Raw genomic sequence first — 71,437 nt, 5'->3', positions numbered from 1 at the left:
TGCGAAATGCCGAAAAAACGGAAAACAAAATACCGGTGGAAAAGGGGGGGTCCCCTTATCCTTCGTTGGTCCCACCTGTGATCATAAACCAGAAGGACCCCCAGGTTTAACGAGGAAATAAGGTAAAAAAGAGACATAAATGACTGGAGAAAGGAAAAATCTCCTTTAATGGAAATAACTGATCGGAGAAACAAGTACAGCCGTTAAATAATACACATGGAGACGAGTAAGTCTCCGACGACTACGTCAACAAGGGAAAAAGTCTTCATTATTAAATTGCGTTCATCCAAAGTGGCCGCGTAATAGTCTGCCTTCCCATGAGCGGACGACCCGGCTGCTCACACCAACGCCTCGATCGCGACGTGTGCAAAGGCCCTCCATGGGTCATTAAAAAAATTCTTGCTTTGAAGAGCGTAACGAACTGAAGAAAGCGTTGCTGGAGCCGAACGGACCCAGACCGTGTACACAATAATTTTTTCCCAAACAAGGCCGGATTACTGGAACCGAACGGTCCCAAACCATGTAAACAATAACTTTTGTCCCAAACAAGGCCGGTTCCTGGAGTCGAAAGGTCCCAGACCGTGTACACAATAACTTTTGTCAAAAATAAAAAACCGACTCCCGGAGCCGAACGAACCCAGACCGTGTACACAATAGCTATTGTTCCAAACAAGGCCAGTTCCTGGAGCCGAAGGTTGCCAGACCGTGTACACAATAACATTTGTCCCAAACGTTAACAAGGCCGGTTCCTGGAGCCGAACGGTCCCAGACTGTGTACACAATAATTTTTGTCCCAAATAAAACCGACTCCCCGGGGCCGAACGAACCCAGACCGTGTACACAATAATTTTTTGTCGCAAACAAGGCCTGCTACTGGAACCGAACGGTCTCAGACAGTTTACACAATAATTTCTGTCCCAAACAAGGCCGGCTACTGGAACTGAACGGTCCAGACCGTGTACACAATAACTTTTGTCCCAAATAAAACCGTCTCCCGGAGCCGAACGGACCTAGATCGCGTACACAATAATTTTTTTCCCAAACAAGGCCGGTTACTGGAACCGAACGGTCCCAGACCATGTAAACAATAACTTTTGTCCCAAACAAGGCCGGTTCCTGGAGCCGAACGGTCCCAGACCGTGTACACAATAACTTTTGTCAAAAATAAAACCGACTCCCTCAGCCGAACAGTCCCAGACCATGTAAACAATAACTTTTGTCCCAAACAAGGCCGGTTGCTGGAGCCGAACGGTCCCAGACCGTGTACACAATAACTTTTGTCAAAAATAAAACCGACTCCCTCAGCCGAACAGTCCCAGACCATGTAAACAATAACTTTTGTCCCAAACAAGGCTGGTTCCTGGAGCCGAACGGTCCCACACCGTGTACACAATAACTTTTGTCCCAAACAAGAACGGTCCCAGACCTTGTACACGATAACTTTTGTCGCAAACAAAGGCAGGCTCCTTAAGTCCAACGGTCGGCAGACCGTGTAAACAATAACTTTTGTCTCAAACAAGGCCAGCCCCTTGAGCCGAACGGTCCAAGACCTTGTACGCAATATATGGCCGGCTGCCGGAGCCGAACGGTCCCAGACCTTGTACACATTAATTTTTGTCTCAAATCAGGCCGGCGCACGGAGTCAAACGGTCCCAGACTGTGTACACAATAATTTTTGTCCCAAACAAGGCCGGCTGCCGGAGCCGAACGGTCCCAGATCTTGTACACATTAATTTTTGTCTCAAATCAGGCCGGCGCACGGAGTCAAACGGTCCCAGACTGTGTACACAATAATTTTTGTCCCAAACAAGGCCGGCTGCCGGAGCCGAACGGTCCCAGACCTTGCACGCAATAATTTTTGTCCCAAGCAAGGCCGGCTGTGTACACTGAGTAATGTTTATACGCTAGCAAAGCAGGATTGGGTGAAAGAACACTGCATTGTCAATCATACGTTGTCTCCGCAGGCATAGGGAGCTTAAGCATCGACGACGGCAACGACAACGACAACGCCACAAAACAATAGATTTAATGAGCAAAAACAATCGCTCTGCACGTGCGTTTTACATTTTGGTACATTTCTTCGCTGTCCTCTGCAAAACAACAACGTGAAATGACCAAATTATACGCTTTTCAAAAACGTGAGCAGACGACGGTGAATTTTTCATTTTCTTTTTTAACTTGAACGCCACTCTTATTAATTTGGTTCCTGGGTAGTTCGCCGTTTCTGTAGAAGTTGAGCGAGTTGAAATAATCCCGAAGTAGCACAAATTAAATAAAGTTATATTTTTCAGGTGACGTTTTCGTTGCCGTTGCCGTCGTCGCTGCTTAATAGGCTGATTTAGCAACAGAACGGGAACGTCATTTGAGGACGCAAGAGCTCGCGGAATAGTCTGGACGCGAGTCTATTTCGACTATATATGGGCATTCTTGATGCGCGCCCCGTTGTCAACTGACGTTCCCGTTCTGTCGCTAAATCAGCCTAATCTCCCTAACAGGACAATCTTTGCAAGGGCACATTCGCACTACTTTTCAAGTGGTGATAAAAAATTTTCCCAAAAGGGAAACTTCAGAAGAGCCTATGTACTTATTTAAACAGTGCTTCTTCCCTAACGAATGGAAATGTACGACGTTCATATATATTTATTTTAATGCTTATGAAATGAGATATCGTCACAATTATGTACGCTTCTGAAGCAGCTACGAAAAGAAAGCGTAAAAAGAATATCCAGGCTTGAATTCCGGCCCCCGATCTCCGGCTTTTTTTTTTCGCAGCTGCGTACATAACGGTGACGCTCCGTCATTTATTATTTGGCAGTGAATACAAGAATTATCAACCTGCCAAAAGATCAAGAGTATAACGTATTCAAAACCTACGCAAAACGGTCTTTTGTTGGTACATTCAAGATCAATTTCGATCAATGCTGATGCTTCATGATTAGAATTTCAAAAATGGCTTTAATTGCGATTCTAGAAGCCGCTTGACAGCGTTTCGGGAATTTCTATGCCCTTGCTAGCTTCTTCCTCAGCATAAGGTTAAGAAATGAAGACTCCTATTTTGACATTGAGATGATAACTGATTAATGAAGAATTGTCATCATAAAATCTCCCCCCACCCCCACCCTTTCTCCGGTTTTGTTTTTGTCTTTCTATTGATTTTTGATTTTACAAAGTGCAATATTTAAAATATTTTGTGCTTTTGCCTCCCTTTCTCGTGTCATTTTTGTTTCCTATTGATTCTTGATTTTGTGAAGAGTGGTAATATTTTAATTTTTGATTTTGCAAAGCGATATTTGATTTTGTGAAATGTTGTAAAATTCAAAGACAAACATTTGTACAGTAATTTAATATTTAAAAGACGATTATTAGCTCCTAACCTACTTGCGGTCCAGTTTTTCTATAATTACGTTATAGTTAGGAAATTTGCTGAATAAAGCCTGACTGAAGTTCAAGTTGAATATAGACAGCCCTTGGTCCTGATCCCCCTTTGTTACCGGGCAGATTTTACACTTGGGGATTCCAGTTACTTCGAGATCTCTTGTTTTTAACTGGACTTTATTGGCAGTAGATTTTAAGTTACTTTTTCAAAACAAATATTACAACAACTAACTTCTAAGATTCGAAAAAACGCACTAATATACGTACTGTCTAGATATCTTTATACAACGCAACAGCGTGATTGGCTAAAAGCAGCGTCCTTTTAATTTGCTTTGACGCGTTTATCTCTTTTTGAAGGGGAGTTAGGGAAGAGACCATGGGTCTGTAGAGACAAGTAGGGGGAGGGGGGGGGGGGGCTGGATAAAAGACCATGGGTCTGGAGACACAAGTAGGGGGCTGGGTAAGAGACCATGGGTCAGTAGAGACAAGTAGGGGGGGGGGGGGGGGCTGGGTAACAAGACCATGGGTCTGTAGAGACAAGTAGGGGTAGGGCCGGGTAGGAGACCATGGGTCTGTAGAGACAAGTAGGGGGCCCTGGGTAAAAGACCATGGGTCTGTACAGACAAGTCAGGGGCATGGGGCTTAGTTAGAGACCTTGTGCCTGTACAGACAAGTAGGGGGAGGGCCGAGTAAGAGACCATAGGTCTGTAAAGACTAGTGGGGGAGGGTAAGGGTAAGAGACCATAGCACAAGACAGACAAGTAAAAGGGATGAAAAGAACCTTTTTCTGTCACATTTTGCTCCCCAAGATCTGGTTGCCGGCTTAAACTGTGTATTGTTAGAGGCTGTGAATTTGGATTTTCACGGTGTGAAGTTAAATGTCTTCTGATCACAGTAGTCCCAGGAGAATTCGCTCTTTCCACCCACCCATTTCCTATTTTATGCTTGAATGGCCCATTGTCTCTTACCCACCATCCAGAATCTAAAACCAACATTAACAGGATCGGAGAAGAAGCGGAACGTCAACTGCCGTGTGGCCCGAAAATTTTGCGGGAGTTTTATTTTGCGGATTGGCGATTTTTTGTGCTTTTCGGGAACAAGCGGTGGTGGGGCTAAGACGATACTATGAATCTCTTTTAGGGATGAGGGGAAGGGGGGGCTATAAACGATACCATGGGTCTCTTTCAGGGGGTGGTGGGGCTATAGACGATACCATGGGTCTCTCTCAGGGGTGTGGAGAGCGGTCTGTAAACGATACCATGGGTTTCTCTCAGGGGGTGGAGGCCTATAAAAGATACCATGCACCTTCCTATGAGGAAGGGATTATAATGGAAGCCATTGGTGTCAGGATAGGGTGGGAGGGGGGGGGGGTGTGACTATCATAAGAGACAATAGTCTCAATTCATTTTGGTGGGTCCCGTGCTATTGTTTTGACCAGTTCCCTTGAGCAACAACGGTCTACTTTGAGGGGTTAAGGTTTGTGCTCTTAAATTCATTAAGGAAAAAACTTTGAGATAGCTCAAATTAAAGGTTCGAAAACAACGATTTTTATCGGAGGACTGGGCACTCGCTACCAGTAAAGATAAATCACTTATCAGTATAAACTGTTCCCATAGGTGGAAAGTTATCCAGCATTTCTGTCCGTACCGAGTCAAGTGTCCTAATATGCATACGTCACACATGCCAAATGACAAGATTTGCAAGCCTGTATGTCTGCTTTAGTCTTACGATATAAGGACAAAAGCCTTAGAAAAAAGACCAGCCCCTTACTTTTTGGTCGACAGAACTGCCGGACCCATGCCTTAATTTACTTGAGTTCATTTGTTTCATTTCTTCTTGTTGTTTCCTCAGCTCCTCCTCTTTCTTCTGCATTGAGTTCAGTCGTTTATTCAGCCCGCTGTAATCCATTGCTTCTTTAATCTGTTGTGCTAAAACGGCTTTTGAAGTGTGGGTTAACTTGTGCACGAAGCGCTCCCTTCCTGCCGTCATTTCATCTATCATCTAGAAGGAAAAATGGATTTGTAAATTTCATTTATTTAACGTAGCAACGGTTTTGAGAGGACGTTTGGTGAAGTTTGGTCAAAGGCGATTAAGCAATAGAGCTCAATCGAAATTTTAAGGTAAAAACCAAGGTGATGACTTGTTGTAATCTACCATTATACTCATGGCCAACTCTTGAACAGACAACCAAAAACCAGGCCCTTAATTGAAGTGAAGGGAAGGTGTAAATGCCATCATTTTCTAAACTTCTTGAAAATTGCTTGATTTTAAGGGAAAAGTCAAAGTAAGGCAAAAGAGTGAAGGTAAATGGCTATTAAACGTTCTTCCGCGGGTTAAGACATCGGCCAATCTGGCTAATGTTGGTGAAAAATCGATATGCTTTAAATACAACCTTTGGGTTCAAGTACAAAATATCCTTTATTCGTTTGCTTTTGATGTTTTTCGTGATAACAAAAAGCCTTCCATGATTCTTCCAGTATTCTTAAATATTTTTTGTTTCCCTTGACGGACCTGCAACCGATGGAAGTTTTAGTTTTCAAGATTGGGACCCTTTTTAAACCCCCTCTCCCCACCCCACCCGATAGCCCTGATTAAGAACCTAGTATCGGGGAGGTGGTATCCCAAAAGCGATCCAACGGACAGCTAGCCTGCGATCACGCGCCCAATTTTTGTAGTCATTTTATTTTTCCTGAGAAGATCAAACTTAGCTAGCGCTTTTAGAATTAGATCACCATTATGTCTCGTTACGTTCACAAACACGCTTATACCAATCTGGACACTTCTACCGCATATATGCATATTTTGAACATGATTTGGGGGTCCAGCATACTTGATATTTGTAATACACTACTATGCGGCCAGAAACGAAAGCACAATTTCTGTTAACTTGTGGTCTTACCTTGATTAAGCGCGTCAGCTGCTTTTTATACTCTTCCGGTTCTTTCTCGGGACGCAAGCAGTTGTTGATTAAAAACACTCTGTTATTTATCGCGGCAATAAACTTTTGAACCCAGTCTGGAAGGCTTTTCAACCACTTCTCGAGGGCCTCCTCGACTGTTTTTTCATTCTCTTCTGCTTCAAGTTCAGCTTGATCGCCATGGGTGAGAACGAGAATCATATTATCATAAGCTTCCCTTCCCAAGAGTTTCTGAAGCATCTTTAGGGCTTGACCATCCTCAGCAGTGAATCTGCAGCCATACTTCGTGACAAGTATAAAGCAGTCGAAGCCATCGGGTGCCATCGCGAAGATTCGAGCTATTTCTTGAAGTGTCTCGTTCTGTACCTCATTGTTTCTGCTTAAATAAGCGTGTGCTTTCTTCGCTTTATCCATCCATGAGACTGCTAAGGTATCCAGAACACCTGGTGTGTCTATTACATCAATGGTCCTTTCATCTTCCCGCTGCCCCAGTGAGCATGACTTTGTCACGGATTCTGGAACTGAGCTGACTTTGAAGTAAACTCGACCAAGTATACTGTTCCCAGTTTTACTTTTGCCGTTTCCAGTTTTCCCAAGAAGAACAAGGGATAGAGGTTTCCCTTTAGGAAGCTAAGAAGATAAGAAGAAGTTATGTCCTTAATTACATCGCCTTTCAATAACATGTAGACTCAAAAATACACGATTCAACCAAGCGTTACGTTTTTCACTGCCTTCAATCATTTCGGCGGGCTTGTAAGAGAACGGGAGGTTTGGCTCAGTAAGGTCAAAATGTCACACCCATACACTGTAATTGGCAGATTTAATTTGGCAGTTTCTGTATATTTGTGGTCCGTCCCATATCGCCGTAATTACGATCGACAGCAGTAAAACACGTAGATCGTTAGTTGGGTTTTGAAGTTCACAATTCGCAAGTCATAAGAACGGGGCAGTAACAGAAGAACGTGATCCTTTCAAGTTGGAATTTACACGGTTCATAGCATTGTTGAGAATGATGTGTTATTCAGTCATCCGCGTTCTCTCTACAGAGTCGTATATTTACAAAATTTGAAATACGCCGTCATGTTTATTCCACACTTGGACATTCAAACCCTAGCAGTATGCTCCAGTATAGTAGCTCAATAGTAGAGTATCAAAACTCTTGCTTTTATTTATTCATTTTTCATTTTAATCTACTGATTTATTTATGTTTTTTTTTTTTTTTTTGGACGAGTAGGGTTAGTCCAACAGTAGTCCGACAGTTAATTTCTCAAATGCGAGTGCTCTTCTCTGGAAATTATACAGCCAGTGATGATGGCCACGACGGGATTGCTTGGGTTAGTAGATGAAGTTATTGGCGGACGCGGGAAATTGCGCCCGACATTCGGCCCGAAGTGTCGGTCGTTCGAGGCTTAAACGTCAATTGCTGCAGTGTCGTGTCATTTGCTTGGACAACGAACTTTACAAAACTAGTTTATTCGATGTTGTTTGACTGTGACTGAAGCAGTTAAAATCCAAAAATGTTACTGTCATTCTTTGTTTGGTTTGTGTAGTTACAACAATAGTAGTGCCATGGTCCTTTTTTACTGGACCGGTTAGACAGTAGCAAATAATAAATAATGACAATTAATAATTATTTTAATATCAAATGGCCTGTGGGGAAGACAAGCTTCTATTTGCCACGAATGAAGACTCGCTGAGCTGGAATATGTTTATTATATTCTCTGAGTACCTTAACATAATAACAACAACGGTTTTCTTACCTTTATGCTAGTGGTTGGTTTCTGCAAACGAAAAAACAAATATGATTAACGCGTGGACTTATAGACATAATCAGTGCAGGTTATGCAGGTTGATTGATTGATTGATTGATTGATTGATTGATTGATTGATTGATTGATTGATTGATTGATTGATTGATTGATATCGACCAACCGATTGATAGACTGATCGACTCAGTGATTTATAACGAATATTTTGTTTTATCATCGGAGTTGACAAGGTAATTAGCGACCATAACATCAAAAGATTGACTGACTGACCGACCGACTGAATACGTGAATGATACTGACTGACTGACTGACTGACTGACTGACTGACTGAATGACTGACCTCACCGACTCACTGACTCACTGACTCACTGACTCACTGCCGAATGACTGACTCACTGACTGTCTGACTGACTGACACTGACTGAATGACTAATCAATTGACTCGCTCGATTCATTGATGATATTCAAAAACACTCTCAAGGGTGGCAACTCAAAGTCTAATGTTGTATTCAGATGTGCTTGTATATATTCATGTGCTTGTAGATTGCAAATCCTATGTTGTGCAAAATCTAAATGAAATGTGTTGTGGACGCAGGTAATCAGTCAAAAGCCTACTTCAATTTTCGAACAAAAAACCAAAAACGCTAAGGTGTACATTACCGCGACTTTCTCAACACCCTTTTCCTATTGCCAATCCCAACGATTTTGACTGAGTGCAACACTGGGTCAAATTAAAGGTAAGCAAGGGAATATATCCCCAGTTGCAATACCTGCATCTGCGAAAATTTAAAACAAGGTCACCCCTATTATTGCGATTTGAGGACAAGCCCTCGAGGAACCTCAAGTACAATTAAAATGAACCAAGCTCTTTAACCTGTGTACTTTGTATTTTCTTCCAGCGTTGAACAAATTTTCCGTCAAGGGAGAGCCCGCTGAAGGCCTTTACATAAGCTTCCTGGCTAGCTTCCACCTGTTCCATCTCCTTTTCTTTGCCCAAATTAGAAATCGCCTTGCGAAACACTTTTTCCACCTTTTTGGTTTCACTGATAAACTTCATAACGTCATCATGTGGTTCAATCGTACTCTTTACAGATGAGTTGGCCAGATCTAGAGCACTGCGAAGATCATCAAAGCGGTTTTCCATTTCCTCCAGTTCATAACCCTGGATCCTGTCTCGCAAGTAAGCTCGGGCAGTTGGTATGATGTCCGTTATCGGCTGTAGCTCGAACTACAGACAAAGGGGCGAAAAAAAAAATGAATAGATTTAGGCACGAGAGATAGTTAAGTTCGCCTAAAATATTGCTAACATCGGTATACGAAACTTTGAAATTCCAATGTGTAGCATTTTTACACGCGAAATATGCAACTTCGCATAAAAAAATTGGGGCAAACCAAGGCCAAGCTGGCTTGAAAGCTCAAAACCGTCGCGAGCGAGACGAAGATGTCGCCACCTGTTTTGCCAGTGTGTATGCTTAAAGGATAATATAAGCTGAGGAATGAAGACAAAAAGTAGCCAAAACGACATACCAACAACTCGGAACCAAGCACGGGGTTAATTTTTAGCTTAAATATATCTCAAGTGAAAATGTTAGCAGAAGCCGTTAGGGTTTTATTAAGGCTTTATAACTGGAATCACTTTAATTGAAAGCTATTGAAATGAAATTTGTTTGTGATGTGTCATTTTCCCTTGAAATTGGTAAACAAAAGGTGGGGAATCATTCAGTTGCGGTATGCTAATGAGCGGTTATATTTATAACGTAATCTTTTAATTGGCAGTAGGAGTTCTGTTTTAAGCGGAGGCGCGGTGGTGGTGGTTAGCGCATCCGGTTTTCTACCGAACGGTCGATGTTTGGAGGCTAGGAATCCTTTCCGTTTCCCAGAACTGGACGGCCAGAGCTGTTAATCTTTAAATCGAATGCGTCATTATGAAGGGTGCCTCAAAATCTTAAAAACATAATCACTCCAAAACTAGTACGCGCTATTCTGAAGAAATTATATTCGAAGGAAGAGGATAAAACTTATCCTTCATTTCGTGTATGAACTCAGTGACCACGGGTCTGGCCGGCCAGTCCTGATAAATGAATTACGCCGTAGGTTGGCCTCTTTCTATGTTGTTTTCTTGGACAAGAAACTTCGCTCCATAGTGTCTCTCCTCATGCACCCTTGCATATAAATGGCTATCGGTGACATACTGCCAGGGGGAGTCCTGCGATGGACTAGCATCCCATCCAGGAAGAATTAGCAATACTCCTAGTTGCTTTATGCCACAGAAACTGGATAAGAGCTGACCGGCTGTGTCGGTCACTTAGGCTTGTAGTGTGACTTAACCATGAGTTTTGTTTTGCATCGAAAAAGTTAAAACTAAAAGGAATATGACAGGAGCAGTCACCCTGTGATACGAGTTTTCGCACCGGTATGAGAATATCCATCGGGAGGGAAACTTGTGCCAGTCTGACCTTTCCCAGATGAGATTTTAGACCAGAATCACGTAAAAAATACAGAGCCACCACAGAGAACCAGGCTAAACTTCTTTCATACCAATATCAAGTTAAGAACCCCTCAGCATCAACATGTAACATTTGAGAGTGGGTATATTGCATGCTTCATCGTTAATACATCTTTTGTATGAGTGGAAAACTCCTAAATTTCCTACAATTTCAATTTTTATTTTCTTTAAATTGCAACCCTCCTCCCTCAAGCAAGATGGTTTATTTAGTCCACTAACTCATCCATGGGCTGTTTTTTGAAAGGCTGCGCCAATTCGTGTTATCCGCAACAAGCCAATATCTAACAATCGTTTTCATGAAAGCTGTAACAACCCCGCGTCTACTCTCCTTCCCAGCCACTCGGGCCGGAGTCACGCAACGCTCCCCGTCCTCACTCGTGGGCGACATTCTTAACCAAGTCGAGAGACCAAAATTCCAAGGACAAAAGACAAATAAATACGCCGAGTTTTCACCTATTCTCCCCGGTCTACCAAAATTAAGAAATGTCCTTGAATATTTGGAAACAAACTTCCGGTGAAAGATGGAAAACTAAAAGTATTACCGTAATTGCAACTCCTTTTCCATCATTGCGATTGTTCATTCTGGAAGGAAACGCTTCAATCAGTTTAGTCAGTCCTTCAACGGTGATGGGTAGCTTGTCCCAGAGGCCGGTGGAACAGTAATCAACTTCAAGGTCCAACGCGGTCGCGCATTTAGAGGTTAACTTCTGCAATTCAGCTTTCAGTCCCATGCTAGCTGCTTGAAGAGTAAGCTCTCCTTCGGCCTTACCTTTAATATTCTCCCTTTAAGAAATGAAAAGAAAAATATAACCAATAGTCAACATTCTAAGTTACGGTAACACTTAAACACATATACATTACAGATAAATGGTCAGGCTAACTCAGGGAAGCTGAATAAAATCACTTTCGGCCGAAGACAATTTCGCTTAACTAGCAATTAGTCAGTTTAATATAGTCGCCTCCGTAGCAAGTCTTTCGTGCGTTTTCCACTGACATACCAAGAAAACACTTGCTAAACAGACTAATTTAATAGTAGGATCAGCTTTCCAATGTGGTAGTGTAGTAGTTGTTGTTGTTGTTGTTGTTGTTGTTGTTGTAGCTGTAATAGTAGTAGTAGTAGTAGTAGTAGTAGTAGTAGTAGTAGTAGTAGTAGTAGTAGTAGTAGTAGTTGTTGTTGTTGTTGTTGTTGTTGTTGTTGTTGTTGTTGTTGTAGAAGTAGTAGTAGTAGTAGTAGTAGTAGTAGTAGTAGTAGTAGTAGCAGCAGCGGCAGCGGCAGCAGTAGTAGCTGAGTAGCAGCAGCAGCAGCAGTAGTGGTAGTAGTAGTAGTAGTAGTAGTAGTAGTAGTAGTAGTAGTAGTAGTAGTAGTAGTAGTAGTAGTAGTAGTAGTAGTAGTAGTAGTAGCAGCAGTAGCCGCAGCAGCAACAACCCATTTGTCATTTTACGTACCTCGTGTCATTCGAGGAGGACTTGAATTTTAGTTTTGCCACCAGTTCTGCTCCATATGTTACACTTCGCACATAGTGGGTTCCAGCTCCATGCTCAAGCTTCAGTGGTTCCACTTTTCCATCTATTGTTTCAGTCACCTAAGGGATCAAGGAGTGAAATTTTACTTGAGGGTCTCCTGGCCCTAGTTTTACATAATACGTAAATTCAAAGGACCCTAGTGAACCACGCCTTTGTTGTCGTTTACAGTTTGTTATCACATTACCCGTTGCACGTAAGAAAAAGGTCAACGGCACAACTTGGAAATCTTAACCCACAATACATGTTATGGTAGTTTGAATTTCATCCTTCTTTTAGCGTCAAATAAAGGCCTTTTGCTATTTTTGGCGAATGCAATTGATCGGTACTTTTGGATCGTACAAGATTTCAAAGACGTTCTTCGGATTTTAAACGAGCAGTCCCTTGCGCTTACCGAAATAAAGCTTACATTAAGAAGATCGAATTTTAAAAGATTTCATTTGAACACAGAACCATGTTTGACTGGATATGGAAGTTTTCCATCACCATAAACCACAGCAAGGAATGGCATTGAGGGGCGAACAAATTCTAAATTTCAAATTCGATATGATATATGAAAGAACCTGTAAGTACGAGCCACTTTTGTAATTTATTTCTCTTATCGCACGTTACGACTGATAATTGCTCATACTAGACAAACTTTGTAAGATTTATTACAGTAATTAAAGCCTATGGTTGCAATTCATCATATTATAAACGAGAACGGCATCGTTTATAACTATCGAATTAGGAGGTTTTGAAGGACCTGCATTCTCTAACCTAACAGCTGCAAGTCTTGCAAAATCCCGCCAGTGGGTTTTGAGCACAGCCCGGGGAGCGAAAAGTTCGAATAACAAAATTTTAAGAAAATTAGATTTCTGCATTTGTATTTCATATTTGTTACCTACTTTACAAGAGAAGTTGATGGATCAGTTATCAGTGAAATCTATTTTTTGGATAAAAATTGAATTTGAGGTTCTTAGAGAGAGTCGCTCTTAAAACACCTTACCGTAGTACACTTCATCACCGCTAGCACGGTTGTTGTTCCTTCCTGCTTCTTAGTGTCGTTTATGTACTGCCCTACGCCTTCCACATTAAGTAGGTTGGCCTTGATTTTTAGAGAGAGTTCTTCAGACACGTCCAATAGATCATTGACATCTTTGCTATTTTTAACAACCGTGTACTTGAAAGAGAACTTCTTGACATTGATCGTCTTGGTGGGTATGCCAGATGGGAACAGAAAGCTGGCAGCTGTTGATCTTTCGGCGTCGAATGTCCGTCCAATGCACAAGGTAGGCGAAGTGTAGGCGGGAATATTCATTTTCCTAAGAAACGAAAATAGCGATAGTGATATTTATGCAATATTTTGCAACATTTGCGGCTTACAAATGTTAGAACGAAATTTTATCGGGGATACCCGTTTCCAGCTAGCAAAAAATATATAACTTCGTAACTTAACTCCTATGGTCTGAATCAACGGCGATCGACGGTTGTTTTGATACTCAGAATAGTGTCACAGGATCAAATGACAAAACTGATGGAAAATGTATTTTAAAGGGAAATCGGTGTTATCATCTTCAAAAACATCTCTGGAACGAAATGGGGGAGGGGATCGTTGAGCATCTTGTTTTGGGAAAAACATCCCTTATTTTATTTCATTTGATTTGTCTGAACAAAATCGTCCCAGTATGCATTTCTTCATAAACTACTTGTTCCTAGTTCTCAGGCTACTTTCGAAGACGTGGTGCCTGCGAATTTTCTCGTCATTTCAAGGTTCTAGTATTTCTACTTAATAGTCAATTACAGGGAACATTTTGGTAATGAAGAATTGCAGCAAGTGTTAGGAAGGTTTTGCCAACATTGGCTGTTAGTGAGGGAGATCTATTAAAATGCAGGTATGTAAGCTGTAAACCGACAAGTGTATTCGCGACAGCTGTGTTCAAAACCAGGTCCTGTACACATGAACAGCTGAACTTTGTCCATCACCTTTTCAATAGTTCGAGTTTCTTGAAAAGAATATTAAAGGCCATTTCCACCCTTAATTCAATGCGGTCGTTTGTTTTTGTTTTGAAATCGCACTATTGTTTAAACTAATTGTGAAATGATTTGTGAAATTGCCCTGCGGTCTCGTCGAGTAAAAATCTACAAATGTAAGCTTATTCCTTCATAAAAGCGGATAAATCCATTGACCTTTCTTCATTAGGTTCACCCAAACAAACCCTTACTGGTCGGTCATATAATACAGAGGAACATGAAAACTATGGAGAGGATGCGGCGTTTCGGTGACAAACTATTCAAGTGAAACACTCTTTCATTGTTGTTATGGCTTCATTATTTGAATAAAAACATTTTTTTCCATCTCCTTTATCCTGCCCGTTTATCGGGATTGTACAGAGACAGAGACCCATGTAAAGTTGCGGCTGTGCTCGCGAGAGTGGTTGACAGTGCTGATCGTTTTAGTGGCAAACAGTAATATATTCATTGCAATGAATCAAAATGTAAACATAATATATGTAGTGTGAGCTCCGATGCATCAAACATTACATGGACTCACCGTTTGTATTTTCTACAGTTCTGTTTCTTCCACGTTATTTTCTCGCTTGTCCAGAGGACAAAAACAGATTGAAACAAATCGAAAACCACAGACGTCTTGTCTTCACAGTGTCTTCAAACACGACGGCAGAATGTAACCGCTGTAGTGATTGTTGTCAAACGCTCAAACGTTGACTTCAATTGGCAAAACTTGCAATAATAAACAGAATATTACAAAAGTGCCGTAAGAAAATATACCAAGATAAACGGGGAACGCATTTAAAATACGCGAACTAAAAATATATGTATAAGATTGCTTTGGACTGAAGGTGATAATGAAAGGTTCTTGAGTAATTTCGTGTTACACGAAATTCAAATTGCGGCAGGCAATGCATCAAAGGTGGAAAAAGGCCTTTAGTTAGTTTGGCACTTTTAAAAGTGTCTCTGCTTCGAGTGAATACACTATTGTTTTCGCATGATCAATGTCGGTCTCTGCGTGGTCTATCCTGGAACTTCACCAAGATTTCGATGAAATAAATATGGAACTGAAACCATTCATTTGACACCGGAGATGTATTGTCTTTGCTATCTAAGATATCGTTTGCTACCCCTAAGAAAGATCCCATTTCGTCTAATATCAGATCCTATATAAGACCTCACTATTTAGTTGTAACTGTCAAATCTGCCACAACACGTTTTACGATGCGTTCCGCTTCACAGACGGCCACATTTCACAGTTGCACCACAACTGAGCTATGACTTCTCGTGTGAAATCTCTATACCGCTTTTACTATTCTATGGAAATGTGTTTTTTAAAGCTTATTTTAACTTGAAAACGACAAAACTGTCCGTTTCGTTCGTCAACTACCCATTGTCCTTTGACGTGCAAAACTACGGCAAACAGGAAAAAGTTAACATAATTCGCATTTTCTTGGTATTATTTCTGATTTGCTCCACAAGATCTGAAACAAAACTTCTTCGCAATATGTTACCAATGGAAATGTTAGACTATACAACCGGGAGACTCGGAGCCCAAGCCTGGTTGGGTATTGAGTGATAGACTCCTGTATCCAATGGCTTTATAAAAGCGTACTGAGTAGTTTGACGCCAATCAGCCGAAAGATTCCACCGGCCCTTCAATAAAACCATTCAAGCAATAATCGTAGCATACACACAACACAAACCATATACAACACGCAAACCACGAGTGGTGAATCGTATTGCTTTGAAAAACGAGTACAGCCTTGGCGTGGTTTTGTTGTCAACAAAAGGATGGGACCAATTACTGTTTCTATTATTTGTAGCCTAATTTTCACTTCTTCTTTGCTTTTTGTTTTGCTTTCATTTGATTTGATCGATTGGCGATTGAAAGCACGTATTTTACTTTGAAACAATCTTGGTTAAAGTAGCGAAAGCTGATGTACAGAATGCACAGCAAGTTTAAGTTTTTAAGGAAAATGAGAACAAGGATGTTCACATCTTACCTCAAAAAAGCAGAGGGCAAGCTAGAAAACATGAGCGATGGACATTCCAAACTGGTCAATTTGCCTCTTTAAAGTGGGTCATGCCCCAAAGAATCTGATAAAGCATTCAATTTTTATATAACACTCCTCTGTAACAAACCTGGTGAGGCGGTCGGATGTTTGTAGAAATTGAACAAAACCTCTAACAGACGTAACAGGGCAGAGAAAAACCTACCAGTGTGTTTCAATTTTTCCGGCAAGATTAACCACCTTGGGTGGATAAAGTTAAAAAATTCGCAGAAAAATTGCGTTACTTCCGTTTTTTTTCCATATTTGGAGGATATGACGTTCATTCATTAAGCCGAGTTGAACGATGACACTTCAATATGGCATATATAACCGACTATTGCGTTTTCGCATAGTTAGGTGAGAAATGGCTCCGGCATTCAGAAGTTCGCGGGTCGATTTTAGTCCCGCATATGATGTGTTAGAAAAGATTTTTGGTGATGAAAACTCTGTCGAAGGGATGTATAATGATAAAGAAAGCGATATAGACCGGCAGCTAGAAAACTAGAGCGAGGAATCGAGGTAAGCGCCTTCGCGTCTGTTCGCGAAAGCGACGCCATCGAGCATATGGTTTTGAAATGCGAATATATACTCCTCAGGTTACCTTTTCTGCGTTTGATATCTCGTCTAGTTCTTTGAAATTGATCATGAATTTGAATCTGTTGGTCAAAAGCTCAATAATTTTTGCTGAAAGCGTCTTTTGAGCGATGCGATTCAAGCTTTTTGCCCAAGCAAAATTGATCCCGTACTTTGATCGGCTGTTATGTTCCCATAGAGAAATGCATTTCTTGACTGTTTTGATCCGATCATAACAAATTTTCGATTTCTTCTTTTCCAGCCAAATTTTCAGTAATGTTGCTGATACTAGAGGAATCATTTTCTTTTTCAATTCTTTGAACAACATGTTACATATCACTTTGAAAAAAAAAATACTTTTTCCTCAGATGTAATCATTTTTTTTTTTTGTTATTTTAAGATATTTTTAACAAAAGTACTGGGTTTCTATGATTCGTTTTATTTTTTTTCTGAGAAGTCCATTTTATATACTTTAAAATGAGGTATTGAAGGCCATATTGCTGTAAACAGCTGTCCAGATATTAAATAAACATACTTTAATACAGATTTTTTTTCTTTTTTTAATCGGCACTTAAAAGCCGTCCTTAAAGGGCTCCAAGACTTTTTCTTCGGGCGCCAAGGGACACATAAACTAAACCGGGATTTTTCTAGAATCTACCAGGGTCCAGAGAGGATAATGTTTCATCAAGGAGGGCAAAATAACAAACCACGTCGGGTTTTACACGGTCTGGCTACAACCTCCTTCCCAGACCTTTTTCTTGGGAACGAGGCTGAGCACTCCATCACCTCAAGTTATTTCACTTCACAGCTGACTTCACAGTTTAAAAAAGTATATGCTTCCGAGATACACAGAAACTCGATGATTGCAAGGCGTGGCTCGATCGTCACTAATGGTGTTCAAGTTCAAAACTGAAAGAATGGAAAGAAGTTCAATGAAATATATCTCTTCTGCAATTTATTGACAAGTGAAAGCGCATTCCATGTATGTGTTTATGGTTAACTGGACTTGAAAAGCCGATTAATATTGGTCGCCGTTGGATAGCGGACAATAGGAAAACATACCTTACATTTTCGCTCCAAGATGTTTTCTTCGGGCGCCAAGGGACACATAAACTAAACCGGGATTTTTTCTAGAATCTACCAGCGTCCGGAGAGGATAAAGTTTCACCAAGGAGGGCAAAATAACAAACCACGTCGGGTTTCACTGGGCCCGGCTACAACTTCCTTCCCAGAGCTTTTTCCCGGGAACGAGAATGAATACTCTGTCACCTCAAATTATGTCACTTTACAGCTGACTTCACAGTTAAAGTAAATAAATAAATGCAAGATGCACAGAAACTCCATTGTTACAAGGCGTAGCTCAATCGTCTCTGATGGTGTTCAAGCTCAAAAGCGAAGGAATGGAAAGAAGTTCAATGAAATATATCTGTTGTGCAATTTATTGACAAGTGAAAGCGTATTTCATGTATGTGTTTATGGTTAACTGGACTTGAAAAGCCGATTAATACACAACATTGGTCGCCGTTGGATAGCGGACAATAGGGAAAACATTCCTTACATTTTCGTGGTATTTTAATGTGAAAACTAATCGTAACAACATGAACTCTGACGGAAAAAATGTCTAGGACAACAAGCCTCTTCGCCAAATAATCATTTACGAAGACAAAAAGGCGTCTGAAAAGGACCCCTTCTTTCTTTATTCCTGCTCTAAATTTCTAAAGAATATAGAATGCTTTTTGTACGCATAAAGTCGGCTGTTTTTGTAGATCAATTGATACCTGAGGGTCGTACATAGCGGGGGCGAGGGGGCACTGGGTCAGGGGGGCAGCTGTCCCCGCCAGGAAAACTGAATTTTTTTTGTAAAATAGTGTTTGAGTTTGCTGAGGTATTTCTTGTAGCTATATTGGCCTGAAATCACAAAAAAATTGACTAATTGACTGAAAAAATCTTCCTTCAATCTGAATTCCAAATAATTATTTATTTTGGAGAAACCTTCTGTGGCAAAAGCTAGTACGAGTTTTCTTACGAAAATAATGATTTCTTAATTTGGGCTGCCTGTGGTTTAGAATTTGGCTGAAAACAGTTGACGTGTGTTTCTTGCAAGCTTTTGTAAACGTTTCTCTTGAGTGCCCGGCTGCCGCTCAACGAGGCATAATGGATTTCGTTAACGCCAAAAAGGGTAGGTCTGTACCCGTAAGTTATTTTGTGTGCACTGCGTTTGCAAGTAGGGACTTAATCTTTACTGATTTTGAAAGCTATATCACACAAATAGTGGCAAGTTCAGTTTACGTTAAAAGTTAACATCGAGCGATAACAAAGGGATTTGAGAGAAACATTTACCGGGCCCGGTAAATTATAGGGGTTTTCGGAGAGCCGGCTCCAGGATACCATGAGAAAGGATGCTGAATATACTCAGAAAAATTCTTAACAACCAGCTGTCACGTAATAATGACTACTTACCAACTGAAAAATTTTCGGAAGTCGAAAACAAACAGTGTCACATCAGCACATTTTCACACCTGGTTGGATTTTGTCCACAATGTTCAAGGCAATGGCCAATTTACATGACTCAATCGCTGTCTCTGGGAGAGGGAAGGAATCTCTTCTAAGGGCGTGGATGCAGTTTAAAGGAAAATTTTCACCCAATTTTCAGTGTCGCTTTTAATATCCAAGAAATATATTTATACCAATTGTAAAGTTCAGTTTTTTTTTTAATCATTATTTTATTTCCACATATTTGTTCCAAGATTTCAATGAGCTCATCTAGGGGGCTTACACGTAGTCTTTAATTACAACACTTAGCAGACACGAGACAAATATAAGCACACCAAGCTGATGACAGAGCAAAAGGAAAAAAACGGTTACTCTAATATAAAATACTGAACATGACAGAAGATTTCAATATTTTTATTGAGCCAAATAAATAAAGTTCAACTTTTCAAGATTCAGCAATATCTGAACCATTGTTTAGAAACAATACGAGAAGCAGCGGAGAGCATATCAGACCTGAGGGCAGTATAGTTCGGACAACGTCAAAAGGAATGAGCTTTGGTCTCATTATCAAACCAAAGTTACAAGCAAGGGAAGACTTGACTCCAATCTTAATTTTCTGCACAGGTTTCCAGTCATATCTTAGTATACACTATGGAAGAGTACCTATCTAGAGCATAATCAAAAGGCAGAAAATAATCTGGAGCATTGAACTAATTGTTGTCTAGTTTTGTTAACAATAAATATTACTCTAGTAGAGCACAAAAACTCGAATTCATTATCTTTGGTTGGGGATGGTCGTGACAGAAATGGATTGCAACTTAAATAATTCGACAAGTTCTTTCTGTGCCGTTTCGTAGTTAAAGGTGCTGCAAGTGCTGACTATCGGACGGAGTGAGATTTCCTTTTGTGATTTCACTAGGGTTGTTCAATTTATGTGTTTTGGCAGTTCCATACAGTAAAGCGGGTTGGTTAGAGGTCGGTGGGATCTTTTCTAGAGGCAGTGTTGATTTGAAGCTTCGGTGTATTTCCCACTGGCTATATCCTCTTGGATCATAGCTTCTAGTTTTCTGACATAGTCGTCACGGTGCATAATGACAATAGATAAGTCTTCCTCTTCAGAACTACGTTGCAAGTTTCTCGTCGTTTTTCCTAGTACTTACAAATTATAGCTCTAGGAGCAGCAGTCGATGGATTTCTAGTTGAAACTGTGCGCTAAATCAATATCGTACAGAGTGACTTCAGCGCACATCCCTTGCTGAAGATGCGTCAAAACTAGATTTCTTGGAGCCGAGCTCTGGAATACCAAGAAGCTTGAGATTGAAGCCGTTTAAGGACACGACCTCTCCCAAATTAGACACCATTCTTGTCATCTCAATTTTTTTGTTCTGGGCTTTTTTCGCTTTTAAATCTGAAGTTAGTCTGGGAAGTCTGGCGCTGAAAGACCTTTAAGGCGGATTTGTTTAGTTCGATAACGAGTAACTGAACTGACATATCATGTAGAAATCGCCGCATAATAGCTAGCTAGCTTAGCGGCACAACTTGACTTGCGTACGTCGGTCGACGAAAATGTAAGGTGAGAAAAAGTAGAACTTATTTTTCCTATGAGTAATTAGAAATTGTTCATATACACTCGACTGCAAAAACGTTGACACCTAAAAAGCATAAACCGTGAACGATGAGACTCAATGGCTTTATGGGTATAAGTGTACTAAATTTATTTGCATAATATTCTATTCTCGTGCGACGGTTGATGATCAAAATTAGTTGCACGTGGTGAATGATGGAAACTGTCCAAGCTTTCATTAAAGTGTCCAAGTTGGCCAACAAGGGCTAATTTGAGTGATATACCATTCGCGATTTGCCTAAGTTTAAAACAGGCAAGGAACTTAAGCAATATTTGGTAGAAAATTATTCGGAAGAATTAAGTCAGCACTGTATTTTTTTATTGCAAAGAATAAGAATGGCAAATTATTGGTTATGGAAATGAGGTTATTGTTTAAACACTACCCACAAATCTGTTGGGTCTCATCGTTCACGATTTATGCTTTTTAGGTGTCAACGTTTTTGCAATCGAGTATATTCGTTACATTATGTAAGCATTCAATGTTCACAGAGTCCCATAAAATGACCGAGTTTAAATTTAAAATTTCTCAAATAGTTTTGGCACTGGAAATGTTAAATCTAATGTTTCCCCAGTCTGCTGCTGCTTTTTGTCCAGACTACCTGCTGCCACGTTCTTTTTGTCTCAACCGGAAATTTAATTTATTCGTAGTTCCTTGAATGCGAAAACAATAAACAGTATTCATCGATTTCTTCACTCTCACATCTTCCTAACCAGCGATCAGACATGCTTCTATCCCCGGCCTTTATTTTCTAATCCTCGATCTGTTGTTTAGTTGTCTTTAACGTTCGGCTAGAGTCCGCAACATTGAAAAAGCTGCTACTGTTATCAAATTGGCGCAAAAACAAAACGCGCACTTCAGTTAATTTATTTAAGTCATTCCACATCTCTACTTCGCATGATTATGCTATTCCGCAAACTCATTCCTCCTTTTACCCTCACCGCAAATAAAGTCTTTCGCTATTTTTAGTGAAAGCAATATTGATCTGCACTTTTGAGTCCTACAAGATTTCAAAGCCGCTCTTCTGTTTGTGAGCGAGCGGACATTGGCGCTAACCGCTTACCGAAATGAAAGTCAGAATTTAGTCGCTACGCGCCTCGTTGGCTACACTCTGTTTTTTTTTTTTTTTTTTTATGAGAACGTCTAATTTTGGAGCTGAGGCTGAACGTTCTTATATTTTTTTGCGATTTGAGGCTGAAAACGTTCTTAAGATGTACAGTACTTAAATTACATGGTATACACTACATGTATTTTCAGTAAATCAACGCGGACGTGCTGAGATATGGTATCAAGAACTGCTGATTATGACAAACCGAGATGTGCGTCACCATTGTTAATGTTATACAAAACATGCCCTTAAGTATTTTGGCTAATTTTCATTCGTTACCTTGATTTTATATACAGATTTATAGCAAAATAAAAACGTTCTTAATCGAGTCTCAGCCTGAGGAATGTTCTTAATACGTTTTTAAAATTTTGGTTAATCTCAGCCTCGACGTTCTTATAAAAGGTTCTTATAAAAGAAACAGAGTGTATTTATCGTCTCTTGTTATTCAACACATTGTGACACTGCCCAAATATGGTCATGGCGAACTCAATATACGTCGCCCGCACATAACTGATAGATATCCTGCAATATATGTAGTTTTCGTGCGTCGGGGAGAAAAATGATAGAGCGCTTTCAAAAAGTAACGACCTCGCAAGAACACCAAACTCTTAATAACGCTGTTTTGTACTGAACAAAAAGAAAGTAACCAAGTTTGCTGTTAAGAATTGTTATGGGTAGTACAAAAACGTTCAGTGCTTACCTTTCTGTCTATGAACTGGCATGAAATTACAGTTCAGCAAAAATGTTTGATATATTTTTGGATTGTCCCATATTCTAGCAAAGGCTCAGAAATTGCAAACAGTACATGTACATGTATTTTCTTAGCCGAGATTGTTTCTCGCAACCTTTAAACAGGGATATCGATTCATCTTGAAGAGATGGAGCCACTGAGAAAATCCAAGCTCGCACTGAAGTGCCTCGAGAAATTTTAGCTTTCTGGCAGACAGAAAGATAGACGGTGCACAAAGCATTAGAGCCGCCGGAAAATCATTTAGTATCTTAAGGTCATTCCCCTAAAATAGAACCTACACTCAGATTTTTTCCAAACTTTGCCCATGTGTGGTTCACTATATGTAAACTGCAAAAATGAAATAAAAAGAGGGGGTCACCATGCTTGTTCTTCAGCAACGAAGCATTGAAATATGGTAATTTCTGCATGTTTGGACAACAAGGACTATAATAGAGCATTTGCCAAAAACAGGAATTATTTTCTGAAGAGAAGAGTTAACGGCTCATTTCATAGAATTTTTTCCTTGTACATAAATCATTTTCAATGTGAAATCTGTTTGAAAACTATTCCTAACCAGTTCTACTGAGATATTCAACAAAATAATCTAATTCGTTACCTCTGAAGGTAGGCCAAAAAGTCCATTGGCTAGATATAAGGCGGAAAATTTGATATTTCTAACACTAGGATTTTCCTTAAATTTTCACGGTAGTTGGCAAACAATATTGCGAATAGAAATCTGAAAAGAGAAAATAGGTTCACCGGGTTGGTTTTGCAGATATTTCACAAAGCAGTGGTAAATCGAGCTTCAAAACTGGTTTCTCCGCGAAGGGACTGGGGCGAGTCTTATGAAAACACCTTAATTTCCGCGAAAAATGCAAATTAAGAATTTTGTTGTTAGATGCAAGTCAGATTGAGTGATCCTCAGTAGTTAGCTAGAAATGAGCGTAAATTTTTCATTTTGCGATTGTGCGCAGTAGAGTTGCGCACTGCAAAACAGGGGAATGACCTTACCAGTTCTTGCAAGCAACAAGGCACTAGATGCGTTTGTCAAAATACCGGAGGAAAGGTCTTGACATTCCTTGCGTAGTTAACCAAGAAACACTCACCTGAAAAATAGTTGAAAAGCTTTTCCAGTCTGTTCAGCTCGGCTCAGCTGACACAACAAATTCCTCGCAGTTTCAAAATACTGTTTGGTTTCATCTTTTCAGGCTATAACTTTGTGGAAATTTTCGCCGGAGTGATTGGCGCACTAGCCGAGTACTCAATTTTGAGCAAGTTCGGTCAACGCTCTCGACCTCATTCAAACTTGAACAATCTTACACACGTTGTGCGATTCAAACGCAGCTAAGTTAGCTGCGTTTATAACAACCATACGATTGCGCCAGACTTGGAAAGGTCTACGATCGGCTTACATAGTGTTCTCTATCAAATGGAGCAATAAGGTTTCATTCGCAGAACTTTGTTGCGTCTGGCTCCTTCTAACGATCATCGAAGAAAGACAACATTTACTTCTAATTTAAGTCCTTTACTCGAGCTCGTGAGAGAAAGTTTCTTGAGGATTCAGACAAATTAAGATAAAGCAACTTTAAAGGAAAAGAATTTTGCGGCATTTATTTTGAGCACTGTGACATCGAAAACCGATAGATTTTTACTGCTTTTTAGTAGTATGCTTTGAATTCGCCTTTGAAAAGTAAGGGTTGGTAGCAGCACTAGAAAATTTGACAATCTTCTAAGATTTAAAACGTCCCCATTTCCATAGTTCTTTTTCATCCGACTATCCCAAACGACAGGTTTTGGCAGGAGCGTGTCAAAGGAACCAATGATGGTGATTGGCGGGTTCCCATCCGACATAACTTGACTCTTCTTTACAATGACTCTTTATTTTCTTCTACCAAGCTACACGAAGTTAGCTTGCTAGCTCTTGCTTCACAATGCTCCTCTAACTCTCTAAAACTCTCGTTCAGCCCTTTTTAACCTGACCAGAACCGACCTGCCAAGGAAACGTCTAGTGATGCATCACCTAACACTTATCAAGCGAAGTACGCTTGCGCAGCTCCCGTATTATCACATTTTCTTTCGCAATGTTAGTTTTTTTTAAATGACTTTTCGTTTAGATTCTTCTACAGTTCTGGTTTGGATCTGGTCAAATTAAAACAAGATGAGAAATATAAAAGTTGTAAAGAACACTTTTTGCAGAGCTAATACTATACTTAATAACAAACTTTCAAAGAAAATAACATTTATAGACTTACAACAAGGTATACATCGGCATTTCGAGAGGAAGGGACGGACTTCAGGTACTGCCCTTTCTCTTAAATTACTGAAGTAAGTTCTGCGAGAATGATGCCCGCCCTAATTGCAAATTCAGTACGGAAAATGCCAAACAATACTTGCTTACTCTCACAGCCACCTCAATTTAAAGGTGCAGTTACAACCGTAATGATTAAAGCACTATGTCGAAATAAAACAAACTACTAACTATCATGAATTCGGTTTAAAACTTGTGGAAATTGACCAAAAATGATCAAAAATACGAGAAAAACGTTATTTCCGGGAAATCCTGTAGATAAATGAACTTTTGCCAAAATATTGCATAAACTAAATGTCACTGAAAAGCCATTGTTATTTACGGACACCAATTTAAACATACTTTATTGAACAGGTTAAAGTTGCTACTGTAATAAGAGACCTGTTTCACACCGAATTCATGATAACAGAAAGTATACGTTGATCGTAGCTATAAACAGTCAAAGTACAACGTAATAGTAAGCAAACTATGAACTTAAACAAAACTATTTCTCACATTAGGGGAGAACACTGATTGATCTACATTGTCAGAGGAGATCTCGACAGAAAATGAAAGGTCAACTTGTTTTTCGATATTTCCCGAATACATATAATAAAATTGTGGTTTACGTTTTAATTCCCAACACCGCAAAACAAGCTACAATCTTTTAAGTTTCTAAAAAATTTACGCGAACACTTTTCATCGTTCAGCATTTTTTATGTTCTAACAAGCGTAAACGTTAGGTTGATAACATGACCGAATCATGGGCACACATGAAGAATATTACCGCGGAACATTTCAGGCGATATATATTCTTCATAAAGTGACATTTCTATTCTTTTCTTCTTTGTTTAATTGACATCTATGATTAACGATGACTTAATATGCTTACTGCTCAGCGTTAACTTGAAGTGTACAAAATACAATGTCACTCAGTTTTAGTGACCTTGACAAGCAATGCATGTACCTCAATAGCTGGTTTGGAGTGGTTAGACTGTGCCTTGAAGAATCCTGCCAGTCCACAATCGCTGGCTTTGTCTCCACTTTGAACTTGCCAAATGGAGCCGTCCATAGCTGCACCCGAACCTTTGTCTGTCCAAACTGGTTGATCGCTTAAGTTGGCCAGAGCGACTAGATCTTGTCGGATGCAGGCATATTTGTTGGTGAAGTCACTCGGCGGTTTATTATAGCCAGCGTAAGCCACGTCCCCGAGGGCCACATAGCCTGCTGGAGGTATCACTTGCCAAAAGGAGACATCTTGTCTACCTCCTGAGCCTTTGTCATTCCACATAAGATTATAACCCACGGGTGGTTTAAGGAGCCCCTCCATCACGGGTCTCACCAGAAATACAGAAGATACAGGCACAGTTCCCGTGTGAATAGGAAGAGCGACCTGACCTACAATGTAACAGTCGTCTGGAACGGCAGTCAGATCAGCTTGGAAGATGGAGAGATCTTGATCTGCTCCTGTTTTATTATCCTCATAGACCTTTATTACCTTCGATGGTGTTAAGACCTGTTAAAACATCCAACATCCTGGTCTGTGAACAAACGCTAGTTCTTCCACTAAATACAGGATATTCGCAGTGTGAGAACGTGAGGAATTCAAGACTATGGAAAGAGCCGGTTCGCACAAATATCGCAACGCGCGGGTGGTTACACCGGCAGCAATATGCTTTCAACCAAAGTAAAATTTGACATCCGGTGGAAATCGCTTAAGACCCAATTTCTCGGCAAAAAACTCACTCTTTTTCGATAATTCTTTTTTTTTTTGTTTGTTTGTAAGAACTTACTGGGAAGTTTAAGTTTATCTAAAAAAAATTGACAATCCAAAAATTTTCTCTCTGAAGGTACACGGTAACTTTAAATAAGATATATACTAGTACGTCATTGTATCAACACTCCCGGGAGATACTCCTCTGAATCGGTTCAGAGGATTGCTAACCTGCGATCAGACGTTGTTTTTTTCGGGGAACGGGAAAGTGTGGCAGCGTTTATGTAGGGAGGGAGGGAGGGTATGATTGCAGGTTAGAGGATCGGCAGATCGGTTCTCCGAACCCCGACACTATTTCACACCAACATATGTAAATTTTCGGTACCCTTCTTCAGAACAACCAAATTCATACTAATTTCCTGACTTGGGGCCAAATTCACGAGGCCCTCCTTAGTTGAGATGTATCCTAAGTATTGTTTCTTGACAAAAGACTATATTTGTCGTAACATAATATAAAACAATTCTTAGATAACTTAGGAGCGGCTTCGCGAATCTGGTCCCTGATTTCTAGAGGGCAAACCCGTGTGTGTAAAACCCATACCTATTTCCAGATTTCCAGACAGAAATCCCATTTTCAGACCAAAACGGCTCAAAAGCCATTTGACCCTGCACATACCTATATACCTGACATGCAAACTATGGAACGGCATCTTATCACTGAGAGAGTTCCATGCAGAAAAAGCACGAATTTCAAAGAAATATACAATAAAATATAAACATTCGTACCTTGATACTTGTGGTTGGTGCCCTTGGTTTCTGAAAAAAGTAAAGTGAGAATGTGAATTACGAAAGCAAAACTAAATTGATAACTTATGACCTACATAACAGTAAACCGATCACTAGCTTCCACCCTGCAGGTAGGAAGTAGGACGTTGTCATAACGGTCCCCAAATCTGTTTACAAAACATACGTACTAACCCGACTGCCGTTTATGTAACCGGCTTTAAATCCCGGTAGTACGGGGTGGCTCGACATTGTTTCGAGACACCACAGTTTAAGCGGTGAATAACAAAAAGAACTAAAACTCACTGGAATCGTGCTAAATCGCTCCAAGAAACGCATAGGAGAAAGAACAACAGAAAAAGGAGTTTAGGTAGGGGTTTAGAACATCTCAGTGTACTGGACACAAGAGCCATAACATCAGCTGATATCGCCAGTGACCATCGTCTGGTTTGTACCAGATTGAGGCTAAAGCTAACGGCAGCTCCTAAAATAGGTGGAATTGGAAGGACGTCACGAGATACGATACTCAGTAGCTGGAGAACGATGAGTGTAGGAGGCAGTTTCGTTTGGAATTAAGGAACAGGTTTGAGATATTGCAGAGGGAGGAACAGGAAGATGACGAAACAGATCAGCCAGAAGCCGAGCTGGAGAAGGCAAACGACACGCTTGAAAAGGCTTACAATATGGCAGCAAAGAAAGTCCTAGGATAATAATAACAATAATAATAATAATAATAATAATAATAATAATAATAATAATAATAATAATAATAATAATAACTACTTATAAAGCGCTTATCCAGTTCTGTTCTAAGCGCTTTACAAAGTTTTAAAAAAAATCATATCTGTTTAAAATAAATCGAAAAAAGATGAGTCTTAAGTTCACGTTAAGATTTAAATTGTCACAAGAACGGATGTCAACAGGTAGTTTGTTCCAGAGTTCTGGGGCCGAAACAGCAAAAGCTCTGGAGCCATACGACTTTAGATTATAGTTGACATGACACAGGCGAAATGCGTATGACGACCAGAGCGTTCTTGAAGTTGAATAGCGGCGTATCAGGTCTTGTATGTAAATGGGGGACTGTTGGTGAAGAGCTTTGTGGGTGAGCAGAATTATTTTGAATTTAATTCGCTCGGAAACTGGAAGCCAGTGGAGGTCGAATAAAATAGGGGTTATGTGGTCATACTTGCGAGAGCCTGTGATCAATCGAGCCGCGGCATTTTGTACTGACTGAAGCTTTTTAATAACATATCTCGGAACATTGTATAAAAGAGAGTTACAGTGATCCAACTTGGAGGTTATAAAAGCGTGGACTAGAGTCTCAGTGGTTTTAGTGGATAGCAATTTTTTTATACGGATAGGATAGGATATAAGACAAAGAAAGTTAAGCCATGGATCAGTAAAGAATCGTGGCGCCTGATTGAGCAGAGGAAAGATATAAAACTAAAACTCCATGGAACCAACTCCGAGAGACTGAAAGAAAAGAGGCGAGTAGAATACAAAGCCAAAGAACGAGAAGTGAAAAGGCAAATACGCAGGAACAAGAGGAATTGATCAGAATGGATGGCAGAAGAAGCAGCAAATATGCAGCACATGAAGACTCTTTACAGCTTATCTAAAACGATCTGCAACGACAAACCAAGGCAGAGCACAGTAGTCAACGACAGAAATGGTAACAGGATAGAAGTAATATTAATAATAGTAATAATAATAATATTAATAATAATAATAATAATAATAATAATAATAATAATAATAATAATTTCTGTGAGACCTGTTAGCAAAGCTGAGATAAGAAGGGCAATAAAGCGTCTTAAGGGCCCATCTCGTTGCTAAGCTGCACGGTTGCCACCCAAATGCAATTTCACTTCCCATCAGCCAAAAATTTTTCGCGCGCTTTTTTCGGCGCCGGCCCGGCGTCGCCGATTCAAGTCGCCGGTACCTTTTTTTTTACTTCGTTGCAACACACACAAGAAAAACTTTTCGTTTACATTTTTATTGATTAATTTTCTGCTTTACGGTTACAGCATGTGAGTCGTGCCTTTATTTTTGAAACTTGAGTGTTTTGCTTGAAAATGTCATCCACGTACGGACGTAAACAGAAAGCCGCAGCGATGGCTGCATGTCGATGGGGAAATCTCGAAAAGGTGACAGTACAAGATATCCAGTGTCAGGTTGGGGATCGAAATCTCAAAGATGCTGAGACACAAACTGAAATAAGTATTGTGCTATCATCACCTGCAAACTTCAAAGAAAACTCTGTGTCCGCGGCTTTTTTGACCGCTCCGAAACTCCCTGACGTCTTTTGCGATAAAACTGTGCGACCCTGTGAACCTGTTTCCGTGAACTGCCCTTCCGAACCTGAGAAACTCGACTGTTTAGATACAACACAAATAAACGAAGCTATCGAGATCACTTAATTGCAACCATTCTCTCAAGACAGCACGGAGCAGCAGACGGTGAGCAAGGAGGCTTGTAAATTATCCTTGAAAGCAGCTCTAGCTCAAGAATTTCATTCTTACATCAAAAATGTTAACCACTCGATAGAAAACCTGACTGATAATGGTGAGCTCGAAACTTGTGATGGGCAACTTCTCCTTACAACATCAACCTCGCTTGAGAACCTAGTTAACAGTAACTTAAGTAATCCACAACACTGTGACTGTGAAAAAGAAACTGAACACGAATTTTGTTCGGTAAAGCAAAACACAGTTGAAGAGTTCAAGTTCGAGTGTAGTCGATGTGGGAAAAAAGTCAACTTGAAGAGTAGCATTCCTGTCGTTAAAGCCACAACTCTTCCAAGATCTGCAATACGTAATTTCGTTGCTCTTTCATTCCTTGTCAATGGGCAGTATTTCAAAGATTACCACAAAATTCTCGGGACTCTCGGTCTGGATCACCTCAGTTCCACTCAGTGGATCCATATTATTGAATGGACTGCACCGTTCGTAAAAAGATAAAAAGGATCGCCGACTGGAGCGTGCAAGAAGCAAGAACTGAAGCAGTTCGACGTGGAGATAAGTCATCGTTGCGCATCCAGTCCGACGGCTTTTATCTGACTCGCGGCTACTATTCGAATACCAGCTCAGCTACCGTCCACGATGCGAAGACTGGCAAAATTTATTACGTACTCACAACAAACAAACAAAGCGCGGCCAAGGTGCTAACTGGGAAGGGACGAGCGGTGGAGCAGCCTGGCCAACAATGCTTAGGCACCAGGCCGCTGGAAATTCGTCACCACTTCCGGTGCCGCGAAAAAGAACTTTTCTCCTCGAGAGATAATTGTGGTTGCTGGATTTTACAACAATTTGAGGGAACATCATATTTTCTCGGAATTCAAGCATGGGTTTTGTTGCAAACTGAAAAACAAAAAAAATATGCGCGAAAGAGTGGTCAAAGAAGCACAATTTCCATTCTCGTTTTTTTAATTTTCATCATAAACCAAAACGCAGGCTTAAATTATTTCAAAACGGCTTTTGAATTGTTATTGTACAGAAAATGCGGGAAAAAGGCTTAAGCCATTTAGTTAAAATGAATTTTTCTGTTTCTGGTCACGTGACGTTGGGCGTGGTCCGATGACGTCATGAACTGGACCATGTTTGCCCACTATGGGTATTCCCCAAATTTGGTCCAATTGAAACATACACGTGCAGAGATATAGCAAATTGATTTTTCCCTAGCAACGGCATCAAAAGACACTTTAATGGGCCCTTAAGAACGGTAAAACCCCTGGCGAAGATATGATAACAGCAGAACTACTGAAAGCAGACCTTGAATTCACAACTGATAGAGTGAAAAAACTTATAGACACGATTTGTAGTCTGAAAAAGGTCCCACTTAAACGAAACAGGGGACTCATAATAAGATACCAAAGAAAGGGAACTCAAGGGAGTGTAAGAACTGGCGGGGAGTGACTCTCCTACCAGTTGTAAGCAAGATATTGGGAAGAATTATAATTGAACGCATTCGCATAGGGATTGACCACAGGCTCCGTAAGGAACAGACTGGATTTATACCTGGTAGAGGGACGACGGAGCAAATTTTCATCTTACGCAATACGCTAGAGCAAGTGAATGAATGGCAGGCAACTTTCTATATAAAATTTGGTGGATTTCGAGAAAGCGTTTGACTTAGTGCACAGAAATGGGTTATGGGCGATAATGAGCCAATATGGTATCCCACAGGAGATCATCAAAATAGTTAAAGCGCTGGCTTTGAATGTGCTGTTGTCGAGGAAGAGGCAACCTCAGAATAGTACGAGCTAACGACTGGTGTCAAACTTTTTCTGCTCATTATAGACTGTGTAATGAGGCATACTGTGAAGGAGGAGGGAACCGGACTGACGTGGAAATTTACATCAAAACTTGAGGACCTTAATTTCGCGGACGATGTAGCTTTAATTTCCTCAACGCAGACACGTGCAGTTGAAACCAAACAGGCTGGTAGAGAATGCAGAAAGGACAGGCCTTCAGGTAAATATCGGGAAGTGCAAAGTCATGAGAGTATATGCAAGGAATAACAAAGCCATCACAGTGAATAGTCTGGCGTTGGAAGATGTAGAGAAGTTTACCTATCTTAAGGCGCCACAGTATGTTAACAAGGTGGTGGGGAACAAGGCTAGGCTAGGGAAAGCGAGAGGTGCGTTTGTGAAGCTAAACCGAGTATGGAACTCCAGCAGTGTGTCGAGGAGGACGAAGATCAGGCTATACAAAACATTGGTCAAACCAGTTCTCATGTATGGTTGCGAACATGGAAAATGATCGAAAGTGATGCTAAGAAAATCGATGTGTTTCAGAACTGATGCCTGAGAAGAGAAATGAAGATTAAACGGCAAGATAAGATCAGTAATAGACAGCTACTAGAAAGGGCCAACGTGGAGAGGTTGAGTGAAGAGGTAAGAAGAAAGAGATGGCGATTCATTGGACACATCCTCAGACAACAACCTGACAATGCAGCCCGACAATGCGGCCTTAACATAGACCCCAGAGGGAAGGAGAAAGTGAGGCCGGCCAAAAGCAACTTGGCGGCGCACAGTAGGAAAAGAGAGGTCCAAAGAAGGTTGGCAGTCCTGGAGTGTGGTGCACGCTGCAGCACAAGACAGGAATCGATGGAAAGCACATGAGGAAGCCCTATGCGCCATCTTGGCGCCAGGGAACAAGTGAAGTCAAGTGATCTCGCTGATTTATGCAAAGTAGGAACTTTATCACTGATCTGCGCTTTATTTTAACTGTTTTCAAATATAAATATCTTATAACCAGAGCCACCCATGAAGCTCAATATACATTTAAAATGTTTTGCTTTGAGGAGAGGTCTTTTAACAGAAAAGAGAAAGTGTCAAGGTTTATTTTGCCAGAGATATTGGTGACAAATGCGGGAATAAACTAAATCACCCCGTAAAAATTGATCCATTATTTACCTGGAAACGCTCTAACAGATTTTTCTTTTTTTTTTCGTAATTTCGCCTGCAAGTTGTCTAGATTGAGTAGTTTTAAAAATCCCTAAAGTTTCATCATAAAGTGTCTGACTAGATTTCGAGATAATCAGCAATGTTTAAAATAAGAGGCTATCCGCAACCGTTGCTAAGGTAATAGTTGTTGCTTGGAAACCGATGAAAAAATTAACTTGGTCATATGTTGAAATGATGATGCAGTATGAAGGAGATCGAAGTTTATCTTTTTTGCGAGATTGTAATTTCAAAACTTCCACCCTAAGTCCAGAAAAACTGCTGCGAGCCTCCTTAAAAGGCCCATTTAGTGGTACTTCGGGTGAATTTTGCGACAGTTTCCTTTCTCTCTTCTTACTCAGTTTAAACGGGCCGACAACATAATTATTTTAGCTGGCGGAATCTTGGAGTACAATTTCACAAGCTGCTTGACTCCGGTGTCAGTCTAGGCTAACCAGATCGCAAATAATTTGCACGACTACAATCTACAGTTCACCATCCTTTGCTATTTTGGTTGCTTTTGTTTGGCACTTTTTAATCACTCCGTGTATCAATAAGAAATACTATAACGAGGCAATATTCCAGGGACAGTTATTGAAGCAGTTTAAATTCAAAACACACACAGCACGTGTTTTATCAAGTCTGACAATTCTCGTGTTTTGCTTTCGAATTTTTAAACTCGATTAAACACTGTTGTTCGTATTTTAAATAGTACTTAAAATACACCTATTAACTAAAACGAGAGTAAAAATAGAAAACAATTGCTTAATCTAAAATTTCGAGAAATTTATGATTATTAGTCAAATGGCTTGAAGGAACTTGGAAATAAAAAAAAATGAAATTTCAAATTTTCACAAGAATCTGCGCTGATTTCAGGTAAAATCAACACAACACACTAACCTTAGTTCTTAAAATTCTCTTCCATTTCTTGGAGAATTTCCCAGCAATTGAGCGTCCATCTAGAGCCTTATCGTAAACTCCAAGGCAGGCATCGATCTCTTCTCCTCCACCGTTTGATCCCATCAAGTTAATAGCATCTGTGAACTTGCCCAAAACTGCAGTGATTTCCGCGCTAAAGTCCAGAACATCGTCATCATCTTCGTCATCGTCTTCTCTCTCATCCTCGTATTTGTTAACTTGAACCTGGGCACTACGAAGATCGTCAAAGCACTGCTCTAATCTTTCTTCAGTGGCAATCGATAGCTTGTGTTGGAAAGGTGGTGCTGCTGTCTGTATGGCTGTATTTATCGGTAGTAGCTCAAACTGTGAATTAACGTAACCAAGACTAAACACTTACTCTAAATTCATCTTCACAAGTCTATATTTCAAGTGAAAAAGGCGAAAAAGACAGTGAAAACATCTTCCTCGCAAATGTTAAATAACGTTAATTTTTCGACTGCGTTGTTTTCACGTAAGAGGTGTGGTCATTGAAAGGCAATCACCTTAATTTAAAATGAAGGGAACTCTAAAGTACAGTCGATTGTTCTACTCAAATTTTGATGATTTCGTTTTCAATTAAATCAATCTTTAAAATGACCTATTCTTTTAAGGTGTTTTATTTACTTCATGACTAACACTTCAGAAAACCATGAAATAAAATACCATTGCTTCACCTCCAAAGTTTATCAAAAGAGCTTGTTAACGAGCTATAACAATAATGATACTAACAATAATAATAATAATAATTATAAAGTTAATATATAATTTTATTATATAAACAACAGTGAAATACCAGGTGAGCTTTCGCGCGAAAACGTGATATCTTCACACGTGAAGATAACATGTTATTTTCACATGTGAAAATAACACCGTTACTATGGTTACATAATAAATCGCGCCTTTCGCAGCGAAAATGAAATGGTTTGGTATTTCATCGGTGTTTATATAATAAATAGAATATTACATGGCCGCTTGGAGATACGAAATTTCTCTTCTCGTGTTGAAAAATATTTCACTCGTTCGCTGCGCTCACTCGTAAAATATTTTTCAACACTCGAAGAGAAATTTCGTATCTCCGCGCGGCCATGCAATATCCTCTATATAACAAGAACCTTCCAGAAATCCTTTGCACCTGAAAATTGCAAATGTCAAATAACTGTCAATTTAAAGCCAAGAAGATGCCACGCTACAAGGAAATAACACTTGCCACGAAATATCACTTAGATTCAATTTAGTGTGATGACGTCATCAGTTACCTGACCTGACGCCCCAAAATCAGTTTGAACTTATTACGAAAGCGGACATCTTTCAATTCGAAAATAACCAATGTAGTCAGAGCGTAATTGATGTCAGGTATATAGATATGATATAGATATAAAATCTAAGTGGAGAGGGGTATATTCTTGAGTTTAAGGCGCATTACAGCATCATAAATTTGCATGTGTATAAATGTTTATTTGAAGTACCTTCCATAACATTGTTACCATGGTGTCGTCATCGGTCACGTGACCAGGACGCTCGGAATGTTTCAATAATGCACCTTTTATTCCTTCTTGAACAAGAGCAGCTAGCGACATAAATTTCATTGTGATAAACCTAAAAAACTTGTTGTATAAGTCAGACCGCTTCAAACACTCGTTTTCGTCCGATTGTTCTGTTGAATTTAGTTTGTAGATATCACATGTTTACCAAATGGAGTTGAGAGCAGTTTGAGGGCAAAAACCAACCACAACAACGAAATCATGTGGGATTTGGTAAGGCCTCTTTTTATTTTATTTTATTTTATTTTATTTTATTTTATTTTATTTTATTTTATTTTATTTTATTTTATTTTATTTTATTTTATTTTATTTTATTTTATTTTATTTCATTTTGTTAATTTATTTCATTTTTTTTTTTTGGAGTGGGGGTTGAGAACAAGCGAAAGCCAGGGTCCTCTATTTTATGTCAAACAAACATATCAAGGTTTTTTCTGGCCTGCTGAAATATTTTTGGGCAGGGTCTAGGTTAATGTGACGTTTTGGGGTCTAACAATTCTATGTCATTCAGACATCCCCGTTACTGATATACCTCCGCCACGCTGCCTCCATCATAAACCTCAAAAAATGGATTGTTATAGCTTAAAACACATCAAAGAATGCTTCCAGTTTTTCATTCATCACCTTACCAGAAATCTGTGCAGTTGCATTTAATTTAGCCGTTAGTTTTTTATGAATATATCTGGTGCCGACTCCAACAAGGTAGTGTTGAAGGACACCGTTACCTGTATGGGAATTCCTTTGCCGTCGTTAATGTTCTTCAACCTTGATGGAAACTGTTCAATCAACTGCACCAGGCTATCCAGGGTTGTTGGAAGTCTGTCTGGTAACTCTGTTGCGTAATAATTTATGGCAACATCTGACAGGTCACTGCACTGAGTTGCGAGCGTTTTTAACTGTGCCTTCAAACTGACATTCACTGCTCCAGCTGTAATATCCCCTGCGGCACTGCCCTGTATGTCAAGTCTAAATGAACATAAAAACATTTTTTCACTTCTTGTCACGTCAAAGTTATTTTGTTCTTAGGCTGCTACATTCTGGACACTTCGTGTAGAAACAAGCATATAGTAATAGAAACAATAATACTTCATTGATCATCTTTGGCATAACGGAATTTTTTTACATATCAAAAACTTTATGACATATCTTTGTTTACTTTTGTATACTAAATATGACACAAAGGAAGTTTTCAAAAAAAGTTTTCAAAGAAAGTTTTCAAGGAAGTTTTCAAAGGAACTCTTACTCTTGCCTCAGAAGTTCATAGCTACATAGCTAGAATTTGGGGAAAAAATCCCATATAATAGCTTTTACAAGCAATAAAAATTGTACCTTTTAAATACCCAAAGAGTATTTGATTTCTCTGCCCTCACTATTAATTATCATTTCTATTGTTTTGTTTTTTTTCTTCTACTTCCTCGGTCATTATTGCATGATGCAGGCGAAAGCCACGAGGAAAAGGAAAATTACAAAAACTCGTGATGACGCAAAGTTTGATTTGCCTTCAAACTCAGACAGATTATACATCTAATAAACTCACGCGAATGATAGGGGCTAGAATCCCTTGGAATTCTATTATTATCTTAGCATGAAAGTTTTGTTGTTGTTGTTGTTGTTGTTGTTGTTGTTTTATCTGACATCCAACGTCTCGTATATAGGGACTAAAACATTCCACGTTGTAAATAATCATACTTCTCTGATTTAGAACTAGTCTTGATTGATAGGCTTGCAACCAATTCTGCGCCATATGTAACACTTCTTACATAATGTGTTCCCAGACCCTGTTTGACTTGCCCGCCGGCCACTTCTTTCGCTACTTCTACCAATCCATCCATCGTCTCAGAAACCTAAGAAAAACAAATGCCACCAACTTTATATTTACTTTTTAAATGCTTAAACGGTCGAGAAAGCAGCAGAATGACAATAAATTGTAAATCGAGAACGACGTTTTTAGTTTGCAAGGCATGTTTCGGCATGTTCAAATGCCATCGTCAGTTACAATGAGTGCATTAAAGCTGCATTTATATTTCAGAGAGTGACAGTTTAATTAACACTAAATATGACAACTACGATATGTAAATTACCAACTAAAAATTATGGTACATATAGAAAGAGGTGTTACAGGGACAACGGCAGAATAACATGTTTAATTTGTTGATTTAAGAATAGGCTTTTCCTACTTCTCGCCTAATAGGTGCCTGATGGGGAAATTGAATAATACCACAAATAAAATAAAGAAGGCTCCTTCTAAGTTACATACAGGGCCCACGCATTTTTATGTACACACCCCTGCATTAGAAACCAATTTTTTTTTTTAATTTCTCACAAATAAGTTAAGGTGGGTAGTTAGGCGATATTGTACTTCTGATAACATTACGTAAGTTACGTTATAAAGCCAGAGCAAGCCATGTTGATCTGGGCCACCAAGATATTTTTTGTCAAACCGTAATTCAGCAGAGAACGCGCAATTCGTGTGAACTGAATTATCAAGTACCGCACGCAAAACAAAATATTTTTTAAACATTCGTTTTACTAAAGGTCTATCCATTTCTGGAGCAAACTACCAATGGAAATAAAAAGTGTGGACCCACTTCACACTTTTAAAAAGAGGTTTAAAGACTTTTATGATAATAATATAATCCCCCAAGCTTTGAATTTAATTTGAATTAACTTGATTGTAATTATATGACAGACTATATACTATTAATACTTCTATTTTGTTATCAATTTAAATACTTTTAGTTGGGGGCTGAATATCAATTGGGACATCGCCCTATTTTCTGCTCCAGTTGCTGACGCTTAGGATATTCTTATTTTATTATTTTAATTTTCTATGTATTAGTTGAAAGGAATTAAATGAAGTTTAAAAAAAAGTTCAATGTTTCGTCTTTTAAACTACGCAATCTATTTAGAGTAAAAGCCAGAGACTCCGCACCAAAGGGACACCAGCTACACTGTTGGCGAGACCACTCGCCACATTTCCACGCGCGTTTGTGAGCATCACACTAAAAATTAAAGTGTATTATTACACCAAAAAAAAGTGTAAAATCCTTGCCAGCCCCGGCAGTCTTTTTTTCGTGTGTATTATTACACACAGTCCAACAGTGTAGTTTAACACTCAAAGGGATTGTATAATTACACGCAAAATGGTGTAATAAGGGTATTATACTACTTTGCAAAGTGTAAAATTACACATCGAAGTAGTGTAATGAAAGCGAGAAAGAAGGGTAATATTACACCAAATAATGGTGTGCTGACGTTGCCAGCACCGGTAGACGTTTTTTGATTCGTAATTCTATACATAAATAACAATGTAAAATTACACTTCAAGTGATTGTAATTTTCCCCTGAATTAAGTGTAATCATTGCAGTTTACAACCATATCATGTGTAAAATTACACAACCGCCTGGTAAACCTTTGCAGTGCTGGCTACGACGTATTTTAGCGTTGATTTACACCTTACGCCTTGTGTAAAATTACTCTGATTCATGGACTATAAAACAAAACAAAAACAAAAAAGAAAGGAAAAAGAAAAAAATACAACAGAAGCTTGGTCTTGAACCACCAGAAATTTTTTTCTTCTTTAATTTCTGAGCGTACAGGTATGGCTCATTATATCTCTTAACTGATTAAAATTGTTCCAGCAATAACGACAAGATCGAAGGAACAAGATGATTAAAAATTTTCAAATCTATAAGGCATTTTCAAAATTCTTTATATAGAAGACATTTCTATACGCGCGGCAGCCGCACACTTCAGAGCTAAATAACCTTGTTGACATTCAACCAGATATTTTGAAACATTAAGTACATAAAACTCATTAGCCGTACTATATTCACCTTTACTTGACAATCACAAAGCAGTAAGTGTTAGAACAGGCCTTTGGATAGCAAAAGTTCAGAGTATAATACAAAGAAATTAGACATTTAAGAGCCGAGAGGTGGCCTACAACTAAAATTTCGTCATATCGCCAACAATAAGGAGAGGTGGTGATGCATCTATTCTAAGATCTTGGAGTGCCTCTTCTTTTGTCTCCACAACCTGTATAAAAATAAAGTTGTAGAAAAGAGTTGTTATAGACAATGTTCTAAACCTTTTTCTTGATTGATCAACATAAAACTGGCATAAAAGAAAACATAATTTTGAGTGTGGAGAAGGGAGTTTCCCTTCTTTCTACACGTATTTGCAAATGTCTTGCACTAGCTAGTATTTACTTTTACTGAACTTACATAAAGTTTTCGAGAAGTACAGAGGACAACTTTGAGCAAAGGTTGGCCAAATAATACAAAAAATTGCATCTGTTCTTCCACGAAAGGATCACAAGTTACTTGTTTAGGGAAGGAAATCAATTTTTTACCTTAACAAAGAACTCTTGTGGCTTCTTCACTTGCTTTGACTCCTTTTCCAGAATTAGCGGAAAACACAGGAGAGCCACTATAGACTTCTCTTCTATACAAAGAGCAGAAACCAGAAAAAGACATAAACCAAGGAAATTTAATGTATCAAATGCTTCTTATACCTCTCCTGACATCATAAATAATAATAATAATAATAATACATTGTATGCTAATCTTTCCTTCAAGAGAGTAGATTGCAACATTGAAGGCCACAGCATCAATTCCCTACTTCTTCCACAACATTTTTTTGCAAGAGGTATTAATACCTGCCGTTAGCATTAGGAATTTATGAACTAATACAATGAAAAGGTGTCTTAGCAAAACGAAAAAAGTCAATGATCAAAAGAATAAAGGACACCTTACTTTCTCTACTGAAAAAAAGGTTTTGGAAAAAGAACTCTCCTTATGAAAACATGCTTAGTTTCCGTCCATGAAGTCACTAGTCAAAGGAGGGAATTACCAAGTTATTTAAGTGATGGCCTGTCTTGTGGACCTGGCCAGCACCATGAGGAAAACAAATTAACCTAGTAGAGGAAAGATTTTGTAATTTGATACCACATCAAAGAAACTGATTTAAGTATTTTGGTTCAATTCATGGCCCCCAGTAACAGGCGGGCAAAACCACCTGACTGGGTCATAAGTCAAAGGCGGGTATCACCACCTTACTTAATGCCTGGCCGGCGGACCAAGGTCATGGCATGAAAACAAAACACAGGTAAGATGTTATGATGTGATCTTATGGTAAAAGCTTCACTCAAACTTGTAACCTAACTCTATAAAAAGTGTCTTGTTCTAATTATGACCCCCAGTGACAGGCGGGCAAAACCATCTGACTGGGTCGTAAGTCAAAGGCGGGTATCACCACCTTACTTAACTGCCTGGCTGGTGAACCAGGGTCATAAGTAAAACAAAACACGCTTTGATTATGAAAGATTTAAACTTTAACCAGTGCAAGTTATAACCATAATCAAAACAAATCATATCTGATCATGACTTTGCGAAAGCTTCAATTTCACCATTGTTCCTTTGGGAGCTTTGTGTACTCATTTGACAACAAGCTGATATAAAAGTAGGTGTACAGGTGTTTAAAATAAAGACCCAGAAAACCCATGCACTGTTTTGTTCCACTCTTCTAGGATATCTTTACAATTCTTTGATGCAATGCATTGATTTAAATTAGTCATGACGAAATGATTCACAAACATAACAGAAAACAAATAAAATAATCCAAATAACTATTGTTACACATTAGGCATTAATCAAAGGAAACAATAAAATGCAATAAAAAAGATATTACTGCAACGTTGCAGAATTAAAAGTTCTGGATATTTTAATATACAGTACATACTGGCAGGTAGATGCCTTATTACTTGATCCAGTGGCTGCTTTAGCATCAGATTTGGCACCAATCCTACAAGGATATAAGACAGGAATTATTGCAAATGGAACATAAATAAAACATCAAGGACAGTGTGCAATTTGTCAGCCAACATATCAAAACAAAATCTTCCTATATACTGGCTGCAGGCTAAGAGAAGGTTTACAAGATAGACTGAAGAAGGGAATGTAGCCAGAGTGATGGATAATGGAATTACTCACTAAGCATAAAAAATTGCAATTGGAAGCTGGCATGAAATAACAAAATGCTGAGTTGCAAATAAAAAGTTCTCTACATACTGGGAAGTAGAAGCCTTATGATTTGAAGCAGTGGTAGCCTCTCCTTCACGTATGTCAGCTTTGTCAACAAACCTGTAAGGATGTGCAAAAAGGAATTTCAATTTATGGGAAATATATAAAAGAAAAATGACGATTAGGCCTTTATGATCCCTCTAAAGGTAACAAAATCGTCATGTTTAATTGCTGCATGTAGGGGGTATAAGGTCTCAAGTTAACCCAGGAGTGTGAAATGTAGTGTGAAAAAAAAAAAACAGTTGAAAAATACAATTTGACAAAAGGAAGATGGACTCCAAAAAATTCCAAATCAACTAAGGGTGCATTTTTTTGGGAGAATCCAAAGCCGGATTTGTGATCACAGATCATTCGAATCATGCCGCATCGAAAGAACCGATGAATCCACTCTAGACAAGGATTCGTCGCTTCCTTGATGTGGCATGATCCAAATGATCTGAGACCACAAATTTGTTTTCAGATGCACCCTAAATACAATATCATTTTTCTACCGCAACGGAAACTACTTAGTTTGTTATCCCAACTTAACCAGTGTGAAGATTGTCTTACAAGTATGGTAAAACAATTAAATTACATGTACCTGGTTTGAATGAAAACAAAATAAATACTATGATTACATGCCGATCCACTAAGTACTTCATTTAATTGAAGTAATGTAAACCATACATGTTTGTTCTTACCCTTGCTTTCTATTCTGGCTGATGTTTTGTCATTTTCTTTGACACACTGCTTTGCAGCTCCTGGATTTCATCTCCATCACTGAAACAAATCATTGTAGAAATCCTCATCGATTTGAATTATAAAACATGTGTCAAGTTTTGGGCTCTTTCCAAGCCTTAATTCTTGAGTCAACACAACCCAATCAACCTGAAGTCAAGATTCAAGATAATTACAAGAAACAGGATCAATTAAATGTGCACTCTGGTCATCTGACAATTGCAAGCAACCAAAAAATTGGACAGAGTCTTGCTGAATTTGTACATAGGAAGTTTTCCATTGTATCGCGGGTTCTGTAAATTGTCTTTGTTATATATTTGTTGAAAATACATGTAATATTAATAAAGTGTAAAGTGTATAAAGCGTAAAAGCCTTTCCCTGGCATGTTACTAGCTCGCTGCGTTATAGCATAGTCCAGGTTTGTGTTATATTCTAAACTAAAGAAAACATGCACCTTCAAGTACTAGACTGAAATTTGCAGACTCCTGAGAAAACTAACTAGGTGCTGACCAAAACAAAATGGAACAAAAAATTAATTCTCACTCTTGAGTTGCTGAATGCGCCTTCCTCTTCAAATTTGTCATCCCAGTTGTCGGCTGACTACCACTGTTGCTGCGTAACAAAATGATGAATTAATCTTAATCAGTTAGAAACTTTCAAAATTTTTATAATATGTGATACCTATTTTTAAACTTATTTCCAATTTTAATGCCATAATTTTACATCTTACAGTGAAACTACGCCAACTGTTTATAACACTAGAAATATAATATCTCAAACATTTCTTGTTTGGAAAAAGAAAAGCAATCATGATACATGATACATGAAAAATGAACCAAAAGCTGTAAGGTATTATTCTATTTTTTTTCTTGTGGTTCAATCTTGCATCTTATTGATCTCAAGAATATGAACTTTCCAGAAATACATGAAATTCTCAAGTGTTCACGGTTTTCGCAGTCACGCTGTAACAGTAATTTCTGTGTAATTAATGTAAGTCTAATGGTTAAAATTCAATTCAATTTTCTAAACTGTTCAATTTCTTATCAAGCCTTATAATAATAGCTGAAAAAAACAAACCAAAACAAAAAAAACCCAATTGTCTTAACACCTGAAAACCGGTTTAAAATGTTTCAAATCGAAAATCACAGTTAACAACAAAGATTTACAAGTATGTAAGCTAAAAGCAAAGTTAAAATGACGTGACAACACAACACAACACAAAGGCAAGTATAGTAAACTAAGAAATTAAGCTTTGTATCTTAGCTTGTCAGTCTCAGAGCTTAGCAAAGTTGAACATGTCCACACTGCTCGCTTGAAGAACTTGTCTCGCTGAGGTCAAGTTACGGTAGCTGCACACTGAGTCGATACAAACAAGACAGTTCTGCCAGTGCCTACTGTATGTGTAAATTTTTGTACAACTGCATCCAACTGCATAAGTGCAAAATAATCGCGGACGCATTTCAGCGGCACCTAAAGCTCGTCCCAGTTTTCCCTACGTTAGTTCAAGGAAACACGTGTTCACTTACGTATTCAGGGCTTCTCCCGACGCTTCTCCCTGATTCCGCGCGAGGTAATTTATTTTTCTGATGATTTTCAGGCGGTGTCCAACACTTAGTATTAGCTGTTCTGCCAAAACATCCCCTCCTTTTTCTACAAGTCTGAGTAGTGCATTGCCCCATCAATATCCATTTCTGAAAACAACGAATCAATGCAGCCATTTTAGAAGAAAAATTCGTCGTTGCGCCTGTGATCACGTGAAATTTTGGCGGTAAAACACATTTGCCTCGCTAATACATGCTTTCACGGGCCCAAAATTCATGGAAAATAGTATTAAACATGCACTGAGTTTGTTGTAATAAACATAAACTAAAATCCGAAAGAAAGGTCTAAATTACAGTTGTAAACTTAAAGGATCCAGCCGTGGTCGCCACTTGGCATAAAAGCAACACATGCGAATTATATACTCACCCAAGCACGACTCGGAATATTTGCTGTAGGGCTCGCACAAACTTGTTAGCCACTGGCTTACAGCCTGAGTAGTCCATACCTCTACATTTTCTGTTTCCATTCTCAGTAGCTGACTCGAAAAGATGAAAATAATCCCGGAGCTTTAACTTTACAACCTCCCTCGAAGACTAGGCGAACGGAAAGAGGCATCCCGCAGGGTTGTCGAAGAATTTGTCAAGTTTCATTATCTGCAATAAAGCTTAATGATTGGATAAAAAATTTCGCACTATCAGTTTAGTTTCCGTCACCCGGTAACCGCAACACTCGTGGACCGCTCCTATGAAAAGAGAAAATGTACATCAAAGCGCAAAACGTCGGCGCTTACCTGAGCTCATCCATATACTATGAGAAGGAACGTGGTCCGATTGTTGTAAACCAAAGGGTGGGAAGTAAAAAGAAACAAAAGGGCCACTGAATGCACATAATTTACGGTACAGGTAGCCGCAAATACGCGGTGGATTCATTGTTCTCTGTTTGTGACCACAGCCGGAAATGTTTTGGTAACTTAACCTAAGACCAACCAAACAGTTTTCATGGCTTTCTTATCAAGTTGAGGTTTTGTTTTGTTTTTTGTTTTTTTTGTTTTTTTTTTTGTTTTGTTTTTTTGGCACACTGCTTTGCAGCTCCTGGATTTCATCTCCATCACTGAAACAAATCTTTGTAGAAATTCTGAAAAAATTTGAATTATAAAACATGTGTCAAGATTTGGGCACTTTCCAGGCCTTCTTGGGTACACACAACCCACTCAATAACGCAAAGTAAGAGAACTACAATGAAACAAAGAGTCCCGTGCAGGTAACCGCAAATACGTGATATCATTTGCATGATAAATTGATTGATTGTTCTTTGTTTGGGACTACAGAAATATTTTCGTAACTTAAACAGCGTTGCAAAATTGGAGTCCCGTTGCCAGCTTTCGTTGTAAATTTCTGAAGTTCATGGGACTTTAGACATGGATGCTGCTGAAGTCTACCCCTGCTACAAACCAGAGTGTAGCCACTTGCTTTTTAAGAGCTTTAAAAAACTAGTGGCTCACATCAGAAGAACTCATTCGCATGATGCAAATTTTCTTGTCACATGTGGTAGGCCAGGTTATTAAAGACCTACAAACTCTTCTCAAGTTTTGAATCTCATATTTACCGAAACCATCCTGAACTTCTTGAAGAAACTGATGAAGCAGAGAATGACAACACTGGACATGACGATTCTGATGGCACTGGCTATCCAGAATCTTTGAGCTCAACGGGTGAAAGCGAGTCCGAGGACGAGCGAAAACGTAAAGAAGCTCGGAAGGAAAAAACCCTACGAAACGTGGCTTTTTTCGCATGTTGAAAACAAGAGAATGTAACAAATTGAGCCAGGCTGCAAGTGTACCCGTTTTTTTGCTTAGTTTTTAGCTTACTCTTATTCTTGTTAGTTTTGCAACAAAAAAGTTTAATGTAAACTTCTAACTATTTTCCCCCTTGTGTAAACCAGACTTCAGTGGTTTGGTGTTCTATTTAACAGTTTTAAGACTGGCATAACATGTTCAAACAATTATGTCAGAATCTGTGTTATTTTACACTTTGCGATAATAACACTACCCTCACAGAACTGTAAATTTACCCTGCTATTGGTGTAATAGTAAACTTCAGATTTGTGTATTGTGTTACAATCTAAAAAAGTGTAAAAATACACTTAACACCGTGTATTATTATTCCCAAAAAAATAGATATTTTTTTACTCTGAAACGCGGTGTAAAATTACCCAAGAACTGGTGTAACATTACATTGTAATTTTAGTGTAACAGTTTACACTAAAAAGAAGTGTAATTTTACATTTCCCCATTTGTAATAAAACACTTTAATTTTTAGTGTGCAGCTGTTAGTTCAGTTTAGTTCTCTTCTTCTGTCTGGAAAGACAATGGACTGCGCGAGAAATGTCAGTACACGGTATTGGGGCAGAGTGGACTGTGACTGTAGAGGTCAGTGCTTGTGTGGCAGTCTCTGTCACTTAGTTTCACCTACAAGAACTTACCGTGATGCATTTTAATACAGCAAGAACTTCCGTGGACCCCTCTTGTTTACTGCTATCACTAAGGTACTTTCCAGAGCCTTCCACTTTGACGAGCCCGGCTTTTATTTTCAGGGAGAGTTGGCCTGATATATCCAGCATCTTCTTGGTATCACTGCTGTCCTTCACCACCTTATAATCGAATGTGAAACGACTGACATTCACTTTCTTGGTAGGAATGTTTGAAGAAAAAATATCGATGCCAGCAGTTGAGTTTGCGGCGTCATACGTACGACCAATGCACAAAGTTGGTGAAGTATAGGAAGGAATGTTCATCTTTTCTGGATAAAAGCAATTGAAAATATAGTTTAAACTTCCGTAAAAACAACCCAAAATGTCAAGCCTAGGTGGTAATTATAACTTACCAGAGCTACCCTGGGAGAGCTAACGTTTCATACATTTCGTCAATGAACTCGAGTCACGTGTCAACCTTTTTCGAAGGTACTGTCACATGGCACTTTGCAGGAAAGTTTTACAGTACAAGATGATAAGATGAGTTTCTGATTGTTACAATGTCAAACCCTCTTCTCAGGAAAGGTAGGATTAAAACGTGTTTAAGGTTCTAGATCTCTCAGTGGAAAAGCAAAGGATAGTGAACATGTTACGCCACACAACTGGGAGACTCGGAGTCTGGATAAGATAGGTGAGTGGTATGATATGCGCCTGTACAAGAATCTTTCCGTAGTGATCTACTATCGTGGCAATAAAATTTTCCAAGGCTGTTGAAACAGAAAAGGGCAAAGTGTGGAAAGCCCTGGCATTTTCTAACTTTGTGAAAGCGTACTGAGTAGTTTGGACGCTAACTGATCAACCACCAGCCCTTCAATAAAATCATCTAAGCAATAACCGTAGCATACATTCTACAAAAGACATATAACATGCAAGAATCGTATTGCTTTCAACTGAATTCGAGTACAGCCTTGGCGTGGTTTTGTTGTAAAGAAAAGAATGGAAATTTACTGCTTGAATTATTTGTAGCCAAACTTTCGTTTCTTCGTTGTTTTTGGTTTCTTTTCTTTTCGGACTTGATCGATCGGTGAATGAAAGCAGTTATTTTACTTTGAAAACCTTGGTTAAAGCATCGAAAGTTGATATACGAAATGCACGGCAACGTTAAGTTTTTAAGGAAAATGGGAACAAGGATGTTCACGTCTTACTTCAAAAAAGCAGCCGGCAAGCTAGAAAACATGAGCGATGGACATTTCAAACTGGTCAATTTGCCTCTTTAAAGTGGGTCATGCCCCAAAGAATCTGATAAAGCATTCAAGTCACATAACACTCCTCTGTAACCGACCTGGTGAGGCGTGGAGCCGTGGATGTTCGCTAGGAATTGAACAAATCTCTAACAGGGCAGAGAAAAATCTACCAGGGTGCCCTCTTTAGGGAGTTCGATTTTTAAGTAAAGTTGTATAAGTAATGGGTAGGTGTATAGACGACGTAAAATAATTTTTTAAATTCCGTATTAAACTTGTCCTAAATTTCGCATTAAAGAGCGTCTACGAGGGCTTCAAGATTTTTCTTCGGGCGCCAAGGGAGGCATAAACTAAACTAGGCTTTTTCTAGAATGTACCAGGGCCGGGGAGGATAAAGTTTCACCAAGGAGGGAAAAACAACAATCCACTTCGGGTTTCACAAGGTCCGGCTACAACCTTCTTTCCATGGTTTTTTCCTGGGAACGAGGCTGAGCACTCCATCACCTCAAATTATTCACTTCACAGCAGGTTTCACAGTTTAAAAAAAATGCTTCCGAGATGCACAGAATCTCGATCAGTGCATAAATTATTCGGCAAGAAAAATAATAACGTTCATTCAGTTTGTACCGCCAGCAAAATATAATGTGGGCTCCAGACGACATTGAATGCAGTACGATGATAAGACATTCACCGATATCGTAAGCTTTCTGCTTTGTTTCTTTTCATCAAAATGTCATCGATTTTGAAACTGAAGTAAAACACTATTAAAAAAGTTTGGAAATAAAAGGCAAGGTCTCCGTGTTGATGGCCTCAGCTTCGGCAAACTATAGTCGCCATTACGAAACTTCCAGCGATTGAGAATTGAAGTAATTTTCTTGTTCAATTTAAGCCCGTAAAGAACTCCTTAGTGTTCCTGGCAAAGAGTTGGTAGAGTATTCCGGCTGACAAGGTGATGACCTTCAATTTAGAGAGCACAGAGTGTTGGTATAGACAAAATTTGAATCGTGTCAACGCAATATGAATAAACGACAAAGTCGTCCATTTCTTTCGTCAGCAGCCCTTTCTTGACTTGGAACCTTGGTTGTGCAAAACTACGGCAAACGGAAAAACATAATTTTTGCGGTATTCTTTTTTACTTTCGCCGCAGGATCTGAACCCAAACTTCCCCTCAATATGTTGCCAATAAAGGCCGTTAGACTACAACGATGGAAGACTCGAAGTCGAAGCCCGGCTATGTACAAGAGCGATAGTTTCCTGTTCAAGAATATGTCTGCGCTACAAGCTTCCCACAATAATGTTTTAACGTGGTAATAAGTTTCCAAGGTCGTTCAAATAAAGTGAAATAAAGTGTGAAACAAGGTGTGGAAAGCCCTACCATTTTCTAATTTTCCAATGGCTTTCAACCGGCCCTTTAATAAAACCATTCAAACAATAACCTTAGCATACACACCTCACAAACCATATACAACAGGAGTACGAGTGGAAAATCAAATTGCTTAAAAAAATGAGTACAGCCTTAGCGTGGTTTTGTTGTCAACAAAAGGACGGAACCAATTACTCTTTATATTATATGTGGCCCATTTTTCTCTTCTTTTTTCCTTTTGGTTTTCTTTTCATTTGATTTCAAAGCACGTATTTCACTTTGAAAACCGGAAAATTGGTTACAGGAATGAAAGCTGATGCACGGATTGCACAGTAAGAGTTTTTAAGGAAAATAGGAACAAGAAATGTTCACGTCTTACCTCAGAAAAATGCTAGCAAGCTAGAAAACATGAGCGATGGACGTTCCAAACCGATCAATTTTCCTCTTTAAATTGGGTTATGCTCCAAAGAATCTGATAAAGCATTTAATTGTTACTGCATGACACAATACTCCTCTGTAACCGACCTGGCCTGAGGCGTGGATGTTCGCTAGGAATTCAACAAAACGTGTAACAGACGTAACAGGGCAGAAAAATGTCTAGTTCCAGGGTGTTTCAATTTTTCTCTTAAGGAGGGCGATTTTGAAGTAAAGTTGTATAAGCAATGATAGGTGTATACCGGTAGACGACTTTAATGCGGAATTTTATGTGATCTACGACTTTTTCTTCGGCCGCCGAGGGAGACATAGACCAAACGGGAATTTTACTAGAATCTACCTCAGGCTCGGGAAGGATAAAATTCCATCAAGGAGGGAAAAGTAACAAACACGTTGGGTTTCACAAGTTCCCGCTACAACCTCCTTCCCAGAGCTTTTCCCTAGGAATGAGGCTAAGCACTCCATCACTTCATATTATTTTACTTGACAGCTCAGTGATTTCACAGTTTTAAAAAAAATATGCTTCCCAGATGCACAAACAGTCGATTGTTAAAAGGCGTGGCCCGATCATCGCTTATGGTGTTCAAGCACAAAACCGAAAGAATGAAAAGAAATTTTCGTAGACAGTCAAACTGAAAGTGTGAAATAGTTATCTTGTGCAATTTATTGACAAGTGAAAGCGTATTCCATGTACGTGTTTTATGGTTAACTTGGCTTTGAAAGCCTATTAATACACAATATTGGTCACTGCTGGATAGCGGACAATAGATAAAACATGCATACATTACATTTTTTTCACATTTTTGTTCTTTACATTTTTGTAGTATTTTAATGTGAAAGCTAATGAGTACGAACGCTAACTTTGACGGCAAAAACGTCTACGTTAACCTGCCTCTTCGTCAAATATGTCATTTACGAAGACAAAAAGGCTCCTGAAAAGGCCTCCTTCTTTCTTTCTACGGCTTTCTTTGTGATTATAATTCCTGGCCTAGATTTCTACAAAAAATATGGAATGCTTTTACGCATTAAGTCGGCTGTTTTTTTTTTAGATCATTTGGTACCCCCAATGAGATACCGTCTTAAATTCAACGCCCTATTTCTATTAATCAGAAGTACTAGAAATAGTAAAACTACTGAGGGGAATTTAAATCTGGATGCAGGGATTAAATGCAAGAACAAGTGGGCTAAACATTACTTTAATGAGTATCTAATAATGGGTTGTTCTCTATCTTTTTCCGTTCTCTGATTCAGTATGTCTTTCGCTATACAGGCTGTATACACCCACTGTCATACATCAGTGCTCAAATATTCGACAAGAAAAAATAATAACGTTCATTCAGTTTGTGAGCGCAGATCGTTACTCACAGGACAGTCGTTAATCCCACGTTAAGAAACAGAACTTTTATACGCGCTTATGAAAACGGTTTGCCACAACAAAGGTTCACGACGGTAAGATAACCAAACGAAGTTTATTGAAGAGAAGCGGTAGAGACGTTAACAATGCTAAAAAGCGAAACGATGTGTAGAGAAGCGATAACAAAGCGGTTTCGAAAACTATAAGAAGTAAATACAACGAAAACTATAATAAGACTAAGTATTAAAACTATTACAAACATAAGAAACAATCGTGAAAACTTCATAAATCCCATACAAAAACAGCAATAAAAACAGTAACATGCACAAAGTAAAGAGACTTACTTCTGTGTCCGCGTTAGGTATTTCACTGCGATACACTTGAGTTATAATCTTGATCTTTACACGATGGCACGTTGACTAGAAATGAGCGTTTTCCTGAACACGTTCGAGGAAAAGCTAAATAACTACAAAGGACTATAGATAAGATAATTGAAAAGCATTGTTTCGTTGCTTGTACGTGGGCAAACATATCCGTTGGTTTGACCTCAGAAACTTAAACTTGTTGAAAACAAAGAAACTCTAAAGTCTACAACTGAAATACAGAAACCATGAAGAATAATTTGGCAGCAACACAGTTTGTTCTGCCAGCGAAATATAACGTGGGCTCCAAACGACATTGAATGCAGTACGATGTTAAGAAATTCACCGACTTCGTAAACTTTACGCTATGTTCCTTTTATTCAAAATGTCACCTTGAAACTGAAGTAAAACATTATTTGAAAAAGTTTGGAAGATAAAGAGAAAGTCTCTGTGTTGATGACCTCAGCTTCGGCAAACTATAGTCGCCATGACGAAACTTCCAGCGATCGAGAATTGAAGTTATTTTCTTGTTCAATTTACGCCCGTACAGAACTCCTAAGTGTTCCTGGCAAAGAATTGGTAGAATATTCCGGCTGACAAGATGATGACCTTCAATTTAGAGAGCACAGAGTGTTGGTATAGAGGAAATTTGAATCGTGTCAACGCAATATGAATTAACGACAAACACGTCCGTTTGTTTCGTCAAGTACCCTTTTAAAATTGGAACCTTTGATGTGCAAAACTACGGCAAAAAGGAAAAACATAATTTTTGCGGTATTCTTTTTTTATTTCGCCGCAAGATCTGAACCCAAACTTCCCCTCAATATGTGGCCAATGAAGATGTTAGACTACAACCATGGAAGACTCGGAGTCGAAGCCCGGTTAGGTACGAGAGCGATAGTCTCCTGTACAAGAATATCTCGGCTGTACAAGCTTCCCACAATAATTTTTTAACGTGGTAATAAGTTTCCAAGGCCGTTGAAATAGAAAAGGGCAAAGTGTGGAAAGCCCTGGCATTTTCTAAGTTTCCAATGGCTTTCTGAAAGCGTACTGTGTAGTTTAACGCCCATCAACCGAACAAGGACGTTTTTTCAATTTTTCTCTTAACTAGGGCGATTTTTAAGTCAAGTTGTATAAGCAATGAGTAGGTTTATACCGATAGACGACTTTAATGCGGAATTTTATGGTATCTACGACTTTTTCTTCGGTTGCTGAGGGAGACATAAACCAAACGGGAATTTTGCTAGCAACTACCTGGCTCGGAAAGGATATAATTCCACCAAGGAGGGAAAAGTAACAATCATGTTGGGTTTTATAAGGTCTCGCTACAACCTCCTTCCCAGAGCTTTTCCCCAGGCATGAGGCTAAGCACTCCATCACTTCATATTATTTCACTTCACAGCTCAGTGATTTCACAGTTTAAAAAATATATGCTTCCCAGATGCACAGAAAGTCGATTGTTAAAAGCCGTGCATGGCCCGATCATCACTTATGGTGTTCAAGCACAAAACCGAAAGAATGAAAAGAAATTTTCGTAGACAGTCAAACTGAAATTGTGAAATAGTTATCTTGTGCAATTCATTGACAAGTGAAAGCGTATTCCATGTACGTGTTTTATGGTTAACTTGGCTTGAAATGCTTATTAATACACAATAGTGGTCACTGCTGGATAGCGGACAATAGATGACACATACCGTTACATTTTTCTGGTATTTTAATGTGACAGCTAATGCGTGCGAACGTGAACTTTGACGGAAGAAACAACAATTTTCCTCTTTAAATTGGGTTATGCACCAAAGAATCTAATAACACATTTAATTGTTACTGCATGACACAACACTCCTCTGTAACCGACCTGGCCTGAGGCGTGGATGTTCCCTAAGAATTCAACAAAACGTGTAACAGACGTAACAGGTCAATTAAAAAAAATATATATTTGTGGCAAAATTTTCTCTTCTTCCTTCCTTTTGGTTTTGTTTCCATTTGATTTCAAAGCACGTATTTTACTTTGAAAACTGGAATCTTGGTTACAGGAATGAAAGCTGATGCACGGATTGCACAGTAAGAGTTTTTAAAGAAAATAGGAACAAGAAATGTTCACGTCTTACCTCAGAAAAATGTTAGCAACCTAGAAAACATGAGCGATGGACGTTCCAAACTGATCAATTTTCCTCTTTAAATTCTCTTTAAATTGGGTTATGCTCCATAGAATCTGATAAAGCATTTAATTGTCACTGCATGACATAACACTCCGCTGTAACCGACCTGGCCTGAGGCGTGGATGTTCGCTAGCAATTCAACCAAAACGTGTAACAGACGTAACAGGGCGGACAAAAGTTTAGTACCAGGGTGTTTCAATTTTTCTCTTAAGGAAGGCAATTTTTAAGTAAAGTTGTATAAGCAATGAGTAGGTGTATACCTGTAGACGACTTTAATGGGGAATTTTATGGGATCTAAGACTTTTTCTTCGGCCGCCGAGGGAGACATAAACCAAACGGGAATTTTACTAGAATCTACCTGGCTCGGGAAGGATAAAGTTCCACCAAGGAGGGAAAAGTAACAGTCACGTTGGGTTTCAAAAGGTCCGGCTACAACCCCCTTCCCAGAGCTTTTCCGTAGGAATGAGGCCAAGCACTCCATCACTTCATATTATTTCACTTTACAGCTCATTGATTTCACAGTTTAAAAAATATATGCTTCCCAGATGCACAAACAGTCGATTGTTAAAAGCCGTGCATGGCCCGATCATCACTTATGGTGTTCAAGCACAAAACAGAAAGAATGAAAAGAAATTTTCGTAGACAGTCAAACTGAAAGTGTGAAATAGTTATCTTGTGCAATTTATTGACAAGTGAAAGCGTATTCCATGTACGTGTTTTATGGTTAACTTAGCTTGAAAAGCCTATTAATACACAATATTGGTCACTGCTGGATAGCGGACAATAGATGAAACATACCGTTACATTTTTCTGGTATTTTAATGTGAAAGCTAATGCGTCCGAAAGTGAACTTTGACGGAAAAAACATCCAGGTTAACAAGCCTCTTTGTCAAATATGTCATTTACGAAGACAAAAAGGCTCCTGAAAAGGCCTCCTTCTTTCTGTCTACGACTTCCTTTTTATTTATTATTCCTGCTCTTAATTTACAAAGAATGTGGAATACTTGTTGCACGTATTAACTCGGCTGTTTTTGTTAATCATTAGATACCCCACAAAGTTATCTTCTTTAATTCAACGCCGTATTTCAATTAATCAGAACTACTACTGTAGAAAAAGTAAAATTATTGAAGGGAATTTAAATCTGGATGCAGGGATTAAATGCTAGCACAACTGGGCTAATAATTAGTTTAGTGAGTATCCGAGAGCTAAGACTTGAAACATGCACTGTCATACATCAGTGCACAAATTATTCAACAAGAAAAATAATAACGTTCATTCAGTTTGTGCCGCCAGTTAAATACGATGTGGGCTCCTCACAGCATTGAACTGCAGTGCAATGATAAGAAATTCAGCGACTTCGTGAGCTTTCCGCTGTGTTCCTTTTCATCAAAATGTTACCATGAAACTGAAGTAAGACACTACTTGAAAAGTTTGGAAGTTAAAGGCAAGGTCTCGGTGTTGATGGGTCTAGCCTCAGCTTCGGCAAACTATAGTTGCCATGACGAAACTTCCAGCGATCGAGAATTGAAGTCATTGTCTTGTTCAATTTACGCCCGTAAAGGATTCCTTGTTCCTGGCAAAGAATTGGTAGAGTATTCTGACAAGGGGATGAATTTTAATTTAGAGAGCATAGAGATTGGATTGGAGGAAATTTTAATCGTGTCAATGGAATATGAACGGTAGGTTTCTAGTCAGTAATGTTGGGATGTTTCATGTCACCATGTTATGTTTTCATGTTTTGTGTTAACGCCGAATTGGCCTGCCCCATGGCAGTAGCATGAACTTTGAAACTACAGACCTAACCTCAATTCTGAACCGGTATATTTAATAGAAATATAACACCGATATTGTTTCGTACATATATCGCGCGTGCATATAATATAAGTAAATGATAGGATAGTATTATTTTTATACTTTTTAATGAACCCGGCACTTTGCCATTGGAAAACCAACACACGATCGTTAAAACCTGTCGATATGATTTAGTCTCAGCCACACAGGAATTACGTGAAGAAAGGGAAAAACAGAACTGATTGAGAGGAATCATCATCAATTCGCTCGTTTAAGATCGAAAATTAATTCTCGATGAACGCCTTCCTGGTAACAAGGGCCCGTGTGAAAAATAATCAACAATGTCTATTTGTCCATGATATCTAGCGCAGAATAATGCCTTGATGTTTATATATAAATCAGGAAAGTATACAGAGCTTCTTACTGGCATATTTTCTTTCTAGAGATGACAGCAAAACAGAAGAAAAATTAGACATCAAGGTAAAGGTGCTGTTCTTCACGATTTCATCAAAGATGGAGAGTATTCATCAGAGCTCAAGCCAAAAAGGTTTCGTCCGAATCGATCATTACTCCTCTAAAACAGGAAAATGGAGACAAAGTGAGTTTGGCGCTGACAGGTATAAGGAAGCTTTGGCTGAAGTGCAGAGAATTGAGGAGGAAATGTTGAATATCGCGAAAACTGCCAACGACACTCCCAATCATCAGTTGTCGCGTTTGCATTTTGTGGTGCGTCCACGTGTTAAAGACATTAAGAATGTGGCTCTCTATCTTGAACTGTATAATGTTATCAACTATGCTAAAATGCAACTAGCCGAACTTCAAGTAGCCAAGACTAATACAGCTGATAAAACTAAAGAACTTCAAAGTATTCTGTGCACGCTACAAAGCTTGACAATTGAAGACTGTTCGTGGGTCATTTTAGGTAATATCAAGAGACAGATACAAAAGGTGCGAAAATAAAAAGGTCGATCGCAGCCTTGATGATTTTTTAACTATAACTCCAGCTTGTATTTAACAATTATTCCACGAGCGCGTGTTGGACATGAGATGATAGATAGCCAACGAAGCGCGTAGCGTCGAGTTGGCTATAATCATCTCACATCGAACAAGCGCGAGTGGAATAATTGTTTTATTTAAAACAATCAAAAATTATTGCTGGATCTTGCTTCTTTCGCTTTGAAAGAACAATCAGAGGACAATTTATTAGTCGCCATTCCTTAGGCATCGTATAACGGCTCATATGCCATGGGCGCTAAGCCAATCAAACCTCTGGAATTACATTATACAATGATCCCGTTTTTAATAAAGCCAAATATACTTACATAGCACGTTATCCAATGTTCTAACGCATTTTACAGTGTAAAATCAGTCGAAGTCTATTGAAGGCTTTCCTAAATTCAAAAGCTTTTACTTTAAAGGAAGAAAGGCTTGTGGCGGACAGAATGACCAAAGGAAGACCCGTCCATAATTTAGGCGCCGATAAATTCCAATCTTCAACATATCCTTCTCCCTCTCCCGAGAATACCTCAGAGGGTCGGACTGGAGACTTCGAATGTGATTTTTTCCCCTCGTTTTTCCTAGTTTTGGGAAATTGAGGAGTTTTTCAAGGCCGACAGGATTTCGCACTTATAGGCCGGAATGGCTCACTCAAAACGGGTTCCCAAAATAGCTTTTGAAGATGCCATTTGCAAATCTGTCTGAAGCATGAACAATCATCGTAGCGGATGTCTCATAAAACAAAGATATTTTGTTTAACGTGGTCAAAAATTCACGTTTGTACGCTGTGACTGGCAGATTTCACTCAACTCAGTTGTCGTTTTCTGCATTTTTACAATCTGTTGGTCGTGGAAATCATGATTGCCGGTCGAGGATAACAAAGAAGAAGAAAATAAGCAAGGCTGACACTACCCAGAACTGAAAAACTTAACGCGACAAGGACGTGCCAGAGTCCAAACTGAAAGCCGCGGCAAAAAAATCAAACTTTGGGCAGCTGTTTCGAGTTGGTTTGGTCTCGTATGCCAGTGAGAAATGGAACAATGATGAGACAATCATCTCCCGGCGGGGGACACTTGTCCATTATTGACTTCCGATGGACTCAAATTCAAATGCTTGCAAATTTCATATGGCCATTTCCACAGCGCGCGACCAGCAAGCAAAGAATCTGAATTATCATTCCCTATCGCGATAAGGAAACTGTGGATAGACAAAACTATCCTAACACTGAAAATATGGCTAATACCATGTGAAAATATGCAGCATATCGGATCTAAAAAGACCCACGATCCAAACAAAACTGAAAGTGAATGCTGGTGGCAAAGCCGGTTCATGAACGAAAATACTGCCGGTATACGAAAGAGCTAGCAACAGGCCCATAAGAGTTGTTACTAGCTCCTGCGTATACCAGCAGCATTTTCGTTTAGCGTCCTTTGCCACCTGTTTTTAGTTATAAAAACAAAGTAACACAGGTCTTGAAGTCCACAGTTCTCGTGTTATTGATAGATGCATGAAAGAAAGTAAGAGTTCTTTTCTACCTTTCTTTCTTTTTTTTTTTCTTGTATAGTTTTCTTTGTTTTATTTTATTGTGTTTAAATTGCTTTTTTGACACAGTTTTTTGTTTGGCATATAAAAATAAATGGGCAAGAGATTTCTACTGCGGCTATGTTTCATCGCATGTTGTGCGCACTGCCAGTTTCATGGCGATCCGAGCTGGTGATCCTGATCTATTACATGAAGTCAATTTTAATCATTCAGAGCGGTTTTCTTATAAGCAAACACCTAAGACCCTAAAAACAAAATAATAATAATAATAATAATAATAATAATAATAATAATAATAATAATAATAATAATAATAATAGTGATAATAAATTATGGATGACGGAGGAGTAATTTCCTGCATCAAAATATAACAATATGACTGTTTCTAACAGCTTAACCGACAAAAACTAAACATAAAGTGCTTTCAAAACCAACACCCCTAAAACAAAGACCCCCAGAAACCTGAAATTGTTGATAAAGTATAAACACTGAGACAATTGGCATCGAATCATTAAAAATTAATAATTTATTTGAAAGAAACGAATACTTTAATGTGAAGTATTTTAGTCATGAATGTTGATGAATTTTGCGCTTCCAATGCTCCACTTTAAAATTACATTGTTAGCTTTGAGCTTCTGGGTCACCAGGAATTAAAGAAAACACTGATCCAGTGAAACCACTCACTTCTATATATACCACATTTCACTCGTGGGATCAGCTGCTTCTGATTGGTTAAAATTGAATCAGGCCAAAAGAAGAGTCACCCCCTCCATTTCCTTAGGTGCAAAAAGACCCATATGAACCCAAAGACTTAAGAGCGGATGTCTGTAAATATCAACCAGAGGCGTGCAATGGCGAAAAATTCAAAATTCTCAAAAAAATTCACAACATAGCCCACGGTAAACTATTGCAAAAATACATCTTTTACTTCGATCCCATAATTATTTTTGATGTGAGGCTATGATCTTGAATTCACCGCTCCTGAACCGGGTTTTCGGTGTCTGACACCACAAGACCGAAGACCTTGTTTTAAAAATCAAACCAGTTTTGTTCCAAACGAAAAACATCCAGTCTGATAAAGTACTTAACAAATCGACGGCAGTTTTCTATGGTCTATACTCTTATAGACCATAAAATGACGTCAAAAAATGTTCAAAACTCAAGTGGAACCACGAGCCGCAGGCGAGTGGTTTCACTGCCAAGTTTTGGACATTTTATGGCGTCATTTTATGGTCTATAGGAGTATAGACCATAGAAACTGCCGTCGATTTGTTTTTTACAATAACATGGAAAAAGTGCGAGCGGAATTGGCTTTTTTTTTCGTTGAGAAAGCGCGCGCGTTACATCTGACGTCATTTTTATTGTCTGTACTCTTATAGACAATAGCTACGAGCCAATCAGCGCGCGGGAATTTGGACAGTTATTGTAAAAATAATTATAGACATTATGAATGTATGTTACTCATCTGAAGTGAAAATTAAATATTTAGGAGATTTTTCAATATTTACAATTTATAAAGCGATTTCTCGTGATGCCAAATTGACAAATTTGCGAGGCTAAAATCATCAACTGGTACATGGCGTTGAGGATAAAGATTTACACCACGTGAAAGAGCATCATTTCTTCTTATAAAATCCGCTTTCAAAACTATGGGCAACTCAGAAATAAATTTTTGAGGCCGCGAATTACAAGTAGTACTTTAGTGAAATTTGAGCTCTTCTGTCACGGCATTCCGATGCTAAAATTCAGATAAACACAACATGAAAACGTTTCAAACAACAATTGTTTGTTGGTACTTGCTATAGGTTTTGGCCCACGTTCATAATATTACTTTTCATGGTTTTTACTCATTTCGGGGCAGGCACAAAAGATTTTAGCAGTTTTATTAGACCCCGAGTTCAAAAGCGTATAAAGGTCACAAAGGTCAGTTTACGTAGTCAACGTTTTGAATTCGGACCAGATTGTTTTGCATTGAATTTTACTTTAGAACAAATGGAACAATAGCTACAAGTGATACGTGATTCATACCTTTTGAGCGAGCTTTCTGTACATTGTAGAAATCATCACATCAATCAGGAACGATATATGCATTTTACCGCGATTTAAAAATAGGTTTAACGGCAGAGATTGCGTTACAGTTTGCTCAGACCACTTGCCCCCAGGGGGAGGGGGACTCCCATAAAAAATTGACGAGTTGATCGTCATAAATTTTGAAAAGAACCCCTAAAAGGTGCCAGAATTTGTTTTATAGCAGTGGTCTGTACAATTTTCCCACTTAGTGGTACCAACTCTAAAATGAATATGCTATTAAAGTGACAGTTGACTGACATTTATAATAACTTTCTCTTATATGTTTTCGCTCATTATCCTAAAACTGGCTAAAAGGTACCGCCATACCTTTGACAGGTACCAAACCACGAGTTTTAACCCCCGAAACCTACGATAACCCTCGTCAATTTTTATCTAAAGGTTCACCCCCCGGGTACCCTGCGAGCAGAGGCCCTTTAACTTATCTAGGAAGATCGAAGGGCCTCTGCTGGCAGCGTACCCCCCAGGCGCATGCCAAGGGTAATTTTTCACTGCCGCTTCGATACAAACTGTAACTGCGATTTACTTGTGAGTTGTAATTTCTGTCACTGAACTTTCTAAACGTGCAGTTAGCCCACGTTGGTATTCAGATCGCTTCACTTTGTTTATATTGCTCTGCAATCCAACTTTAATGCTCGATTCTGGTTTAACGGCGTTCAAACAAATTGGGCCGAAATGGTATCATGTGAGTATGCTTCGATTGTTGGCGGACAATGTGCACAAAGTGTTGGAAATCCAGCGAATACCCAATATAGTCCAATCAGAGATTGTGGCACAGACATTCGAAACTATCTAAGGGCCACGGGGTTTGCTGACTGAACACTGAAAACTGAGGCGGAGCTTCTCGTAGGCAGAGAAGGTATCGAATTACTGTAACGCAAAACTCTTGACCTTAAATAAGAATTACCTTTAATAACGCTTCCAATTTGATTCTGAATTACTGGTTATTACATCCACACACATTTATGATTTTTAGTGGTTTTTTTAAAACTTATTTGGCCGTGTGCTTTGTCACTGTTGCAGTATCCCGACGTAAAGAATGGGGAGGTTAGGGGGGGAGGCGGCGGGGTAAGAGCGAGGAGGGAAACTGGGTTGCGTCACCACTTTCATCCCTATTTTCCCCAATATTTCCTGCAGTACGACTCACACCTGCTACAGTCGACCACAGTACATTGTCAGCTGGAATTGGAAGGAGCGTAGGGGGAGCAATTTTTGTCAGAAAGAGGGCCAGGGTTTCACATATAATCTAAAAAAAGAGCAAGGCTGATTTCACGGTCAGGGAAGTATATTTTCCAATATTTCGAAAGGCACGGCCTTTCTTCTTCAGGGTATGTTTGAGACTGACCCTGTGGCAAGATACGTTACAATTTAAACAGTTACAATAGATACCTGAAAAAGGGCTAAAGTTTGACTTTGTTAGATGTGGGGACAACTGTTTAACTTGCAACTACATAACAGACGGACGTACCAGCTACACATTTCATTCTACCGGCGAAACTAGACATATTACTCATCATATAGACTGTAACTCTAAAAACGTTATTTACATGGTACACTGCAACCGCTGCCACAAACAATACATAGGAGAAACAAAACGACGACTTAAAGACCGTTTTAACGAACACCGTAGACCAGTCGACAAACAAACAAACAGTTCCAAACCCACCACAGTTTCAGAACATTTTCTTTCTAACGACCATAACGCTTCTGACATGCTACTAATTCCCCTCGAACTTATCAAATCTAATCGTGACAGTGTACGCAAAGCTAGAGAGGCATACCTCATCGACAGAGGTCAAACTATTGAACCCTTAGGTCTTAATAGGAGAGATGAGACATGAACATTTTTCCCGTCTTTCATCTTCCTAAGTTATGTAATTAACTCATTGTTACGTATTTTGTTTTTGTCTACCACGTTGTAACGTTAGCTTATACCTATTTACCAGTTGTATTTTCAAATTTCAAATTGTAACGTTTTTGTTTATGTAACTTTAGCCTTTTTTCAGGTATCTATTGTAACTGTTTAAATTGTAACGTATCTTGCCACAGGGTCAGTCTCAAACATACCCTGAAGAAGAAAGGCCGTGCCTTTCGAAATATTGGAAAATATACTTCCCTGACCGTGAAATCAGCCTTGCTCTTTTTTTAGATTATATGCTTTACAATTTTTTTGCTGATTAGATCCTTCACTACAGGATCCGGTACTTTTATTTTGTCACGGTGGTCCTTGCAAACACAGTTTATCACTGGTTTTTACTGAACAGGGTTTCACAGCCTGGACGGCACAGCTACGCTCCTTTGGCTGTAAAACCAGTCCTACAAAGTGACATAACTAACTGACTAAACTTCACCGAAATATTTTCCTTGGTATCTTCGAAATCGATGACAGCCATCTAATCAGGCCTATTTGCCCAAGAGATCGAGATGCTTCTGGCATCAGACGGCGCTGCCAAAACCGATTCTGCGCCGGTTCCACCAAGTTGGGCAGCTGATCATTTCAAGCAAACGAAGGGAGATCGGAGCATCACGTTTGTGCAATCTAGACTTATCCACAAGATGACCTCGATATTAGTGCCTGTCGGCTTTCGCAAGTACTCTAAAAATTCAGAGCATAGTACCATATATTCAGGCAACATGATCTTGTTGGATCGTGTTCTTACTTTGACCCATTAAGGCCAAAGAAACCATATTTTGTCTGCTCAAATTCCATTACTGATGGATGAATTATCTTTTATCGTATGAAAACTGTCATACAACAGACAATTTTTGTGAACAATAAATTGAAAATTGGGTCTTATCCAGATGAACTAGACAGTGACATTGCTTTGAACTCTCCTTGAGTAGCATTTATAGTAGCCTGCGAATACAGCCGCCTCTCATCGCTCCCGGCCCCCGAGGCCCGGACGGGAGCGATGAGAAGCGGCTGTATTAGCAGGCTACGTTAGACTGAAATTTGGAAAACTTTATCAAAAATCAAAACAACTGCGCGAGTGTAGACGCAACCAGATAAAATTGTGATAACCCAAAACAGTAACCTCAGTTTGAACTGATTGTATAATTAATTATCTTTGGGATCTGGCTGGACGAAACATCGATTACAAGGGCGTACGTAAGCACAAGGTCAGCGGTCTACTGGTGAAATGTATGTAACACAATCTTTGTGACCAAATGTATAAAACGACCTAAAGTGTTACGATGTTTCGTATAGATGTCCCATATTTCTTAAATATCCAGTGTAGCCGCTCAAAGGTATGAATTATATAGCACTCTTAGCTATTTGCTCCATTTTTTTCAAAAGTAAGATTGAATGAAAAAAGTCCTGGTTTCATTTTATTTCATATTAACAAGATGCCTGCTATACTGGCATTACGCGAGATGCTGGGGCTGATTCATTAATTCCAACTGTATGCTTCGCCGATTGATAAAACTATCCTTGCTAATGGAATAGTTTGAGTCACGACGATCGCGTTACGTTGTTTCCATTGTGTTACGCTACTCAGGCTAGGGTTTCAAGGGAAATTGCGGGAATTCCATTGCGATAACGTAGCTTCTCAATGACCTCTTTTCAGTCTCGCGTCGTGGTCTAAGACTGTCAAACAAAGCACGATTCCTTCGCCAGGAATTTACCAATTTCCACCGTTTTAAATGTCGGGTGCTTCTTAGAAGTTATTCTTTCGATTCACCGCTTCAAAATGAACATGTTAACAATATGGCGCCAAATTTAATCCGTTTTTAACAAATAGATCAAATGATACGTTGACGTCACACAGGTAGGGGTGAGTGGGTCCCCTCCCTCGCAATGTAAGCGACAAGAATGGATTTTGATTGGCCTGCTTCTGTTGAAGACAATCAGAACAATACACCCCGAGTAGGAGAGGGGTGAGTTTAATGAACAAATTAGTGTACAGATTTGTAGCTACGAGGGAAAAAAAAAAAAAAAAAAAAAGAAATCGACCCGTTTTTAGACACAGTATGCCCCCTCAGGGCATCCCGCGTGAAAAAAAAAAGAAATCGACCCGTTTTTAGACACGGTATGCCCCCTCAGGGCATCCCGCGTAACTAGTGTTGGGACCGGTTGACAACGTAAACTGACCCGTGTACGTACATACGGCTTTTGAACTCCGCTAAAATCTTTTGACACTGCGCCTAAAAGATAGAAAACCAAGGAAAATAGTCTTATAAGCATAGGTCATGCACAAAAAGGACCCTGTAGCAAGAATCAATAAACCATTGTTGTTTGTTCATGCCGTGTTTATCTGAGTTTTAACATCGGAATGCCGTGACAGAAAAGCTCAAATTTCACTGAAGTCCTACTTGTAATTCGCGGCCTCAAAAATTTATTTCTGTGTTGCCCATAGTTTTGAAAGCGGATTTTATAAGAAGAAATGATGCTCTTTCACGTGGTGTAAATCTTTATCCTCAACGCCATGTACCAGTTTATGATTTTAGTCTCGCAAATTTGTCAATTTGGCATCACGAGAAATCGCTTTATAAATTGTAAATATTGAAAAATCTCCTAAATATTTAATTTTCACTTCAGATGAGTAACATACATTCATAATGTCTATAATTATGTACTTTATCAGACTGGATGTTTTTCGTTTGGAACAAAACTGGTTTGATTTTTAAAACAAGGTCTTCGCGACATGTAGTGTCAGACACCGAAAACCCGGTTCAGGAGCGGTGAATTCAAGATCATAGCCTCACATCTAAAATAATTATGGGATCGAAGTAAAAGATGTATTTCTTGCAATAGTTTACCGTGGGCTATGTTGTGAATTTTTTTGAGAATTTTGAATTTTTCGCTATTGCACACCTCTGGTTGATATTTACAGACATCCGCTCTTAAATATGTAAACAAAGCTCCACCCCCCTTCTCTCCCTTAAATCATGAACAATTCCAGGCCATCTCCATACGCATTGCCGTGGGAGAACTGTTTTGCGGTTCCCAACCAACAGCTACCACTTGCCTGCGCTGGAGCTGGCGCTTAAAGTAGCGCTATGCACTCGCCTTGGCAGTAAAGGGTCACCGATACGAGGGTTTACTCCCGCTCCTTGACCCGACGGCTATGCCATGCTGATGAGCCCCAATAAGGGCGAGACAGCTGTCCATGGCTGCCACTGCCCGGGTAATATGGTTGTGCGCATGCGTACGGTATTGGCCATACCACGGGGATGGTACGTGTGTCTCAGTGCTGATAAGTGTTGTTTACAGATTAAATGTGCTTGTACCAAAATGTATTTCTTTTCAATAAATGTATTTATTGACTTCAAATAAGACGTTTTAATGAATTTTATTGTAATGTAGTGTTTTAAAGTCATCCCAGGTCACGCGTGAACGATATTTTTGAAATTTGAACGGAGTTTTGAAATTTACATATCAGTTTTGAAAATCGCCAACGAGATTTCAGAGTTTCCCTAGCTTATTGACAGTATAAAGCTATGAATTTTTCTTTACATTGCAAAATTGAATATTTCAAGAATTAATAACAATTGTTTCCCAAGTATTTTGAATCTTTTTTCAGTTAATGCGTCTTTTTCGGAACGATTTCCAGAGAAATGTCCAACATTCCATTCTCACGTCGGACATTACAAAGAGAAATTCGAATGTTCATTTCATTCTTGGAAATACTGTTCACGCGTGACCTGGGTTGACTGTAATTGTATAAAAAAAGTATTGATCCGCGGGTCTTTAATTTCAAGCTTAAGGGTTTTTTTTTTTTTTTTTTTAAGACCCTCCTTCAGAGTACAAACATGATAATCATAACGAAGTCGTATTTTTATCAGTCAAAAAATGTCACTAGTATATTAGTAGTTGTTGTTTTAGAAAATGGTGTGTAGTATTGTAAATTTCAATGTAATCTAACTAACTATTATTATTCCCGTTACCGTATATTTTGTATCTTATTGTGTAATCAGCATTTATTGTACACCTTGTAGTTAGCGTTTTCTGGAATCTTCTTTGTAATGTCGTAATTGTGTACAGTATTTAAATAGAGGTCAAGGTTGTTGTTGTGCAGTTGGTTGTTATTCTTGGAAGGAGAAAAAGGACAGAGAAGTAAGAAGAAGTAAGGAGAAGCAAAAAAGTTTGTATTGCAAGGTCGAAGGCGAAATTGTTCAAGTCACTGTCAAGAGCCATTGGCAGGAGCCGGCCGTGTTTTCCTTGACATAAACCCCTTTGTCAGCGGCGGCGAGTGAACAAGATTTCAAGGCGTGTGCATAGAAATTAAAACTGAGTGCGGCGGAGTCAAACAAGACGGGAACAAAGAAGAGAAAAGGCGCCAGAAGAGAAAAAGCAGAGGTTTGTGTGAAACGGTTGTTGGTGCGGTTTGTTTATGCGAGTGGTTGAAGTAGCAATTTGTTTGTGCCTGGAGAAGACTTCAAGAACAAGGAAGGACTGAACTGAACTGAAATAAGTAATTTAGTTTAAGATAATTAATTAGGTTAAGAAAGTTTTTTTTTTACGTTACCGTTTAATGTGTTTACTAAGCGTTTATGTATACTAAATTAATTAAATTTGTTCTATTACTTAGTCTTGTATTACTTAGTGGGTTTGCGGGAAGGGTTTTGTACAGTCCCCTTTTAAATCGTGCCTCACAAGGGAGAGATCCACGTCACAGAAGTCTCAATGCTTTTTACAGTCCTTTTACATAAAAGCCCAATCTGAAAACGCTCCCTTAAAAGAACAGATTTTAATCTTGATTTAAAACAGTCCACAGTGGAACACCGTTTAATGATACTGATCATTCTGATATTCTTATTTTAAAACACGACTGCCGCGAAGGAAGAACAAGCTAGTCAGACTTACAAAGTTCCCTTTATTTTACATTAATAAATCAGATCTTTACAAAGCTTTCAAATTTCATCGAAATTGTTGTCCTGAGCTAACGTAAACCGCCCATGAAATGACCTTCTGTTACTCGTTAAGTGTTTGGTGTGACGCAGAGTGGCTAACTTCAAGCTGGAATCGCTCTCCGATTAACGAGAGTCTTCTACCCTGCTTGGTAACAGGCACTTTAGGCTTGTTCCTGTTGGATGAAAACAGTCTAACGAAAATTGTTTACTGTACAGCTTAGTTAGGGAGGAATAGTAGTTAGACGCGGTGATGATCAGGGCGCAGCGCCCTTGCGGGCAAATAACGCCTTATTAAACTACCGGGGTAGTTATTAATTCTTTTTAAGTTTTGGTGCAATTAAAACGCAATTTCACAACAATTTGATTTTGTAGTTGTCTAAACTCCTATGCTCCTTTTATATATTTATGTGTGTTATTTCAATTCAAACTATCTCTTTGATACTCATTTGAACCATCCCTGCTTAATTGGACATCTCCTGTGTAAATATTTGTTGAATAAAATAAAGAGTTTTTTTGTCCATATATTATCGGCGGAAGAATGACGTCACAAAGTCTGCTCTTAGTTTTATAAGATGTCTAATGTTTTCTGATAGAACTTGCCACATGAATATCAAAACTGAAAAAAATAATTTTTGAAATAATTGCCTCTCCAATCAAAAGACATAACGCTTTGAAATTTGAATTTCTCGTCATTTTTTACTATTTAAGGAACAAAATGAGAAAAACTTCAAATTTTAAAAGTGATAATCGTTTGAGTGGATATACGTTTCAGAAAATGTTTCAGTTTTAAATTGTTTATGGCATGTTCTTTAAGAAATCATCATTAGATATCTCATAATATAATACTAGCTAAGAGCCAAATTTTGGCGGCAACGTTTTGACGTCAGTTTCCTGCCGTACTAGTTCACGGTCATGCACTACTCACATTAAGCCGCTGCTGTTTTCTCGATCCACTCGTCTGTTCCGGATCTCATGAAGCATGTTTGTGCGGCAGTTCATCACTTTTAAATGATCCATACGCTGTTTGACGTCTTGAACCTGGAAGAAGTAATGCCTTTAACATAAATCAAACTGTAGCGGGAGCCATAATCGGGGATCAAAACCGCAACGAAATATCAATTTGACAGCCGGGCTTGTTTTCAGAAAAACTTGCGCCATACTTGCATGACGGACATGCATGTGCAGAAATTGAAATTTTTCTACCCATTCAAAATAGGGACCGTCCCCGATTATGGCTCATGATTAGAGCGCTCACTGAAGAGAAATGAATTTCCCAATTTTGTAAAACCAAAAAAAAGTTTCCCTTGGATGTCTTCCAATATGTAATAAGCACTCGTTATTAATCACATTCTCAGTCAGAGAAACACAACAACGTATCCCAGTGAGAAAAATCACATCTCATGACCAACAAATACGAAAGATATTGATATTGCTAAGCTTGATATAATAAAAAATACGCGAGCTATACTGCTTAACTTAAATTATTTCCTCGCGAAGCGAGGGCCGAAGGCCCGAGCGTAGCGAGGTTAATAAATTTGTCGGGCCGAGCCGGCCTGAGCGGAGCTAAGCCGCGCGAATTCGAGCGAAAAATATATTTATATATATATATATGTTGATATATGTTTATATCTTTGAAGGTGTCCGCACAATGACGTCAGACTGTCTGGCGTTGTCTGGAGCAAAATTTGCATACACCGAAAAACATATGCGTGCATGATCAAATTTCAACTGCAATGTTCATCAATATTCACTGGATACAGAACTATCTCTCCAGAATCTTTTCCCTTTCTTTTAGAAATCTTTTTTTGTGAAATAGTGCATTAAAGAAATTACACGCTTTGTGGCCGCGGTAAATAATTTTCCGTGGGAAATAAATTCATCGAACACGACAGCGCTGCACGCCCGTTGTACATTACGTCGCGACAGAAATAGATTTTCAACCGCAAACTAGCCCGTGGAACTACGAAAACACTATGCTCATAAAAAAAAAATCTTATGCGCCTTTTAATCTCCTCGTTTGATGCTACAATACGTGTAAAGAGGGCTTTCCACCCAGCCCCAGCTTCGCGAGGTTTTGCGAGTCACGTATTTCTAGTTACCGGAATATTTCGAATGTTCTTCGGCAATCTTCGGCAATCTTCCAAAACGTTCGAGAAACGATCGGAAATGTTTATATGCCCTTCAGACTTACGTCACACAATCTGGTGCTTTTTGTACAAGCTTCATCCTTGAGTCTTAGGTCGCTAAACTCGAATCTTGAAGACAAATTTCATAGATTCGCCCACCCACATACTACCTTTGGTTAAATTTATGAAAAAAATAATAATAAAGTCCTAAATCATCTACTACGATAACCTGATCAACATTAAGAATCAGAAATAAAACCTTGGATATGGCGAAAACATCCAACAGCTGTTTCTGTACATCCACCAGCATGTCAATAGCTTTGGATTTAGCGTTATCTTCATCAGCCATCTGACTGTGGGATTCCTTGATCCTCCGGGCCTTTTCATGTGCCTCCTGTATGGACACCTCCCTCTGAAGGGACTTACGTATCAGCTCCTCCTGCATACGCTCCTTATTATCCTGTTGACTTTGTCGTACTTCAATCTTTTTCATCTTCTTTTCTCTCTGAATGTGAATATACATGATTTCAATAAGCTCCAAAATGGATGTTTGTTTCTCTTAAGCATGTCGAAGTTGTTGAGAGTCAGTATCGAAGAATAGGCCCACAGCATCATATCCATATGATCTTAATTACCATAAAAATATTTAGTTATCCTCAAACAATTTGCATTAAAACTCTACCTGCCGGTCACTTCTATTCATAAACAAGCACTTAGCTTCAAAGCCCCTGCGTTTAACTTTCGCGCAGGACCCTTGCCAAGGGTGTTTACTGTTAGGCCTTCACATTTTTGAATCTCTGCAGTCGATTACTCTGAAAACTTGCAGGAATTTTGGTAGACAATAGAGTTATATCATGATTGTCATTTTGCTGGCGGATCGCGCATTATCGTGTTGTTTTAAGCTACTAAAGTTGGAATTACCGAAAAGCAGATTTTGCGTCCAGGTTTTCTGTTTGACGTAAGCTTCCTGGCTAAGTTAAATGACTACATTATGATTTTTGACCCACCCACACCCCTCCCCTTCGGCTATGAGTACCAACCTCGTTTCCAGGGCTTTTCCTCATAAATGGGGAGAGGCGACAAAACACCCTGGCATCGACTGGTCACATGCTCCACGAACAGCCAAAAGCTTGGGTGTGATAAATTAGCGATGACTAGATTATGAATTATGTGTGACATACACAAAACGAACGCCTGTTGTGCATGCTACATCGAGGCTCGAATTTAGGGCATTACTATCGTAGCAAGATGGTGGAAACCGACAGAAAGTACCTGTAGTCAGTCGGCTTAGATTAGCTCTGAACCACCGTCAATTCCCTTCTCTCAGTTCGAGTTTGCTCAAAGCTTGCCCCCCCCCCCCCCCCCCTCCCTCCCACAAATTCACAGCAGGAAAGCCGTGGGAACGAGGTTGGATAATTACTTTGCTTTGTTGCCTTTTATGCATGCCCTTTTTAACGAGAACATTTGACTGCACGTTCGACCGTAACAACAGATATCATGTAATATCTGGTTTGCCATGCTTCACTGATGACCACTTTTTTATCAAATTGGTTTACAGCCGATTTCATTTTAGTCTGCTGATGGTTTCTTCAGTGTGATTCGCCCACCATGATCCGCCCACGATCAGCTGAAATTCAGAGGTCTTCTTTTCGTTTTTAATGTTTACATTAAGGGAAGTCATTTTTACGTTTACTTAATTTAGTTTACCTTGTCATGTGATCCGCGAGGGCGAATCATGGCGGATAAATGACCACCGGCGAATCACAGTGACGGGTAACTGACCGAACCATAACGGACGAATCAAAGCCAGCCATTCTAATGGCAGGCGAATTACTTTGACCGGCCAATCGCAATTATAACGGAATCACAATGTTGGGCCAATCACAACGGATGGGCGCTTTAATTAGGTTGACCAGTGAATCGTGATGGGCGAAATACAAGTGCGTCTACAACTGACGGTCAAATCCTGGTATTATATAATAGTAGGTAAATCACGCTCGCACATGCACACTGTAGTGGGATTCGGCCGTAAATTTGGGATCATTCCAAATAAGATATAATTTCCGTTCGATATAAGTTAGATTGATTGACTCTCAGTCTTTAAACCAACCTTGAGTTTAGCAAAGATTTTAAGTAGTTGTTCTTGAACTTGTAACAGACTCTCATGCGACTTCCTTCGTTCATTTAATTGTTGTTGATATAGTTCTTGTCTTCTATTTCTTTCCTGTTCCATTGTTTGCGCTTCACTGCCACATGGTCTTCGTCTGATCTCTTGCAACATCATTTCCTTAAGTTCTTCAGTTTTCTGGCGTTCACCTGTTTCTTTAGCTTCCTTAGCATCCTTAAACAAGAAGAAAAGTCACTGACTGACTGACTGACTTATGATTGATGACTGACTGACTAACTAACTGACTGACTGACTGACTGACTGACTCGGACTGAAAGAACGAATCAATCAGTGAATCAAAGAATCAATCAATCAATCAATCAATCAATCAATTATATTAATCAATGCACATATGTATAAACTGAACCAAACAATTAATAATTAATGAATCCATCAATCAGTTACATAAATGTGGAAAAGGAATCTCTCATAACCTGCAAGTGGTTATGAACTTGGAAATGTCACGTTTTCTTTTGGAGCAACGAATCCAGACATCGGAGAGCTGGGAGGCAAACTCGGGAGGAGAGCAATAACGGACAACAAACTCAACAGATAAAATGGGCCGAGTGCAGGAACACAGCTTGAGACACAATCAGGTTGGGAAACATAATAAGAGAGACTAACTTGCTCACTGTTCACTAACTCTGAACTGAACAGAGAAAGAAGAAAAATGACTAAATACATGACTAGAAATAATGCTTTTTATGATATATATTTTTTTAATTCTGACAAAACTAATTGCCAGCACTGTTTTCTCTTTATCCTTCCCATATCATGTTCACTA

The 71,437-nt window shown here is 39.1% G+C and overlaps 4 protein-coding genes and 1 long non-coding RNA gene across 12 annotated transcripts in view; 1 reads left to right on the top strand and 4 right to left on the bottom strand.

The window, feature by feature from the left end:
* Positions 1-2,483: 2,483 nt before the first annotated feature.
* LOC146453528 (uncharacterized) lies at positions 2,484-13,394 on the bottom strand. The gene is made up of 7 exons (XM_085096665.1): positions 13,077-13,394; positions 12,014-12,150; positions 11,110-11,350; positions 8,936-9,289; positions 8,053-8,073; positions 6,275-6,922; positions 2,484-5,376 (listed from the first exon to the last, which is right to left on the bottom strand). Exons 1-7 carry the CDS (start codon positions 13,386-13,388, stop codon positions 5,122-5,124), a joined length of 1,968 nt encoding a protein of 655 aa, XP_084952791.1. The 5' UTR covers positions 13,389-13,394; the 3' UTR covers positions 2,484-5,121.
* Positions 13,395-24,517: 11,123 nt separating this feature from the next.
* LOC146453526 (uncharacterized) lies at positions 24,518-50,980 on the bottom strand. Of its 2 annotated transcripts, none has more exons than XM_085096667.1 (7): positions 50,911-50,980; positions 46,186-46,502; positions 37,051-37,205; positions 36,087-36,327; positions 33,785-34,147; positions 27,445-27,474; positions 24,518-26,460 (listed from the first exon to the last, which is right to left on the bottom strand). In XM_085096667.1, exons 2-7 carry the CDS (start codon positions 46,495-46,497, stop codon positions 25,873-25,875), a joined length of 1,689 nt encoding a protein of 562 aa, XP_084952793.1. In that variant the 5' UTR covers positions 46,498-46,502; positions 50,911-50,980; the 3' UTR covers positions 24,518-25,872. The 2 variants fall into 2 exon arrangements, with proteins under 2 accessions (XP_084952793.1, XP_084952792.1); XM_085096666.1 differs by lacking the exon at positions 50,911-50,980 and adding an exon at positions 49,157-49,283.
* LOC146453527 (uncharacterized) lies at positions 38,356-44,742 on the bottom strand. 6 transcript variants are annotated; one of them, XR_014859501.1, is made up of 8 exons: positions 44,131-44,685; positions 43,689-43,853; positions 42,706-42,774; positions 42,126-42,204; positions 41,434-41,505; positions 41,105-41,167; positions 39,717-39,808; positions 38,356-39,400 (listed from the first exon to the last, which is right to left on the bottom strand). It is a non-coding gene; the product is annotated as an uncharacterized LOC146453527 (long non-coding RNA). The 6 variants fall into 6 exon arrangements; XR_014859502.1 differs by lacking the exon at positions 43,689-43,853; XR_014859500.1 differs by lacking the exons at positions 43,689-43,853; positions 44,131-44,685 and having other exon boundaries at positions 42,706-43,667.
* Positions 50,981-51,262: 282 nt separating the features above from the next.
* Positions 51,263-57,130, top strand: LOC146453525 (uncharacterized). 2 transcript variants are annotated; one of them, XM_085096545.1, is made up of 3 exons: positions 51,263-51,352; positions 54,519-54,767; positions 55,323-57,130. In XM_085096545.1, exons 2-3 carry the CDS (start codon positions 54,550-54,552, stop codon positions 55,837-55,839), a joined length of 735 nt encoding a protein of 244 aa, XP_084952671.1. In that variant the 5' UTR covers positions 51,263-51,352; positions 54,519-54,549; the 3' UTR covers positions 55,840-57,130. The 2 variants fall into 2 exon arrangements, with proteins under 2 accessions (XP_084952671.1, XP_084952670.1); XM_085096544.1 differs by lacking the exon at positions 51,263-51,352 and having other exon boundaries at positions 53,978-54,767.
* Positions 57,131-66,303: 9,173 nt separating this feature from the next.
* LOC146453524 (uncharacterized) overlaps positions 66,304-71,437 on the bottom strand; it is a 7,932-nt gene continuing 2,798 nt past the window's right edge. Inside the window, exons 4-7 of the mRNA XM_085096529.1 lie at positions 70,597-70,827; positions 68,746-68,991; positions 67,286-67,398; positions 66,304-66,533 (exon numbers count right to left, since the gene is read on the bottom strand). Coding sequence (XP_084952655.1) covers positions 66,422-66,533; positions 67,286-67,398; positions 68,746-68,991; positions 70,597-70,827 — 702 coding nt within the window. The 3' untranslated portion in view covers positions 66,304-66,421. The remainder of the gene's footprint in view (positions 66,534-67,285; positions 67,399-68,745; positions 68,992-70,596; positions 70,828-71,437) is intronic.

The sequence above is a fragment of the Pavona decussata genome, unplaced genomic scaffold (genome assembly GCF_977016875.1).
Source record: "Pavona decussata unplaced genomic scaffold, jaPavDecu1.1 SCAFFOLD_330, whole genome shotgun sequence".
NCBI classification, from domain to species: Eukaryota; Metazoa; Cnidaria; class Anthozoa; order Scleractinia; family Agariciidae; genus Pavona; species Pavona decussata.
This window is presented reverse-complemented; position numbering and strand designations above follow the sequence as displayed.

What these genes read in the sequence shown, in the direction of transcription:
- LOC146453528 (XM_085096665.1), bottom strand. Translation starts at nt 13,388, where the DNA reads ATGAATATTCCCGCCTACACTTCGCCTACCTTGTGCATTGGACGGACA. An exon ending in TCCTCCTCGAATGACACGAG is followed by an intron (nt 11,351 to 12,013) that starts GTACGTAAAATG and finishes CATTTCTTAAAG; the next exon opens with GGAGAATATTAAAGGTAAGG. An exon ending in AGAAAATACAAAGTACACAG is followed by an intron (nt 8,074 to 8,935) that starts GTTAAAGAGCTT and finishes TTTCGTTTGCAG; the next exon opens with AAACCAACCACTAGCATAAA.
- LOC146453526 (XM_085096667.1), bottom strand. Translation starts at nt 46,497, where the DNA reads ATGAACATTCCTTCCTATACTTCACCAACTTTGTGCATTGGTCGTACG. An exon ending in GCAAAGGAATTCCCATACAG is followed by an intron (nt 34,148 to 36,086) that starts GTAACGGTGTCC and finishes GTTAATTCACAG; the next exon opens with TTTGAGCTACTACCGATAAA. An exon ending in AGAGAATTTTAAGAACTAAG is followed by an intron (nt 27,475 to 33,784) that starts GTTAGTGTGTTG and finishes TACTTTTTTCAG; the next exon opens with AAACCAAGGGCACCAACCAC.
- LOC146453525 (XM_085096544.1), top strand. Translation starts at nt 54,391, where the DNA reads ATGTGGGCTCCTCACAGCATTGAACTGCAGTGCAATGATAAGAAATTC. An exon ending in GTGTCAATGGAATATGAACG is followed by an intron (nt 54,768 to 55,322) that starts GTAGGTTTCTAG and finishes TTTTCTTTCTAG; the next exon opens with AGATGACAGCAAAACAGAAG.